General features: G+C 35.1%; 3 protein-coding genes and 2 long non-coding RNA genes across 6 annotated transcripts in view; 1 reads left to right on the top strand and 4 right to left on the bottom strand.

The window, feature by feature from the left end:
- Nucleotides 1-10350: 10350 nt before the first annotated feature.
- Nucleotides 10351-12841, bottom strand: LOC110812028 (putative pectinesterase/pectinesterase inhibitor 45). The gene is made up of 3 exons (XM_022038685.2): nt 11724-12841; nt 11453-11613; nt 10351-11360 (listed from the first exon to the last, which is right to left on the bottom strand). The coding sequence occupies exons 1-3, from the start codon at nt 12704-12706 to the stop codon at nt 10663-10665; spliced, it is 1842 nt and encodes a 613-aa protein (XP_021894377.1). The 5' UTR covers nt 12707-12841; the 3' UTR covers nt 10351-10662.
- Nucleotides 12842-38012: 25171 nt separating this feature from the next.
- LOC110810171 (Plant invertase/pectin methylesterase inhibitor superfamily) lies at nt 38013-39972 on the bottom strand. Its single transcript, XM_022036252.2, has 2 exons — nt 39045-39972; nt 38013-38911 (listed from the first exon to the last, which is right to left on the bottom strand). The coding sequence occupies exons 1-2, from the start codon at nt 39970-39972 to the stop codon at nt 38223-38225; spliced, it is 1617 nt and encodes a 538-aa protein (XP_021891944.1). The 3' UTR covers nt 38013-38222.
- Nucleotides 38811-40734, top strand: LOC148252958 (uncharacterized). 2 transcript variants are annotated; one of them, XR_015813310.1, is made up of 4 exons: nt 38811-38951; nt 39057-39155; nt 39228-39998; nt 40107-40734. It is a non-coding gene; the product is annotated as an uncharacterized LOC148252958 (long non-coding RNA). The 2 variants fall into 2 exon arrangements; XR_015813309.1 differs by having other exon boundaries at nt 39057-39998.
- Nucleotides 40735-63977: 23243 nt separating this feature from the next.
- On the bottom strand, nt 63978-67002 carry LOC110825839 (pectinesterase/pectinesterase inhibitor PPE8B-like). Its single transcript, XM_022056355.2, has 3 exons — nt 66487-67002; nt 65798-66367; nt 63978-64820 (listed from the first exon to the last, which is right to left on the bottom strand). The coding sequence occupies exons 1-3, from the start codon at nt 66827-66829 to the stop codon at nt 64123-64125; spliced, it is 1611 nt and encodes a 536-aa protein (XP_021912047.2). The 5' UTR covers nt 66830-67002; the 3' UTR covers nt 63978-64122.
- Nucleotides 67003-71335: 4333 nt separating this feature from the next.
- LOC148252957 (uncharacterized) overlaps nt 71336-72089 on the bottom strand; it is a 1742-nt gene continuing 988 nt past the window's right edge. The window contains exon 2 of the long non-coding RNA XR_015813377.1: nt 71336-71953. This is a non-coding gene — a long non-coding RNA (uncharacterized LOC148252957). The remainder of the gene's footprint in view (nt 71954-72089) is intronic.

Raw genomic sequence — 72089 nt, 5'->3', positions numbered from 1 at the left:
ATTTTTCGGTTGCGAAGTAATATACTCTTTCAGTCCGCAATACCGACTGGTACTTCTTCGTAGGACAGATCCTCCTAGAGTGAAAGAGGCTCATGGACCAAGACGTGAGAGTGGTCCGGGTTGTACTTGCATAGCATGGATACATGAAACACATTGTGGACCCTAAAAAGTTCTGAAGGCAGTGCCAGTCTGTAGGCAGCGGTATCAATTCTATCTAAGATTTCAAATGGCCCAATAAACTGTGAAATTAGTTTCTCCCTCTCACCAAACCTACTGATTCTCTTGAAATGAGTGATCTTAAGGAACACCCAATCGCCTTTCTCAAATTCCAAATCCCTCCCCCAGGTGTCCATATAACTCTTTTGTCTGTTTTGAACCGTCTAAATGTTCTTCTTGATCTTAACTATTTTGATTGTAGTCTCTTCTACGAGATCTGAGCCGAACAGTTTTCTGTCACCCACTTCTTCTCAATATATCAGCGATCTACAGGGTGGTCATACAACGACTCATACGGAACTATGCCAATACTTGATTGATAGCTTTTCTTGTAGGCAAACTCTATCAGGGGTAGATGGTCATCCCAATGGCCCCCGAAGTCAAGAACACAAGCTTGGAACATGTCTTCGAGTGTGCGGATCGTCATTTCTGACTGTTTATTAGTCTGAGGGTGGAATGCAGTACTAAAGGACAGTTTCGTTCCTATGGCTTGCTGAAAGCTAGACTAGAACTGAAAAGTGAATCGGGGGTCCCTATCGGACACTACTATCACTAACACTCCATGTAATCTGACTATCTATCGGATATACATTCTTGCCAACTTGTCCAAGTGATCGGTCATCCTGATGGCCAAGAAGTGAAAAGACTAAGTAAGTTGGTCAACAATTACCCAGATGACATTATGTCCTGAATGTGTCCTAGGCAATCATATCACGAAATCTATAGTGATATGTTCTCACTTCCAATCCAGAATTGGTATTGGCTGAAGTAGCCCACCTGAGCATTGATGCTTTGCCATGACCTGCTGACATACCAAATATTTAAAAACAAAGTCAGCTACATCTCTTTTCATCCAATTCCACCAAAATCAGAATCGCATGCTTTGATACATCTTAGTGCTTCCAGAACGCATAGCAAACTTTGAGTTATTGGCCTCTGTCTTGATGTCCATTTTCAACTTACTATCACCTGGAACACACACTCTGTCATAGAATCTGAACAACCCAATGACAAAGACTCAGAATTCTGAATTAACTCCTTGTTCTGCATCTTTCTTGAGGGTTTTTAAGGTAAAATCGGTGGACTGCGCTTCTTTTATACTTTGGATTAACTCAGGTTGAACAGCCAGGTAGCTCAAACATGTGACTCTCTTCATGTCCTGAAGTCGTAGCTGTTGTGCGGTCTCTATCTGCTTGCATTCTGAAACTATCAAATGAGCTAATGTACCTGCACTTTTTTTGCTGAGTGTGTCGTTTGCCACGTTGCCCTTACCCGGGTGATACAAGATGTCGCAATCATAGTTCTTGAGGAGTTCTATCCACATTCTCTGACGCATGTTGAGATCTTTTTGAGTTAATATGTATTTCAAGCTCTTATGATCGGTATAGATCTGAAAGATCTCCCCATACAAGTAATGGCGCCAAGTTTTCAAGGCGTGGATTATTATGGCCAGTTCTAAATTATGGGTGGGGTAATTTTTCTCATGACTCTTCAACTGTCTGGACCCATAGGCTATGACATTCCCATACTGCATTGAAACACAACTCAACCCTAGGTAGAAGACATCACTATTTACTATATATCTACCTAATCCGCTCGGCAAGGTTAACACAGGTGCAGTAGTCAACTGTCTCTTTAGTTCTGAAAAACTTCTTTCACAGTTCTCGTTCCACTCAGACTTAACATTCTTCTTTGTGAGCTGAGTCAGAGGAGCAGCTAAGCTAGAAAACCCTTCCACAAACCTGCAGTAATAACCTGTCATCCCTAGAAAGCTACAGATATCGTTAACCGATGTCAATATTTCCTAGCCGAACACTGCTTTAACTTTTTTGGAGTTTACTGATACTTCATCTTTTGATATGATGTGCTATAAGAAGGTAGACTGCTCAAGCCAAAATCCATACTTGCTCAAATTTGTATACAGCTTTTTCTCTTTGAGAACCTGTAAAAACTGAGTCAGATGGTGAACGTGTTCCTCTATACTTTTTGAATAAATTAAGATATTATCAATGAACACAATGACGAACTAATATAGAAATTGTCTGAAAATCCTATTCATCAAGTCCATGAAGATGGCTGGAGCGTTGTTAGTCCAAATGGCATGACCAGGAACTCATAGTGTCCTAGTTTGAAAGGCAGTTTTGGTAATATCTTCTGCCCTTATCCTTACCTGATGGTAACCTGAATACAGGTCTATCTTGGAGAAGACCTGGGCATCCTGTAACTGATCAAAGAGGTCATCTATCCTGGGGATGTGGTACTTGTTTTTGATCGTGACCCTGTTCAGGCCTCTATAGTTTATACATAATCTCAACGTCCCATCTCCCTTTCTTGCAAATGTGACTCCAGCACCCTAAGGGGGACACATTATGTCGGATGAATTCACAGTCTTGCAATTCAATGATCTGTTTCCTCAGTTCCTCCATCTCAACACGACTCATACTGTAAGGAGCAACCGAAATAGGCTGGGTGCCTAGCTGAAAGTCTATGGTGAATTCGACTTTTCTGTCTACTGGCAGTTTAGGTAGTTTATCCAGGAACACATCTGTAAAATCTCGAACTACTGAAATCTATTGAATACAAATTTTTTTCTTGGGTTTGCTTAGTTAGAGAAAACAGTCGGGTTAAAGTACTTTATAATAAAAGAATTTGCTATGAGAGAAACAAATGTTAAATAATTTTATTAATTTCTAAATGACTCATCATTAGGGGGGTTGAACATAAACTTCTTACTAAAATAATCTATGGTGGCGTGATATGCCGCTAACTAGTTCATTCCTAAGATTACATCAAAATTCTCTGTGTCAATCTCTATTAGGTCCACACTCAATTTCTTATCTGCTATATCTATCACACAGGCTTTGTATATAACTTCACTCAATAGTTTCCTACTCTCAGGAGTAGACAGAAATAATACATCATACTGAGTGAGGTTATAAGCCTTGCCCTGGATAGGAGGTCTGGCTTGGTTCTGGTTCCTCAGGCACTCCCTTGCATAATGTTGGACACTACCGCATGTATGACAGGTGTTGTTCAGACGATAGTAAGGTCGATCCTCGTGATCCTCGCCACAATGCTGACAGGTCTTATCACGCCCTGCTGCTGGAACCTGAGAAGGAGCTTGAGTCATCGACCTGGGTCTCTTGTTCTGTTGAACAGGTGTAGTAGATGCTGGTCTGCAGTGTGGAGCCGATGGCCTAAGGTTCCTTATTGTTTGAGGGAAGGTGCGAAGGTTATTCTCCACCAACTGTGCCTTGGCCAGGATAGTCAAATAAGTGCTGAGCTCGAGAATAAATAACTGCTTTCTGATATCAAAACGGAGACTCCACTCTAACCTTCTAGCATTCTTGCCTTCATCCGTCATGCTCTCCGGGGAATACCAGCCCAACTCTAGAAACTTACGAGCATATTCTAATACAATCATGTCCCCCTAGATTAAGTGTGCAAACTCCATCTTCTTCAAATGTAAGAGATGTTCTAGAAGGTATTCTGCATGAAAAGCCATTAGGAACTGTTCCTAAGTGACTGGAAAGGGCAGGGTGGCCTGCTTGAGTTGTCACCAGCGGCCTGCTTCTCATACCAGCATGTAGATAGCAAGGATGACTTTTTGTTTGGGAGTCACTTCAAGCGTCATGAAAGCCTTCTCTGTTTCAGCTAACCAGTACTTAGGCTCTTAAAATGAGGATCCCCCTGCAAAAGTGGATGAATTTTATCTTTTATACATCTGACGTAGCATGGGTCCATCATGGGAGGAGCTGGATCTCATGGAAGAGGGACTGGATTACGCTGAGAATGGACTGGGTGGCCCTGTGGTGGTACCAGATGATATGGTGGAGGCACTGTATTATACTATGGTGGTGCGGGGTGATGCGGTTGGGGCACCGGGCCATACTATTGTGGTGCCAGGTAGTACTATGGCTGGGGTACCAAATCATACTATGGTGGTGTCGGATGGTATTGTGGAGGAGTAGGGTCATATTGGGATGGCTCGGGATCCTCTCGCTGCAGGGGTGGGTCAACCTGTGGCAGTGGGGGAGGGTCAGGTAGCTCCCTCCTTTCCTCTCATGCATGTTGGGCAGCGATGAGTCTCTCCAGCATCTCAAATAACTAGTCAACATCCTCTCGTAGCGAACCCTCCCGGGCTTCTCGGTTTAGTGGGAGCCTTCCTCTGCTCATCTATCTGTACCTGCATTTCATAAGGAACTGTTGAGTGATAATTTATTATTTTTGGTATTTCCTAAGAATTTTGTGTAAGGAATGGGTTCGAGGAACGCGACTCTGATACCAACTGTAATGATCCCAGAATTCTAAATGAAATAAATCATAAATTAAGTGCAAAAGTGAAATAATTAGTTAGGGTTTACATTCCTTATACAATAACTTAAAGTATCAAATAATGCTACAGGAATTACCATTTTGAAGAAAATACAAAAAATTAAGGAAATAAACGAAAAATAAATAAAATAGAAATACAAATAGTGCTACGAGTATCCTACTCACAACCCTCTTGTGGATCGGGCTCTGGATCCTGTCCTCTTGATTTGAAATGGTTAAATAAGGAATGAGCTACATTAGTCCAGTAAGAATATTACACTAATCACCGACATAGAAATAAAGGTTGGTAGAAAAATAAAAAATAACTAATGGAGCTCTTAATTAAACAGATTAATTTATCATAAACAAAATTTTTTACCATCTATTCACCGTTGTGAAATTTACAAAATAACTTATAGAGACAATAATATAGTACAAATCATGATTTCATATATAATCGATTTGAACAATAATTTTATCATTTTATCAGTCTACTGGTATCCATGCAGGTTCATAGGAATGTCCCCACAACGTGTGAATCCTTTCCTTTAACATTTTAAATTAACGGATCATCTCAATACCCCATCCGGTATGAGTTCCAAACTACTAAACCTCAATACTTCGTCCGGTATGAGGGTGAAACGGACCGTTTTCATACCCCGTACGGTATGAGTGCCAAATTACCAAACCTCGATACCCAGTCCAGTATGAGGCAACATTCACGGCAGGGTTCTCTATGTACCCAGTTTATCCACCATCTTCCAGTATATCCAATAAGGCTGTTGTTTTATCCATTCACTTAATTACACAATTTTCCATTTTTTTTTAATTTTTATTTTTTCCAATTCATCCGTAAATACATAAAACAACCAATACATGCATTCAAAGCTATGAAATCGATCAATTAGATACTATCATGCATTCAAACTGTAAAAACAATCAGCAGAAATAATAGTAGATAATTTCCGGTTCTAACTCCATTAGTAACCCATAATTAATTATGGATATTTTCTAAATTGTAAAAAATACCGTATTATTATTAATTTGACTTTAATTCCATAACAGAGAATAGAGTGAAGGATTTTTACTCAATTCGATGCCCAAAGAGCGAAACTTGTTGACTGTATCTACCGGCAGTCCCTAGATTCCTGAATTTTTTTTCGGGGATTAAAACACGTTATAAGTACCTACAAATATCTCAAAAAATCCAAAAACAGTGTCAGGATCCCTTTTTGGCCAATTCTGAAATTTTAGCACGACAGCTCCACCGTGCTCCAGCGATGGCGCCACTGCCTGTGACGGCAGTTTGCCTCGAGTTGGCTTTTTTCGACCGGTTTTGCATTAATCACTGCAAGAAAATACGTTAAAGGCCTTAGTTTGCCCAAAAAAAAAAATACCCGAAATTCACCAGTGGGGGAGCTCTCCGGTGTGGTGGCTCTGCTATTTCACTTTCACAGTTGGGTATTTTGCTTCAGTCAACCTGTAGAGAAGGAAACAATGATGACAACGATGAAAAAATTTCGTAGAACGGGAATCGGGAAGGGCCTCATTAGAGGCAGTTTTTGAAATTTTCCGCGGCGGTGCCCCAGGTTTCGCTCGCGATTTTCGGCCAATCCGTCGGTCTTTTGACTCCAATTTATCTATAAGAGTGTTTAAAATGAAATTCCGAGCAAACGAAAAAATTTTACCTCTTTTAGCGGTCGGAAGTGGCTCTGGCGCGATGGCGGGTGACGGCAGCTCTCCTTCCTGGCGGCTGGGTCTTCTTCTCCGACGAGGGGGTCTGGCGGCTAGGGTTAGGGTTTGGTGTGAAGATGGTTATTTATATCTGTCACCTTTTAATCTAGGTCGTCCATTATGTTTGATGTGGACCATCCGATTGCGATTAAATAGGAAGTAGATATAGACCGTTGATCGCGTTTAAATCTGACTGTCCTATCGTATTTGGGGAAGGAACACATCTGGGTGGTCCATGCGCGCGGGAGCGAATATGTGCCGTTTGATCGAGGGCACGCGGATCGCTAGCATGGCCTCCTGCGTGGCACCGTGTCAGTGTCCGTTGCCACGCGGCACGTTCTGGTTTGTCAGAATTGTTGCCTGGGCATCCCACGTAGCACAACTTTCCTAAATTGTATTTTGATCATCAATTTCTGATTTTTCTTTTAAAAATACTCATAGAACCCAAATATTCACCAGTTTTTCTTAAAATTGTTTTCAATTTCATCCTTTTTCAAATTTCTTTCATTTTTACATTAAGTTAAAATTAAAAATTTAAAAAATTATATTTACAAATTAATTTAAATTACATAAAAATTAATTTGGGCATTACAGATTTCTTTTATTTTTTTGTTGTCCACAAGATGCCATGTGGAACACAATGAGGACAAAAAATATATATATATATATATACAGACATAAATTTAATGTAATTAAATGATTTTAACGGTTAAAATTTTATTTAATCACGTTTTGAAGGTATAAGAATTAATCTTAAATAATAAAAAGTTAAAAGAATTTATTTAAATATTTTTAAATAGTAAAAAGAGTAATTATTTATTTACTTCGAAAATCTTTAATTGAAATAAGTTATAATACCCTAATGAATTTGACACATAAAAGAAATTTGATTTATAATTATTTTTAATATAATAAAAAATAAAAAATTATATGAATAAAAAAAATAAAATCTTGGGTGTGTTAGGGATAATTCATCTTGGTGCTTCTACGTAGGAGAATTTTATTTATTTCTTTTAAAATTTATTATTATATTAAAAAATAATTAAAAATAAAAATAGTTTACACTATAGATATCATTTAACATATGAATTGAAAATTTATTTAATTAAAAATAATCATACATTTAACTTGCAATTACGTGGTAATATTTGATGAATATATGTTAATATATATTTTTGGAGTTAATTTGTGCCATAATCTACTTATTTTGAAAAGGGTGAAATATTTACTTCAATAAAGAAAGGGGCCTAGGTTTCCTATTTTATAGATGGTATATATTGCATATTATATATATATATATATATATGCAATGGAGTTCTTTATTATGATTTGAGAGACGAATGTTGTAAGATTATTTTTTAAAAAGAAATATTGTTAATTATTATTTGATTACTCAGAATCAAAATAAATAAATAATTTACTAATCATAAAAAATTATTAATTAATTGAGCTTAACTCATATTTTAAAATCTATTTAGGTTAAATATATATATATATATAATTGTAGGCTACTAATTGGGTTTATTTTTTAATTCAATTCGTGAATTATTTTTAATGTAATTTCTAGACGATTCTTGAAATGAACTAATAAATAATTTAAAATTAAAAAAAAAAGATAAATTGAATTAAATTAAAATGGAAAAAAAATAAATGTTTTGAAATAATTGCGATAAGTACAAATGGAGAAAAGTGAAAAGAGAGCAAATGGGGGATAGGGATGTGAAATTTGGATTGATCTCAAATATTGAAAAAGTTAAAAAAGTAAAGTGGGCATGTTATAGCCTTGTCGGATAATGCTTCGTTTGATGTGGCATATATATATATATATATATATAAAGAAACCAACAAATTGATGTGGCATAGATATATATATATATATATATAGAAAGAAACCTGGCTATGTTTATTTGTCCAAATTGCTGATTCAACCTTTCGCATGTTTCTTGATTAGACAACTTATCTACAACACATACATACATACATATCTATGCATATGTATGTATATACACACGGGTGGCAATTTACCTTCAATTTTATCAAAATTTACATTAGGATTATATATAATAAGCATTGTTTAGACTCCACTCAGCATAAATAATCTTATTACATTGGGAATTGAGATAGAGAAAAAAGAATTTTTATTTATCCAATTAATGTAGAGAAATAATTTTTAGTATTTTTATTTTTATTGGAAAATTACATAAAAACCAAAGGAAATTAAGTGTCTCTTCTCCACGCCAACCAACTCGTTGCCATCTCTAGATGTATGCCATGGCATGCCTTTGTATAATTTGCTACCTTCCACCTGTTTAGCAGCTCTAGCTAGTTTTAATTTTCTGAAGTTATTATAATTACTCGCATGAATATTTTCTCTGAAATTAGAATAGTAAATCATTTTATAAAAGTTCTTATAATTATTTATATAAAAGTTATTAAAAAAAATTCTTCTGCTACCTAAAAAGTATAATAAATTTCGTATTATTTTATTCACTATATAATAAATTTAAACTACTTAATATAATAATGATTTATCGAAGATAGTGATAAATAAAAGAATATTATTGGGATTGTGTTATTCATGAGTACTGTTGCTATTACATAGACTTTAAAAAAGCAGTCCATCATCACACTGTCGGATTTGTGTTATTAATAAGTATGGTTGTCATTATATAAACTTCAAAAAAACAGTCCATCATCACACTTTCAATTCGTGAATTTAAATATGTGATTGCAATTTCTTACATTTGTTATCTTATTTAGTTTTTTTTTTTTTAAAAAAAATTATGAAATTTATATTGAAAACAAGTTTGCATAAAACACTAGCTAAGAATCTAATTTTTCATGATTAAAACAAGCACATAAACACAAAATACTATTTATAACTCAAATATATAAAGACTTGAGATCAAATTGTAAATATTCTCACAAAACCCCTAAAAAAAAAGATTGCAAGCAAGTCTTAGAATAAGGAAGAAGTTTCAAATTAAAGGGAAGTATTGAGATTAATTTGAATTTTGCGGATTCTTGAATGTTTAGATTCATTACAAGTATTAATTCATATATTTATTATTCTTAAGGTATAATTTAATATGTAATAGTTTAGGTAAATGTGTAAGTTTTGTTCAATGTTATAGTATGAACGTATGCTACTTACATATACCTTTTGTAATTGAGTTTTGGAAGAAGAAAAAAAAAAAAAAAGAAATATACAACTCTACTAAATTAAGGTAAACATAAAATTGAAGACTCCCACTTAAACTTGATTCAACAAAATTAACCATATAGCTTAAGCTTTTCTAATCATGCATAAGTTAAATAGCACACAAGTAATGAATTAATCCTACAGATTTGAAAAATTAATTATATAAACTTCTAGATTTATTATTATATTTTTGCTCTAAATTTAGCTGTAGAGAAACAAAAACTTCACTCTTTCTATCATTTCTTTGACAATTCCAATTTTTTTTAGAAAACAAAGTACAAAAACATAGGTAGAAATATCAAATTTGCAGATAATGTACATTCTCTTTAATTCAAAAGTTGGATATATCGATAAATTTGAATTTTTTTTTTAAATAACACTATATTTAAACTCGTGAATAGGAAAGAAGTAGAATATCGTTTGGATATGATTTTACCAGATATAAATTGCTCTAAACCTAAAAAATTCAATATTCCTATTAGTGTAATGCTTCTAATTGAAATATTAATTATTTTAGGCACTCGGAGTCTTCCACCAGAATCCAACATGATTTTGATTGATGTACACTTTAATTTTGAAAATTTTGGTTGGGGTAAGCACATTTCTGAATGATGATACTATGAAAATTATATTACTTTATTTTAATTACACAGGATAATAGAATCAGTTGATAAGTACAATATAATCCACAAGAATAAATTTATCATCAAATTCACAAAACCACTCACAACATGCATTCATAATACACATATTGAAAATTAACATTTTTTTTCCAGAACATTGTATGAGAAAATAGTTTCAACTAGAGAAGCGCTGTCTATTTTTACAAGAATTTCTGGCAAATTCCCAAAAATATGTATTCATGCTAAAATAAACCAAATTGCTTTAAAGGAATAATGGAACAAAATTCTAGCATATAATTGGTTGTGTTACAGTGTTACTAGATGCAAAGAATTGATGTCTTATACATGTAGGACATATATATATATATATATGGTTTCCACTTGTTGAGTTTAAGATAAAAAGGTGATAAACCAAACAACAGAATTGTACAATGTGAGCTCCTGGTGGAATGAAGAATGTAATAAGTTTGGGTCCAAAAATTTGCATTTTTTTTTCTTTCTTTCTTTCTTCTTTTAATAAAAAAATCAACCTGTTAAAACATACTACTAATTTAACAAACTGAAATGCGAAGCTTAAACATCGTATAAGCCATACTTAACAGGAGCATCCGTAGCATTGATCCAAGCTCCTTGTAGGAAAGGTCCTACAGTATACTTTAAGGCTTCTTCTCTTTTAATGAATTTGACTCCAGGCCAGTTAACCCTAGATTTAGTATCACCACTAGCTCCATCATTGTTGAATTCTGCGTAATACAATGTGTCAAGTGCAAAGTCGTTGTCTTGCCATTTTAGCCACCCTGCAGGCTCAATCACATCTCCAATGGTGGATTCCATTATAACAGTCCTTGAGTGAAGTTTCCAAGGTCTACCCAGGTAACTTTTGAAGTCTTTCTTAATGGGTTTCAGATCATCATCTGCTGTAATGGTGCAGTTCTGTAAAACGATTCCAGTTGTTTCGAAAGGATCACTTCTTCCTTGTGCAGTAACAGTGTTCTTCTGACCATTCAAGCCTTTCCTGATAAAAATCTGACAGTTCTGGAAGATGGCTGCTGCATCACCAAAGATGAAATCAATGGTTCCTGTTATCACACAGCCTCTGTAAAATTGGCGATGGGTTTGTACATATAAGGTGTCTTGGTATCCTTCAAAGCGGCAGTTTACGAAAACTGAACGATCAGATTGAACCCTAATTGCCACAGCTTGGTGCCCTTCTGGACCTGCAGTGTTCCTGAATCCCATGGCTTGTGCCATAAATCCGCTTCCTAGAGCCACTGCATGCATGCATTCATGTTGGGATCGTTATATATAATTACTTCCTTTCAAGTATAATTATTTATGAAAAGAAAGAGTGATAGTATGATACCGAAACTTGCAGTTCTAAAAGTGGGAACTCTGGCAGCACCATTTTTGTTCCCTGTGACTATAGTCTTCTTTGATCCATCACCCACCATGGTAACATTTACCATCTTTTTATCCACTGTCACCAACTCATCATAAATTCCTTCTTTTACATAGATGATATACCTAAATTTCCCATTAAAAATAATTTGTTGAAAAGCATAAGAAATTAATGTGCATGTTCTAATTAACACCAAAATAAATACAAATTAAATGTTTATAATTATGAGAGTTACCTTCCAGTGTAGTTCTTTGGCATTGCCTTGAGAGCTTCGGAAATTGTTTTGAACTGTCCACTACCATCTTTGGCCACTGTTACATTAGGATTCAAATTGGAACGATCCACCGCCTTCAAAATTCTTCTATCTTCGTGGCTCATCCAATCAGGAAGCTTTTCGTTTTTGGACAATGAGTGAGATTCCCATCCTAAGAGGTGGCGGGGAGGAGATCCTAATACCTTTGGCAATGATGATACAAGGGTAGAAAATTGCTTAAGAATGGCAAGAGAATTGCTAGTGAGAAGTTGTGAAGAGTTAAGTGTCTTCTCTATATCTGTCTTAAGTTTCCCTTCAGGGAATCCATCAGTACAGGTGACTTGATATGACATAACCGCACTGAGCCAATTGTTCAATTCTGGAGCAACGGTAGAAAAGTTTCGAGCATCAAATTCATTAACGTTGTTAATGGATTCTTCCAGCTCTTCCTTAGCATCGGCTACGAGTGCCTTGCAATCCTCAATGGCATCTTTCTCTTCTGGTGTTTGAAAATTAAAGGTCAATACCTTGTCAAAAGCTTTGTTGATTTCCTCATCGATTGCAGAAATTGCAGAGCTGAGAAGAAACTTGGGTTGAGCTGAAGTAACGTTTTGATTGTCACCCACGGTCTTATTCAAAGTCTTGAGGCAAGAATCCTTATAGAGGGTACCATTACAGACGGAGTTAATGAGCTTTTGAAGACGAGAAGAAGAAAGATTATCACCTTTATCAGGTGAAGGTGTAGCATTTGCAGGGATGGGATGAGTTGCAGCCTTGTGATGGTTATTGGTGGTGGATGGTTCAGGACCGGTTTTCTTAGCAGCGGCAAGTGCAAAAACTCCGGCGGCGATAAGGGCGATGAGGATGACGGAGGTAAGGGAAGCAATGAGAAGTCTCTTACGAAACTTACGTTGCCTTTCGGCTTTTCGACGTTGTTGAATTTGATCAAAGTCTTGGAACACCATTATTGGGGCTGTGGAGTAGGCAGAGATCTCTCTGCCTTAGAATATGGACTAAGGCAGAGAGATTGGGATGAAAGAAAAGATACGTTGTTGCTATTTTCCTGTTTTCTTGTTTCCTTTATTGGCTTCTTCTTCGCCTTTACTTCTTTTATTCTTCTGATGAGAAGAAAGCACACCTTAACAGGTCTGGACAGGAGAGGTTTGAGGAGTTAGTTACCTATTTTGGAATAAATATACATATATATACATAGATACAGATTTTCAACGATGGTCTAATCATGTTCTTTCCTAATTTAAGATTCAAAATGAACGGAAAAGACCAGCGATTTTATGGTTGGCCAATATATAATTCACAATCGAGAGGAAACAGGTGTTTGTAAAGTTGTCTCCATGGGATTAATGGAACTCGTAGTTGACTATTGTTATACAACAGTAAAGACAGAAAATCAAACAACTAACTCAAGAAATTTACATTCTTCAATTAATATGACCTATTCTGATTTATTTACTACATAGAAAATTTAAAATTTACGATATATTTTTCTTGAATTTAATTTTTCTAAAAGAGAGATTGTCACAATTTACCTATATATATATATATATATGCAATTACTGTGTCTCCATGGATTAGTAGGCTTGTATTCCAACATAATTGTACATTTGTTAGTAATTATATGAGATGTATTGAGGATGTTCTTAAAAAAATTTATTTTTAAAGGTACTCTAATAATTATTTTATTAATAAAAAAAACTTATTTAGTTGTATCTATTAAAAATTAATTTACAAATTAAGAATATAATTAATTAATTTGTTAATAATTAAATTTCATAAATTAGAGTCTTTACATATTTTTTGATTTGTTAGTAGTTACGAGTCATAAATTAGATTTATTATATTTTTTCGCGGTTACAATTAATTTTAATAATTGTAATAGTACTTATAAATAATCATGTATTTAAAATTTTTTTGTAACAATCACAATAGAAAAATTTGAGTTTTTTCATTAGTCTCTCTAGTTTTTTCCTCCTAAATAAAGTGATATCAGAACTTGATTTCTTATTAAAATTTTAGAGAGATAACTAGTAATAATTTATTTTCATTCTAATTTCCTCATCTTATAAAAGAAAACTTTGAGAGTTGATGTTTTCATATAAAAGTTATATTTGGCTCACAAGATATGTGAGATTGTAGAAAGAGACTTTACTCTACCTAAAAATGAAGGATCCTTAACTAAAAATAAGAAAGACCAATAAGCCCTTGCACTCATCCATCAAGGTTTCAATAAATCTATGTTTCTAAATGTGGCCGATGCTACCAACACAAAGCAAGCTTGGGAGATTTTGAAGAATTTTTTTCAAGAAGTTGACAAGGTAATGAAGGTGCGACTCCAAACTTCATGAGACGAGTTAGCTTTGCAAATGAATGATGTTGAATCCATTTCAGATTTTTACTCAAGGGCAAAGTCTATAGTAAATCAAATGAAGAGATATGGTGAGATGATGAAAGATGTTTGTGTGATGCAGAAAATTCTCCGATCATTGCCCCCAAAATTTGACTATGTTTGTATCATTGAAGAATCAAAGGATTTAGACACTTTGACAATTGAGCAACTAAAGGGATCTTTACAAGTTCATGAAGAAAAAAATAAAAATAAAAAAGACAAAAAGAGCATTTGGAACAAATTCTTAAATCAAATGCTTCTTTGAATGATGATGAAAAACAAAGAGGAAGCGGAAGAGGTAGAGGACGTGGTCGTGGTTGTGGTCAAACATTAAAAAGAAATGACACTTAAAATGATGCCAATAATGAAGACAAAAGTCAACCATCAAATAGAGGTCGTGGAAGAGGAAGATGAAGAAGTAACTATAGAAATTCTAACAAATCAAATACTGAATGTTATAATTATCACATATATGGATACTATGCTTGAAAATGTTGTAACACTTCAAATAAGAAGGAGGAGTAAGCCAATTTTGTCAATGATAAGCAAGATGAGGAAGAAACAACTTTGTTACTAGCATGTAAAGAGGGAGATAGTGATACCCATAGTTCATAATACTTGGATAACGAAGCAAGCAATTACATGTGTGATAATAAAGAAAAATTTGTTGAGCTTGATGAGAAGATCAATGACAATATTTTTTTTAGAAACTATTCAAAAGTTCAAATTTAAGGAAAATTTACAATTCTAATCTCTTTAAAAAATGATGGACATGTACTTTTACTAATGTTTACTATATACCAAAATTAAAAAGTAATATTTTGGGTTTGTGCCAACTTCTTGACAATGGATATGAAATTCATATGAAAGATTATTATTTTTGGCTTAGAGATCAAAGTGTTAATTTAATTACTAAGGTAAAAATAGAATATTTATTTTGAATAACAAAACTATTAAAGCAAGATGCTTGAAGGCTAGTGTGGAAGATGAAACATGGTGTTGACATATGAGATTTGACCATTTGAACTTTGGCGCACTCAAGGCTATGGAAGAAGAAAAAATGGTGAAGGGGATGCCATTGATCAGCCATCCTAATCAATTATGTGAAGCATGCCTATTTGGAAAACATTCAAAAGGGAGTTTCCCAAGAAAAGCTACTACAAGAGCAACCAAGCTACTTCAAGTGCATACCTATGTGTGTGGGCCAATCAGTCCACTTTCATTTAGTAAAAATAAATATTTTCTACTATTTATTAATTATGTCGGTAGAAAGACTTGAATATATTTTTTAAAGTAAAAATAAGATATTTTTACTATTTTTAAAAATTTTAAAGCTTTTATAAAAAAAATTGTGATTGTGAAATAAAGTTTTCGAGAACAAATAGACCAGGTGAATTTAGTTCCAAAGAATTCCATGATTTCTATAAATCTAATGGAATTTGTTGCCCTTTAATGGTTTCAGAATCACCATAACAAATCGGAGTTGTGGAATTAAAGAACAGAACTATTCTTAATATGTCTAAAAGCATGTCGAAAGCAAAAAACATGCCCAATGAATTTTGGGCCGAAACAATTTCTTGTGCAACATATCTATTTAATAGGTCTCTAATATCAAGTTTGAAAGACATAACTCCCACAAAAGCATGGAATGGAATGAAACCTAATGTCAACCATCTGCGAGTTTTTAGAAGTATTACATCTGCTCACGTTCCACAAAAAGAGACATCCAAACTCGATGATCGAAGTGTCAAACATATTTTTATTAGGTATGATGCAAACTCAAAAGGCTATAAATTGTATAATTCAAGCAATGACAAGATCATGGTAAGTAAAGATATTAATTTGATGAACAAGTGACTTGGAATTGGGAGAAGAAAGAAAAAAATACTTATGATTTCTTTCCATACTTTAAAGAGGAAGACCAAGAGACCATGGTACCTTTGCAAGAGGCAACTCCACCTTATTCTCCAACTCACGTTGCATCAGCACTTCTCAAGGAAGTTCAAGTGAAAGGCAACAAAAGATGAAGAACATTTAAGATATATATGATGAAACTGAGGAGATTAATTTTGATATAAATGATTTGTTTTGTCTTTTTCTTGACAGTGAATCAATGAATTTTGATAAAATTATCAAAGATGCAAGATGGAGATAAGCCATAGAGGAAGAGATCAAATCCATAGAAAATAACAACACATGAGAGTTATCCATTTTTCCTAAGAGACATAAAGCTATTAGTGTCAAATGGGTCTATAAAGTAAAAAATGATTCTCAAGAAAATATGAAAAGTTACAAGGTAAGACTTATGGCTAAAGAATACAAGCAGAAACATGAGGTTGATTATGATGATGTTTTTGCATCAGTTGATCGCATGAAGACTATTTGCTTATTCTTAGCTATTTCAACTCAAATGAAGTAGAAAATTTTTTAACTTGATGTGAAATTGGCATTTCTCAATGGCTATCTTAATGAAGAGATTTATATAAAACAACCATTGCATTTCATGGTTGAAGAACATGAAAATAAAGTGTTAAAATTGAAGAAAGCTTTGTATAGGCTAAAGTAAGTGCCAAAAGCATGGAATAACCATATAAACAAGTATTTTGAAGATAATAAATTTGTTCATCGCCTTCATGAATATGCTTTTTATGTGAAGTATCATTCTAATGGTAATATTTTATTTGTTTGTCTATATAAGGATGATCTCATCTTCACGAGCAACAATCCAAATTTGTTTGAAGAATTTAAGAAAAACATGTTACTTGAATTTAAAATGATTGATATGAGGCTCATATCTTACTATTTGGGCCTTAAGGTGAAGCAAATAGAATATGGTATTTTTATTTCTCAAAAAGGCTATGCAAGAAAAATCTTAGAGAAATTTAAAATGCTTAATTGCAATTCTGTAAATACGCATATGGAATGTGGAGTCAAGTATCAAAGTTTAATAATAGAAAAAAAGTAGATCTTACTCTCTTTAAAAGTCTTATGAGAAGTTTGAGATACTTGACATTTACAAGGCCTGATATTCTTTTTACAGTTGGACTAATAGTCGTTTTATAAAAGCTTCTACTAGCTCCTACATGAATGTTGCTAAAAGAGTTCTACACTACCTTAAAAGTACTATTGATTTTGAGTTATTTTATTCATCTTCTAATATTTCAAGCTTGTGGGATTTTGTGATAGTGATTTCGCTGAAGATATTGATGATATAAAAAGTACAATTAGTTTTGTATTCTTTATAAGTGATTGTGTAATTACATAGAGTTCTAAAAAGCAAACCATTGTTACACTATCAACTTGTGAGTCTGAATATGTGGTAACAATCTCGTGTTTGTCATACTAGATGACTTAAAAGATTATTGAAGGAACTTCATTTAACACAAGATGAAACTATTGAAACTTTTATTGATAATAAGTCTGCATAAGCATTAGCCAAGAACCCAATATTTTATGAACAAAGCAAACACATGGGCACAAGATATCATTTTAATAGAAATTGCATTGCTAAAAAGGAAGTGGAGCTCAAGCACGTAAAGACTGAAGATCAAGTAACAGATATTTTTACCAAACCGCTCAAGGTTGAAGTCTTTCAAAAGTTACCATTAATCTTGAATTGAAAATGAGATTTGCAAATTAAGGGGGAGTGCTAAGAATTAATTTACAAATTAAGAATATAATTAATTAATTTGTTAGTAGTTGAACTTTATAAATTAGAGTCTCTATATATAATTTGGTTTGTTACTAGTTATGAGTTATAAATTAGATTTATTATGTTTGTTGATAATTACAATTAATTTTAATAGTTATAATAGTGCTTATAAATAGTTATGTACTTGAAATTTTTTTTATAACAACCAAAATAGAAAACCTTGAATCTTCTCATTAAACTCTCTAGCCTCTTCCTCCTATCCCTAATAGTATCAAACTCTTGTAAACTCTCAATGATAAATGTTCATAAACTAATAAAAATAAATAAAATTATAATAATAATGTTTTTTAAACTTAACCATAATTTATAAAGTTTTTAATTCAAGAATTAATATGGTTTAAATACTAATAATCTAGATAGAATAGTACACATTATTTTATTCATGAAATACTTGTTATGAAATCACTTGATTAATTCGAAGAAATAGTTACTTATGTTAGTTGTACTACATGCCAATGAAGAACTTAAACATGATAATACTGTAGGATTATTCTTTTGATTAAAGTAAACCACACTACTTATTATGTTACCTTCTTTAATATCTCTAATCAAGAATTTTATTATGACTCGTCATTTAAAAAAAAATTAAACTAAATTTTTAAGAAATAAAAAAAACAGAAGCAAAAACGAGGAGACGATAGAACTATTTTGAAATAAAATAGGAGTCTCGCAACGACAGGGAGAGCATTGCTGGTTGTGAGCGGCGAAAATAAAGGGAGAGCATAGGGTGGAGGCGCCAATCACTTTGGGTGGAGGAGAGTCAATGAAAAATAAGATGACGAGGCATGAAATGTATAGACAGCTTGAACTATTATCATTTACCATGTTCTGTTCTGTTTTGTTAAAATTTTATTTTGAAATAGAATTAGAAGTTTATGTATTAAATAAATATAATTTTATGACTCCATAATTTGAAAATTAAGATGGTTATTTTCTATTTAATTAACTATGTTGAATTTAAAATAAAACTATTAATTAATTATTTTATCAGGGGCTTAGTTATTAAGAGTATTTTAAACGAGTCTTTTGGTAATTTGACCATGAAAGGCTGGCTAGTAAAAGGGATTAATCCTCCTCAATTTTCGTTATCTTGAATGGATAGTAGTTGATATTAAAAACATTTTTTAAGTATTATATTTATTTTAAATATCTTATACTAACTTTATAATCTAAGGTACTAATATTATTTGAATTAGTAGTTGTTTTAATTTAATTTAAACAACAGAGTATTTAAAGAAGATTGATATGAACTGATGTAACAACCCCGGAAATTTAAAATGAAATGTATATTAAAAATATCAAATGCGGAAGCGAAGTCAAAATTCGAATAACATCTCTTACACTAAAACCAAAAACGTGCTCACAAAATATAAAAGATCAAACTACCTAAAGGAGAAACTTGAAAGTAAAAGCTACGAATATGACTATGGAGTCTTTAGGCGTCCCCTTCGTCGTCCTCCTGCGGAACCGGCTCGGGAACAATGTCCTCTTGATCTGAAATGATTAAATAAGGAATGAGCTACACTAGCCCAGTAAAGACATCACGATATCTCACCGTCACGGAGGTAAAGGTGGATAGAAAACTCGAAAAGACCAATGGAGCATAATTTACAATAAATTCTTTTATCAATAATAAATCCTTCACCATCCACTTACCTCGATGGAATCCATAAAACAGTATACGAAAGCAATAACATTATCATCATCATGAAATCATATATGAACTGTATAACATAATGCTTATCAAGCCTTTTGTAATTCAATCGTTACACAACATATTTTTCCTCTTTTACCAGCCCACTAGTATCCATGGGGATCCATAGGGGTCCCGCTACCCGTTAACCCTTAACACTTGAAATCATATTCCAGGGCCGTCCCCATACCCCGTCCGGTATGGGCGCCAAAACTATAAACCTCATTACCCCGTCCGGTATGAGAGTGAAACGGGCCGTCCCCATACCCCGTCCGGTATGGGCGCCAAAACACATAAGATCTCCATACCCCGTCCGGTATGGGAGACCACAATCCCGGTAGGGTTCCCTACGGACCCGGTCCGTCCACCATCTCCCAGGATATCTAGTCAGGCTGACCACATTATACAATTACCCATTTACATAATCTTTCATTCTCTTTTCCCTCAGTCAGCATCATCAATCCACATACAAACAAGCAAAACGATAATTTATGCCAAACAGACAACATACAGCATCAATATCCCAGTCATTCAATCCATAATCAGTAAAACAGTAAAATATGCACACGAAACTATAAAATAAAAACATCAAACCTCATACTGCATTTAAAACTGTAAAAACAGGCCAAATAACAGTTAACCGACAAACACACTAGACTCGGGCTCCATTAGCGACCTTAAGCAATTTCACACATTCGTTGATTCACGAAATACCGTTTTATCATTTATTGAACTTTAATACTGTGATAGGAAATAGGGTGAGGGGTCCTTACTCGTTTTTGAGGTCTGAACACGGCTTCACAGTGCGCCTACAAGCTGTCCCTAATTTTTCCTGAATTTTTTCCGGGGAACTGAAACGCACTATTGGTACCTGCACGTGTTCCAAAAATTCCCAAATTAGGCCCAGGGCCCCTTTTTGGCCAATATCGCAATTCTGGCACGGTGGCTCCGCTGTGCTCCGGCGACGGCGCCGCCGCTTGCGGCGACGATTCACCTCGGTTTGGCCGTTTTCGATCGAATTCGGCCACACTTGCATCGATCCTTGCGAATAAACAACTCTAGGGCCCTCGGGGGGCCAAAAAATTACGAAAAATCGAAGCTTACCGGCGGCGGTGCTCTCGGGTGCGGCGGCTCTCCGGTGAAGTTCGTGTTTTGGTGATTCGGCTCCGATCAACCTGTAGAGAAGAGAATGATGATCACGGTGATATAAAAATTGCATTAAACGGAGGCCGGGAAGGGCCTCATCGGAGGCAAAAACTGAGGAGGGGCGCGGCGGCGCCGCTGGGTTTCGGCCGTGTTTTTCGGCAGTTTGGCCGGGATTTTGGCTCCGATTTGGCCACATGGGAAATCAGCGTGGAAAAACGAGTCGGGGGTATGAAATTTACCTCGATCGGCGGTCGGAAATCCCTCCGGTGTGGCGGCGGGTGGCGGCGGCCGGCTTCTGGTTCGTCTTCTCCAGCGAGGGCAGGCGGCTAGGGTTTTGTGGTCTGGTGTGGGGGTCTTATTTATACCCTTTTGCCTTTTGATCTCAGCCGTCCATTTTGATTTAATCTGGGCCGTCCGTTTTTGATTGAATCTGGGCCGTCCGTGCGATTGCATCTGGGCCGTCCGATTGCGCATACGCGGATCGCCAACGTGGCCCGTCCCGGATCGACGTGGTCTTGCCACGTGGCAGCTCCCAGTTGGCTGGGACTGCTGACTGGGTCTGCTGACATGGCTGCTGACGTGACCTTTTTTTTTTTTCTTCAATTTCCCGGGTGCTACAACTGAGCCTTGAATAATTATATGATATCAAAATGGTAAGTTATATTAAATTAATTCACCAAAGCTAAAATATTGTTTAAGTTCTAGAGAATTAATATAACATTATTTAACATTGAACTTTGTAAATGAAATATAATAATGAAATTGCAATTAATAATGCAAAACAAGTAAACAGAAAAATGCAATAAAATTTATCCAAAAAAAAATTAAAAAAAAATTATGACTAATGAATCATATTTTAGAAATAGTATAATCTATTGTTATATGTTTCTTGGAGTACATCTATGTAATTTTATATGTATAAATAAAATTTTCACAAAGATAATGACGAATTTACCCCTTTACATGTAGTTAAGAGTTTTTTTAATTTCTCATCTCTCTTTCTCTCATTCACTATCCTTGACCAGAACAAATTTTCTGTTCATATGTCTCTCTCTTAAATAAATAAAATAAAATAATAACATAAATTCTTCCCTCATTTTTTCTTTTATTTTCTTATTTCAAATAATTGCTTCCTTGCCTTAACTCATGCTTTAACCCTTGTTTTTTTTTTTTTACCAGAAATTCAAAGCTTGACAGATTCTCTAATCTTACTTTCTCGCTTAGTCATATTTTAGAAATTTGAGATAAGCAACTGAAATTTTTATTCTGTTAAAATACAAAGTTTACATCTTTATATATAGGGATCAAGGAATATTATGCTACATTGGTTAGGACTTAAAACTAAAATAACTAAGTTAATAATCTCCCTCAAGATGTAATAATAAATGTCATGAATCACAAAACAAGAAAGCAGAAGTAGAGAGAATAGCTCCAAAATAAGTAAGTAATTACTTAACCCATGCAAGTTCATTGGTGGTTGCAACCAATGTTCTGTACTCTGTCTTAGCGAATGAATGAGAAATGATGGGTTGCTTTTTGGTTTTTCATTAAATTAGAGATCATCCAAAAAAATTATAAAATCCAACAATAGACTTTGTATAATTCATGAAAACAACCCATCTTGTATCTAAAAAAGCTTTAAGATGTAGTGAAGAAGCTATTGAAATGAAAAGACCCTACATGTTTATGAATTGTAGAATTTGCACATGATTCACTAGTTCACGCCATAGTTGGAATATTTGCAATTCATTACTATGTTGGAATCTATCCCTTATATTGTTCCAAATTATAAATATAGAATATGAAAAGATGATGTTAGCATAAATCTCTTTAGAAACATAGTTTAGAATCCACAAAATTACATATGTTGTGAATCCAAGCACTGAGCAAAATTTATGTTAGTTTCATTATGTTTGACAATAAGGCCATCAATGAAACTGATCTTGTTTTACACCGATATGGCAATTATCATGGTGCGACTTTAGGAAGCGTAGTTATATGATGTTAAATGTTGCAAAACTAAGACTAATTCTAAACTATTTAAATGATGTAAAAAGGGCTCATTGGATCATCAATGACTAGTTTGTCGATCCGTACAAGATATAAATTGATGTTGTTAAAAATGATTAAAAATCAATCACCAAAATTGAATGAGTCAAAGTTAGTTTTTACAAATCTACAATATGTATTTGCAGTAGTTTTTCTTCAATGTTATTTCCTATAAATTTACTATTAATGGGTAATAGGATATCCGCAATTTTTACTCCATGTTTTCTTTATTTGTTAGTCATCTATACAACCTATATAAAGACTCTTTACTTTAAGATGTGAATGAAGATTAAACCCATTTCCTTTCTAAATTTTCACTTTTAACTGTCTTCTGCTTTAAATTTTCAACCAACATATTTGGTATCAGAGCCATTATTTTGTGTTGCTGAGAGAGTGTAAAATAAAGAAAGAAGTGCAACACCAGAGTGATTAAACCAATCCTCAAAAATGGAAATCAATGGTACAACAGCCTCCTCTCAACTTTTAATTTCTCTGTTCAATGGTGAGAGCTACGAATTTTAGAGCATAAAAATGAGAACTTTGTTAATGTCTCAAGAATTATGGGAGTTGGTGGAAAATGGGATAATGACCCATATTATGAGCAAAGGCTTCAAGGAAAAAAAAAGATGCAATGGCTTTGTTGTTTCTTCAACAAGCAGTTACAAATAATATTTTCTGTTGAATTTCTGCAACAACTACTTCTAAGAAAACTTGGCTAATTTTCAAAATAGAATTTTAAGGGTCATCAACAGTAATTACTATCAAACTTCAATTGCTTCATAAAACCTTTAAAATGCTTCAAATGTGTACATTTAAATCTATTTAAACTTTTTTATCAAGAGCCTCTGCAATTGTCATTGAAATGAAGGCATATTGTGAAAGAATTACTGATGAGACTATAGTTTTAAAATTATTGAGGAGTTTAACTCCTAAATTTGATCATGTAATAGAGGAATTAAAAGATTTATCTACTTATTCCTTTGATGATTTAATGAGTTCTTTGCAACTTTATGAAGACAAGTTAAATAGATCACTATTAAAAAGATTAAAAAAAAATTTCAAGTGAAAAGAGAGTCCTCTCATAGTAAATCAGATTAAATAGCCTCAAATAGAGGTAGTTCTTGTGGTGCTTGTCATGCCAAAGGTCGCAATGGAAATCGAGGACGAGGAGAACGATCTAGCAAACAAAGACAATTTAAGTAGAATTAGAGTCAGATTAAATGCTATTATTGTGAGAAATTGGGTCACAAAGAGGCTGATTGTTAGACCAAGTAAACAGATAAATGGAAACATGCTAATATTACAAAGGAAGAAGAAAATATATTATTCATGTCTCACTCTTTTGACAAAAATGTTATTGATGTTGTTTGATTTCTGGATAGTGGGTGTTAAAATCATATGTCAGGTTCAAAATCATTATTTAGAGAACTTGATGAAGTAAAAAGATCAACAGTTCGGCTGAGTGATGACAAGGTGATTAAAGTTAAAGGGAAAGGTACAATTGCCATCAAAATAAACCATGGTAACACCAAACTTTTAACTAATGTGCAATTTGTTCCTAGTTTGGCTTATAATTTGTTAAGTGTTGGGTAATTGATGAATAATGGATATAGAATCGTGTTTAATAATGATTCATGTAGTGTTAAAGATAAGAAGTCAGTGCATGTTATAGTTAATATTCAAATGGCAAAAAACAAAATGTTTCAACTTGAAGCTTCTCAAGTTAATGATTCTACCTTTATTGTTAGAAAATTGGTGAAGCTAGATTATGACATCTATATTATGGATATCTGAATGAGAATGGATTGAAGCTATTAAGTAAAAAAAAAATATGTTTAATGGTTGCCTAAGATTGAATCTTTTGAATTTTGTGAAGCTTGTGTTTTGGGAAAACAAAGCAGAAAATCTTTCCCCATAGGAAAATCATGGAGAGCTGGTAGTTGTCTTGAATTGGTATATGCGGATTTATATAGACCAATGAATGTCGAATCATTTGGTGGAAGTCAATATTTTTTATTATTGATTGATGATTATAGCCGTATGAATTAGATTTATTTTCTCATATATAAATATGAAGTTCTTGTCACTTTTATAAAGTTTAAGACATTAGTAAAAAATTATATTGGCAGCCGTATCAAGTGCTTTCAAACTAATAGAGGAGGTGAACTTATTTCTACTAAATTTAATATTTTTAGTGATGAATGTGGCATTCACAGGGAGCTTTTTACACCATAGACACAGGAGAAAAATAGTGTTATTAAACGGAAGAATCGAACAATGGTGGAAATGACTAGAAGTTTACTAAAAGCCAAAGGTCTTTCTAATTCTTTTTGGGCTGAAGCTATTGCAACAACAATGTATATTTTGAATATAACTCTAACAAGGGCTATTATGAACAAAGTGTCATATGACGCATGGAGAGGAAGGAAACCACATGTAAGTTACTTAAAAAATTTTAATTGTGTAACCTATGCTTTAATTAATTCTCAATCTCGCCGTAAACTTGATGAGAAAACTACAAAATGTGTCTTTGTTGGTTATAATGCTCAATCAAAAGCATATATGCTATATGATCCTTTAAGTGACAAGATTGTTGTTAGCAGAAATATGATTTTTAATGAGAAAGCAGAATGAGATTTGGGAGGTGCTCAAAAGCATGATCAAATTCCAATTTTAGAAGGTACTATTGTTGATTCTTCACCCTTAAATTCAGTAAGCTCCTCTCCCATAGTCAGTAATTCCTCAAGTCCAGTCAGCTTTAATTCCTCCTCATCAAGTGAAACTCCTCCAAGGAAATTTATGCATTTGGTTCTTTTGCATTGTGTGTTTCATATCCAAAATTTTATGACAAAGCTGCACAAATACAAGAATGGGAAAATGTTATGGATGAAGAGATTGCTACAATCCAAAAAAAAACTAGACCTAGGAATTAGTTGATTTACCTAAAGAAAAATATGTTATCGGGCTTAAATGGTTCTTTAGAACTAAGTACCAAGCTGATGACAATATACAGAAACATAAATCTCGACTTATAACAAAGGGATATGCTCACCAACAAGGCATTGATTTTGAAGAAACATTTTCATCGGTTGCTCGCTTTGAAACAATAAGGGTATTGCTAGCTTTAATAACTCATTTATCTCCTTTTATTTTTCAGTTTGATGTTAAATATGCTTTCTTAAATAGAGACTTGAAAGAGGAATTATATGTTTCTCGACCTAAAGACTTTATCGTAGCTAGTCATGAGAATAAAGTTTTTAAATTAAAAAAAGCATTGTATGGGCTTAATCAAGTTCCGCAAGCATGGTATAGTAAGATTGACAACTATTTTCGTAAGAATGAGTTTGAAAGAAGTGATAATTAGCCCACTTTATATTTAAAGAAAGAAGGAAAATGTGATTTTATTGTTATTTTTCTCTATATTGACAACATTATTTATTTCGGTTAAGTGAACATCTTCTTGTTGATTTTAAGTCCTCTATGATGAAAAATTTTGAAATGACAGATTTAGGTATGTTGCAATAATTTCTTTGGCTTGAGGTGAAATAGGGAGTAGATGAAATTTTCGTTATGCAGTAAAAGTATGCAATTAATCTGCACAATAGGTTCAATATGTTGAGCTACAATAAGACTTCCACTATAATGAATTCAAATGACAAATTGCAAGTTAAAGATGACACATGAAAGACTTATGCAACTTATTTTCGAAAGTTAATAGGTGGACTAAATTATTTAACACACACTCGATGCGATATTGCATTTTCTGTTATTATTATATATAGGTTTATGCATAATCCAACAAAACAACACCTTGGAGTAGTTAAAAGAATCCTGCGATATGTTGCTGGAATTGCTGAATTTGGAATTTGGTACTTTAATTTCAAATTATTTAGTTATATTGATAGTGATTGAGCAGGTTCCTTGGATGACAGAAGAAGTATATTAGGTTACAGGTTTTGATGTTGTAACAACCCCAAAAACTCCAAATGTGATAAATTATAAATTTAGTGTGGAAGTGAAATAATAAATTAGAGTTTACATTCCTTATACAATAACTTAAAAGTAGTAAACAGCATTACGGAATTCATTCTTTTGAAAGAAACACAAGAAATAAGGAAATAAACGGAAAAGAGAAAATATCTAGCATCTACTCACAATCTTCTTGCGAATCGGGCTCTGGAACCTGTTCCTCTCGATCTGAAATGGTTAAATAAGGAATGAATTACACTACCCCAATAAGGATATCATACTATATCACCGACATAGAAATAAAGGTGGGTATAAACAAAAACAACTAATGGAGTACTAAATTTAGCAAATTCATTTATCAATCATAAAATTATTTACCTTTCACTTACCGCAGTAGAATTTATGAAAACAATCTATGCAGATAATAATATCATATGGATCGTAATTTCAAGTAGGATCAGCAACATAGCATATATCATAAATCTATACACATCGTCAAATAACCAAACAATAACTGTCACATTTTTACCAGCCTACTAGTATCCATGGGGGTTCATATGGATGTCTCCGCTACATGTGATCCATTTCCTTTAATAATCTCAATTACGGGCCGTCCTCATACCCCGTTCGGTATGAGCATCAAATTATTAAACCTCAGTACCCCATCCAGTATATGGGTGAAGTGGGTCGTCCGCATACCCCGTCTACTATAAGTGCCAAATTACCAAATCTCCATACCCCACCCGGTATGAGACAATATTCACGGTAGGGTTCCTTATATACCTGGTCCATCCACCATCTCTCAGGATATCTAATAAGGGTACCTCCATCTGTTTATTTAATTACATAACTTTTTCATTTTCTTTTAGTCTTCATTTTCCAAATCAACCATGATCACATAAGCAAATAAACATGCATCAGCGAATGCAATCATATCTCAATTTTCCAATCAAACAGTAGTCACGTAAGACATCAATTCATGCATTCAAGCTATAAAATTGATAAACCATATACTATCATGCTTTTGAATTGTAAAATAAATCAATAGAAGTTAACAGAGAATAATTTCTAGTTCGGGCCCCATTAGCAATCCATAATTAATTATGCACATTTATTTAATTTGCACAAATACCATATTATTATTTATTTAAACTTCAATTCGATGATAAAGAATAGGGTGAGGGATCCTTATTCGATTTGACATCCGAAAAGCTAAGCTATTTACTGCGCCTATGGGCGGTCCCTAAGTTCCGTGAATTTTTCTCCAAGAATCGAAACGCGCTAATAGTACTTACAAACATTCCAAACATACCCAAAATCAATCTCAGGGCCCACTCAGCCAATTTCAGAATTTTGGCATGGTAGCTCCACTGCGATATGCCACGGATTGGCTATTTTCAGTCGAATTCAGCCAAATTTGCATCGGTTCCTGTGACAAAATACACTTAGGGCCCTTGGTGGGCTGAAAAAATATAGAAAACCAAAACTTACCGGTGGTGGGGCTCTCCGGTGTGGTGGCTCCTCTGGCTCACATCGCGGTTGGGTGTTTTGCTCCGGTCAACCTATAGAGGAGGAAACAGTGATCACAATGGTAGAAAAATCACATCGAACAGGAATCAGGAAGGGCCTCATTGGAGGCAAAAATCGAGACACCCCGCGACGCTGAGCTTCGGCTGCGTTTTTCGGCCAATTGGCCGGTGCTTTCGCTCCGATTTGGCCATAGGTGGGTTTAGAATCAAATTCTGAGCAAAGGATAGAATTTTTACCTCGTTTGGCGGCTGAAAATTGCTTCGGTACGGTGGTGGGTGGCGGTGGTTGGCTCCCCGGCAGCTGGGCTATCGTCTCCGACGAAGGGCTCTAGCGGCTAGGGTTAGGGTTTGGGTGCGGATGAGGTTATTTATACCCATCTGCTTTTGATCTGAGTCGTCAATCTCTTTTAATCTGGACCGTTCGATCGCGATGAAATAGGAAATGAATCTGAGTCGTTCATCGCGATTCAATCTGGGCCTTCCGTGCGGGATTCAATTAGGGTCGTCCGTGCGCGATGCAATCTGGGCCATCTTTGCGCGTTTTTGATATGGGTCGTCCGTGCGTGCGAGAATGGATCTCAGTCTTTTGATCGCGTGCATGCGGATCGCCCACGTGGCTCCCTCCTGCGTGGCCTCCCGCGTCAGCGTCTCTGCCACCTGGCATGTCCTAGTTGGCCGGGGCTGCTGACCAGATAGCTGACGTGGCACAACTTTTTTAAATTATGTTTTGACCCCTAGTTTCTGATTTTCTTTTAAAAATATCATCAGAACCCAAATTTTTACCCTTTTTTCCTAAAATTATTTTTAATTAAATCCCTAAATAATTTTTATCCCTTTTTATTATTATTGTTATTATTATTTTCATTAAAATAAATTAAATTCTATTAATACTAAATTATATTTATATAAAATAAATTACATTAAAATAAAACAATGTAATAATAATAAAAATAAAAAGAAATTTTTGGGTGTTATAAACCCCTCTCTTTAAAAGAAATTTGGTCCCATAAATTTGCCTCTCACTCTCGATCGAACAACTGGGGGTACTGGGCTCTAAAGTCTGATTCTGTCTCCTATGTAGCCTCCCTTGGTGTGTGGTTCTGTCATACGACATTTATAAAGGATATTTTTCAGTTGCGGAGTAATCTACTCTTTCGATCTGTAATGCTGACTGGTACTTCCTCGTAGGATAAGTCCTCCTGGAGTAGGAGAGGTTCATGGAACAAGACATGAGAGAGATCCGGGTTGTACTTGCGTAGCATGGACACATGAAACACATTGTGAACTTTGGAAAGCTCTAGAGGTAGTTGCTAGTCTGTAGGCGGCGGTACCAATCCTATCTAAGACTTCAAATGGTCCAATAAATCGGGGGTTCAGTTTTCCCCTCATGCCGAACCTACTAATTTTTTTGAAAGGAGTGACCTTAAGGAACACCTGGTCGCCTTTCTCAAACGCTAAATCTCTCCTCCGGGTGTCCGTATAACTCTTATGCCTGCTCTGAGCCGTCTGAATGTTCCTCCTGATCTTAACTAGCTTGGATGTAGTTTCCTCTACCAGTTCCAGGCTGAACAATTTTCTATCGCCCACTTCTTCCAAACAAATCGGCGATCTGCATGGGTGCCCATATAATGCCTCATACGGAGCCATGCCAATGCTCGCTTGGTAGCTGTTGTTGTAGGTAAACTCTATCAGGGGCAGATGGTCATCCCAATGGCCCCCAGAGTCAAGAACACAAGCTCGAAGCATATCCTCAAGTATATAGATTGTCCATTCTTATTGTCCATCAGTCTGAGGGTGGAAGGCAGTACTGAGGGACAGCTTTGTTCTCATGGCTTGCTGAAAGCTACTCTAAAATCGAGAAGTGAACTTGGGTCCTTGTCAGACACCATTGTTACTGGGACTCTATGTAATTTAACTATTTTTCGGATATACATTCTTGCTAACTTGTCCAAGGGATCGGTCATCCTGATGGCTAAGAAGTAGAAAGACTTGGTAAGCCGGTTAATAATTACCAGATGATGTCATGTCCTGAGCGTGCCTTAGGTAACCCTGTCACGAAGTCCATGGTGATATGTTCTCACTTCCACTATGGGATCGGTAAAGGCTGAAGTAACCCGTCTGGGCACTGATGTTCTACATTGACCTGCTGACATACTAAGCATTTAGACACAAAGTCACCTATGTCCCTTTTCATCCCATACCACCAAAATCGGGGTCGCATGCTTTGGTACATTTTAGTGCTTCCGGGATGCATGGAAAACTTTGAGCTATGAGCCTCTGTCATGATGTCTCTCTTTAACTCACTGTTACCTGAAACACATATCCTGTCCTGAAATCGGAGCAACTCATCAGCGGAGACTCAGAATTCTGAGCTAACTCCCTGTTCTGCATTGTTCTTAAGGGCTACTAGGGCGAGATCAGCTGATTGAGTTTTCCTTATTCTCTATATTAACTCAGGCTGGACGGTCAAATGGCCCAACATGTGACACTCCTCAAGACCTGAAGTCAAACTTGTTGTGCAGCCCAATTTGCCTACATTCTGAGACCATCAAGTGGGTTAAGATACTTGCACTTTTTCTGCTAAGTACATCGGCCACTACGTTGCTCTTACCCGGATAGTACAAGATATCACAATCATAGTCCTTAAGAAGTTCTATCCAGATTCTCTGACGCATGTTGAGATCCTTATGAGTGAATATGTGTTTTAAACTCTTATGAACAGTATAGATCTGAAAGGTCTCTCCATATAAATAATGGCGCCAAGTCTTTAAGGCGTGTATGATTGCGACAAGCTCTAAGTCATGGGTGAGATAATTTTTTTCATGACTCTTTAACTGTCTGGACCCATAGGCTATGACATTCCCATGCTGCATTAGAACACAACCCAGGCCTAGATAGGAGGCATCACTGTAAACTGTATACCCCCCCGATCCACTCGTAAGACTAGCACAGATGCAGTAGTCAGCCACTTCTTTAGTTCTGAAAAACTTCTTTCATAGTCCTCATTCCACTCAAACTTGGTATTCTTATTTGTGAGTCGGGTTAGGGGGGCCGCTAGACTAGAAAATCCTTCAACGAACCGCTGTGGTAATAGCCCGCCATTTCCAAAAAGCTACGAATTTCTTTAACTGATGTCAATTTCTTCCAGCCTAGCACCGCTTCAACATTTTCAGGATTCACTGATACTCCATCCTTTGATATGATGTGCCCCAAGAAGGCGATCTGTTCAAGCCAGAATCCACACTTACTCAACTTTGCATACAGCTTCTTTCTTCTGAGAACCTGCAAAACCTTGCCTAGATGGTGAGCATGTTCCTATCTGCTTTTTGAGTAGACCAGGATGTCATCGATGAACACGATAACAAATTGATCTAAGAATTATCTGAAGACCCTATTCATCAGATCCATGAAGATGGCTGGGGCGTTGGTTAGCCCAAATGGCATGATCAGGAACTCATAGTGTCCGCATCTGGTTCGAAAAGCTGTCTTGGGGATGTCTTATGTCCTTATTTTCACCTGATAGTTACCTAATCGTAGGTTTATTTTGGAGAAGACCTGCGCACCCTGCAACTGATCGAAGAGGTCATCAATCCTGGGAAGGAGATACTTATTTTTGATTGTGACCTTGTTCAATCCTCTGTAATTAATATATAGTCTCAATGTTCCATCTCCCTTCCTAGCAAAAGTGACTTTGGCACCCCAATGGGACACACTATGTCTGATAAAATCACTGTCTTACAATTCAATGATTTGTTTCCTCAGCTCATTCATCTTGACGCGACTCATGCGGTAAAGAGCAACCGAAATAGGCTGGGTGCCTGGCTGTAGATCTATGGTAAACTCGACTTCCCTGTCCACTGGTAGTTCGAGTAGTTCATCCGAAAATACATCTGAAAAGTCTCGAACTACCAAAATCTCTTGAATACATTTCTCTTTCTTGGGTTTGTCTAGTTAGAGAAAATAGCAAGGTTAAGGCACTCAACAAATAAGAAAACTTGTCATCAAGGAATAAATACTAAATGATTTTATTAATTTGTAAATGACTCATCATTATGAGGATTAAATACAACCTTCTTACTAAAGCAATCTACGGTGGCGTGATACGCCGCTAGCCAATTCATCCCTAAAATTATATCAAAATCTCCCATGTCTAATTCTATTAGGTCTACACTCAGTTTTCTATTTGCTATCTCTACGGCACAAGCCTTGTAGACAACTTATCCCAATAGTGTTACACTCCCAGCAGTAGACACAAATAACATTGAATCGAGTTTATCATATAATACATTAAATTTAGATGCAAAAATAGGTGAAACAAATGAATGCAATGCACCAGTGTCAAACAAAATATGAGCAAGATGGTTACAGAAAGTGTACATACCCTGTACCACGTCCGAGTTGGCTTTGGCATCCTGCTGGGTGAGGTTGTAAGCCTTGCCCTAGATAGGAGGTCTTCCCTGATTCTGGTTCCTTGGGCACTCTCTCGCATAGTGTTGGGCACTACCATATATGCGACAGGTGTTGTTGAGGCAGTAGCATGGTCGGTCCCCGTGATCCCTGTCGTAATGCTGACAGATCTTATCAAGTCCTACCACTGGAGTATGAGGGGGAGCTTGGATCACCGGTATGGGTCTTTTGTTCTATTGGACAAGCGCAGTATGTGTTGGTCTGCGGGGTGGAGCTGAGGGTTTGTGGTTCCCTACTGACTGAGGTGAGCGTGGAGGCTCCTCTCCACTAACTATGCCTTGGCCAGAATGACCGAGTAAGTCCTGAGCTCCACTATAAATAAATGCTGATTGATCTTTGGGCGGAGGCCCCACTGGAAACTCCTAGCCTTCCTGCCCTAATTCATCAACGTCTCAGGGTAGTATCGGCCGAACTCCAGGAACTTACGAACATATTCTGACACCGTCATGTTCCCCTAGACCAACTGGACAAACTCCATCTCTTTCAGATGTCGGATGTGCTCTGGGAGGTACTCTGCATGAAAGGCTACTAAGAACTGTTCCCAAGTAACTGGAACAGACAGGGTGATTTGCTTGAGTTCCCACCAGCGGTCTGCTTCTCCCACCAGCATGTAGGTAGCAAGGGTGACCCTCTACTCGAGAGTTACTCCTAGGGTCTTGAAGGCCTTCTCCGTCTCCGCAAACTAGTACTGGGCATCTTCAAAAGAGGATTCTCCTGCAAAAGTAGATGGGTTCAGTCTCCTGTACCTTTTTACGTAGCCTGGGTCAATCATAGAAGGAGCTGTGTTCAGCTAAAGAGGGACTGGGCCAGGCTGATGATAGACTAGGGGGCCTGTGGTTGTACTTGCTGATATGGTGGGGGTACTGGATTATACTGTGGCAGTGCCGGGCAGTATTGTGGCGGTGCCGGGTAGTACTGTGGCCGGGGCACCGGATTATACTGCGACGGTGGCACCGGGTGGTACTGTGGAGGAGCAGGCTCGTACCGGCGTGGTTCGGGATCCTCTCACTGCAGTGGTGGCTCAACCTGTGGCAGCGGGGGAGGGTCGGGTAGCTCCCTTCTCTCCTTTCGATCCTGCTAGGCAGCAATGAGTCTCTCCAGCATCTCAAATATCCTGTCAACATCTTCCCGAGCTGCTCGGTTTTGTGGGGCTCTTCCTCTTCTCATCTCTCTGTACCTGCATTTCATAAGGAATGGTTGAATAATGATTCATTGGTTTAGTGTTTCTCTAAGTATCATTGTGTAAGGGACGAGTCCGAGGAACGAGGCTCTGATGCCAACTGTAACGGCCCCAAAAATTTAAAAAGAAATACATATAATAATCTAAATGCGGAAGCGAAATAAAAGATTAAGATTAATATCCCTTACACAACAACTTAAAAGTACTAAACATTATCACGGAATAAGTTCTCTAAAGAAAATACAAGAAATGAGAAAAATAAAAGAAACTATAAAGTATCTAGCATCTACTCGCCGTCTTCTTGTGGATCAGGCTCTGGAACCAGGTCCTCCTGATCTGAAATGATTAAAAAAGGAATGAGGTACACTACCCCAGTAAGGACATCACACTATATCACCGTCACAGAAGTAAAGGTTGGTACAAAACCAAAAACGACCGATGGAGCACAAATTTTAAACAAATTCATTTATCAATAATCAAACTATTTACTGTTTACTTACCGTACTGAGATTTATAAAAACAACCTATGAAAGCAATAACATTATAAATATAATGAATTCATATATAATATGTAACATAGCACATATCATACCTTTATATTTAAATCATCAAACAACAATTGTCCTTTTTTATCAGCCTACTAGTATCCATGAGGATCCATAGGGGTCCCCGCTACACGTAAACCATTCTTCTTAACAAACTTAATTCCAGGACCGTCCCCATACCCAGTCCGGTATGAGCGCCAAAACAATAAACCTCAATACCCCATCCGATATGAAGGTGAAGCGGACCGTCCCCATACTCCGTTCGGTATGGGCACCAAATGACCAAGTCTCCATATCCCGTCCGGTATGAGACAACGTTCACGGTAGGGTTCCCTATGAATCTGGTCCGTCTACCATCTCCTAGAATATCTAGTGAGTCTGTCATCTTATCCATTTATCAAATCACATCCCATTCCTATTTGTCCTTAGTCTCCGTTACCAACACAAACATAAATACATATACAAGTAACGTGCATCCAATAAAGCAAGCATATCTTATATTCCCAAAATCAAACAGTAGTGAAGTAAGCAGTGATTCATAAATTTAAAACTATATAATAGATAAACCAGATACCATAATGCATTTAAATTGTAAAATAAATCAAGCAGGAATCGACAGGGAATAATGTCCGATTTCGGGCTCCATTAGCAACCTTAATTAATTATGCATATCTCTTAATTGCACAAAATACAGTATTACCATTTATTCTAACTTTAATTCTATGATAGAAAATAGAGTGAGGGGTCCTTACTTGATTTGATGCTGAAAACTACATTTTCACTGCGCCTATGGGCGGTCCTTATGTTCCCTAAATTTTTCTCGGGAACTGAAACGTGCTTACGGTACCTACATATCCCAAATAACCCAAAAATCAGACCCAGAGCCTACTCGGCCAATTTTAAAATTTCGGCACAGTGGCTTTGCCGTGCTCCGGCGTCGGCGATCAGCCTCGGATTAGCTGTTTTCGACCGTTTTCAGTCGAATTCAGCCAAACTTGCATCGGTTCCTGTGAGAAAACACACTTAGGGCCCTCGGTGGACCGAAAAAATATAAAAAACTGAAACTTACTGGCGGTGGGGCTCTCGGGTGCGGTGGCTCCTCTGGCTCACGTCGCAGTTGGGTGTTTTGCTTTGGTCAACCTGTAGAGGAGGAAACGGTGATCACAATTGTAGAAAAATCACATTGAACAGGAATCGGGAAGGGCCTCATCAGAGGCAAAAATCGAGACACCCTGCGACGGCGCTGCTAAGCTTCGACGGCGTTTTTCGACCAATTAGCCGGTGCTTTCACTCCGATTTGGCCATAGGTGGGTTTAGAATCAAATTTCGAGCAAAGGGTAGAATTTTTACCTCGTTTGGGGGCCGAAAATTGCTCCAGTACTGCGGCGAGTGGCGGCGGTCGACTCCCTGGAGGTTGGGCCGTCTTCTCCCGCGAGGGGCTCTGGCAGCTAGGGTTAGGGTTTGGGTGTGGATGAGGTTATTTATACCCATCCGTTTTTTATCTGAGCCGTCCATCGCTTTTAATCTGGACCGTTCGATCACGATTAAATAGAAAATAAATCTGGACCGTTCATCGCGATTCAATATGGATCGTCCGTGCGAGATCAATCTGGGCTGTCCGTGCGCGATACAATCTGGGCCATCCGTGCGCGCGGGAACGGATCTCAGCAGTTCGATCACGCGCACGCGGATCGCCCACGTGGCTCCCTCTCGCGTGGCCTCCCGTGTCAGTGTCTCTACCACTTGGCACGTCCTGATTGGCCAGGGCTTCTGACCGGGCAGCTGACGTGTCACAACTTTTTTAAATTGTGTTTTGACCCCTCGGTTTCTGATTTTTTTTTTTAAATATCATCAAAACCCAAATTTTTACCCATTTTTCCTAAAATTATTTTTAATTAAATCTCTAAATAATTTTTTCCTCTTTTTATTATTATTATTTCTATTAAAATAAATTAAATTCTATTAATACTAAATTATATTTATATAGAATAAATTACATTAAAATAAAACAATGTAATAATAATAAAAATGAAAAGAAATTTTTGGGTGTTACACTTAAATTATTATATATTTATTTTTAAATTTCCAAAGTCGTTACATTTAAACATCACATGCAATCGCAGCCCACCCCCATTCAAAAAACATATATATTAAATGTTCAGAAAATAATAAAAGTTCTTTTTCTATCATATTTTATTTTCAATAGAATTTTAAAAATGAATTAATGTTTTAGTGATTAAACTATTCATTATATTAAAATTTTATGTATAAAATAATTTTTTTTTGTTTCAAGTAGTTTTTAAACTTATAAAATTAATTAATCTTAATAATTTCGTATAAGCAACTATTACAATTTTTTAAGAAATTTCACGTATTTCCTATCTTTATTCATTTAAATATAAACTTAATAAAATGTTATTTTGTTAACAACAACCGAACATATTATATTTTAGAATTTTCAAATTAGCAAAATCCTCGATAAAATTATTGTACAACTGCTACCAGCCATAAGGTATTCTTAGATATTTATTTTGTAGATGAGTTGGTCATGTTAGGGTGAAATGCACTAGAGATATATATACATATATATATATATATATATATAGATTCATTTGCATATGCGTACCCAATTAGATTTAAAGTTTTATCCTACTTTTGAAAATTAAAGTGCTTATTTAGATGGAAGATTGAATAAAAATAGGAGTCGAAATTGGATATTAAATCATTTCAATTTTAGTATGAACAAAATTGAATCAATATTTTTTAGTCCACTTCGATAGAAAAATAAATTAAATCTATTTTTTTTAAAAAAAAAAAAGTATGCTAATTTTAGAAAAAAAAAATAATCTATAGTTTTTACATTAAAATAATTTTTAAAAAAACTTAAATAATTGAATTTAAATAAATTATTTTTTAAAAAAAAAAATGAAGAGACCTATTTATAAAGGGTTAATTTAGTGATGGAGAAAGTGAACCAAAAGAGAAGGCAATAGACTGTGAAGTCAACAGTAGCTGCCAAGTATATATATATATACATCCATGGCAAAATATCTTAAAAAGCAGTGTTATAATTTAGTAGATACAAGTCTTATTAGTAGATCAGTCAAGTCTCCCACCGACAACTACTTTGTATTTTATACACTAGAAAATTTGTATGGCTGCCAAAAAAATTGAGGCTGCTCATCTCGTCCACAATTGTCCGATTCACTTGGATCCATCCACACGGCACATCATATCAATCCTCTAAAATAGAAAAATAAACTGATTCAGAGAGATATGAAGTGGGTAGGTTTATTATCATAGTATTTGTCTTCTTTAAATAATGTTAGTTAAAAAAATATTAAGTAAAATATGAATTAAAATAATATTTAGATATTAATCCACAATATTTGAATATGATTCTGAAACGATTTAAATGCATATAAGATTTTTAACATTTTTCAAGTATAATTACACAAAAATGATTATATACAATATATATACACACATTATAATTTATGAAAATGATTATAAAAATGATAATAATTGCATTATATGATTACCTATATTAGCTTATCCAAACATGGTGTGCCATGGATCATTTATAATTACGTTATATTGCATTGCCACCAAATTATACACCCAAACAAGTTCTGATTACTCATTCCTCCTTGTATACCACTTGTCACTTTTACAACTTGCATCTAAATGACAAGTAAATAATTCATGTCTTGGACACTTGCTCCTTATCCTGGAAAACTGCTATTAATTAAAGCCTATAGATATAGGAAGCATGCATGTAATTTAGTTATATCCCATCATCATAGGGAAATGAAGTAGATTCCAACCAGGCATAGCCAGTGATAAACTCCGAGACTGTAAAATTGTAGGCATCGTACTCATCCATTATGTGATAACCAGGCCAAGACACGCGATTATCAGTAGCCGAACCTGGTCCATAATTCTCATACTCTCCATAATACAAAGTATCTAGTCCTTCATTACCCGACCATGCTATCCATCCAGTTGGATCAATAAACTTATCAATATAGGAAACAAGATATACCGTCCTGGAATTCACCCTCCATGGTCTTCCCAAATAACTCTTTACGTTGCTCGAGTTGTCGTATAAATCATACGTTGCTACAATCGAACAGTTTTGTATTGAAATTCCAGTTTCCTCATCTGGGGTGTCTCGGGATTGAGCTGTTATGACTGTAAACTGCCCAGGTAACGGCATTCTTGATATGATATTGGAAGCTTGAAAGACAACTGCAGCGTTTCCAAATATGTAGTCTATTGTTCCAGATATGTCACACTCGCGGTAGAATTGTCTAAATGAGTGAACGTAGAGAGTGTCTTGGAAGCCATTGACGCTGCACATGTATAAAGCTACTAAGTCTGCATTTACTCTTAATGCAACTGCTTGATGTTTCTCTGGTCCTGCCGTGTTTTCAAAGGTTATATCTCGTGCCAGAAAGCCTTCACCAGACACCGCTGTTTTAACGTCGAAAAAAGAAAAAGATGATAAAACCATGTAAGATTGTGTTTTTGTTCAGATTAGGAAACTAATTGGCTGTTCATGCTAATAAAAGAAATGTGAGAATCAAGTTAAAGTTTGGAACTTTACCGACGGTTGCAGATCTGAAAGTAGTCCAGCCGTCATCCACGCTCCGGTTACCTGTGATAAAAGTGACGTCACTTCCATCTCCGAGCAGAACGACGTTGGGCTTATAGCTGGGTATATCCACGTTCTCGTTGTATGTACCTTCTCTAATATATATAATAATTCTGTTGTCGTAACTATTATTAGGAACAAAATTTATGGCATCAGTGATTGTAGTGAAGTTTCCTGTTCCATCTGCGGCCACGGTAATGACCTCACTCGGGTCATATTCGTCGCCGGAGACCTGCAAAATCCGGCGATCTTTCTTCGACATCCAGCTCGGGAATCCCAAGAGACGGCGCTGTTTATGGCCGTGTTTAGGAACTTGCTTGGCCAGAACAGAAAGAGAGTTGCTAACGTGCTTGTAAGTATTAATCACAGCGTTAACCAAGGTGGGCTTGAGTGGACCAGAAGCAGTGTTTAGCCCTTCTAGACACGTGTTCTTGTTCGTAAGAGCAGCACTGAGGTAAGCTCTTGCATCTGCCATCTTTCTTGAATCAGTACCGGAACGGACCCTCGACATGGATCTCTGTAAAGAAGATAATGTGATTTGGTGTAGCTCTCTGCAATCTTGGATTGTTCCTCTCTGTTTCTCAACAATATTGTTGGAGCCCCTGACATTTGAGAACAGATTGTTTAGCTTTACTGTTTCGGACAAGGCAGTTTGCAGGGTTTGAAGGAGGAAGGAGAGGATGTTTGGGCTAATGTTGATTGAGATGGAGAGCTTCAATGAATTAAAACAGGCATCTGGATATGGGGTGGTGTTGCAGAAGGATGTGATGGAAGAGAGATGGGGATGATGATCAAAAGAAGCATTTTTAAGAGCTGATGTTGCAGGGAAAAAGAATGTAAAGAGAATTACGGATAATCCTAAAATTGATGAAGCCATCATAAAAACAGTTGATAATTGTTCAGCAGGTACGTACCCATGTTAGATATATATATATATATATATTCAGTTATTGGGGAAGACATAACTAGTAGTGTATGAAAGTAATGTAGTTATAATATACGGTATTAATACAGGAATGGAATTGCCTTCTTTTTCATGGGAAAGAAAAGAGGGAGAAGCAAGGTAAGTTTCTGTGTTTTGTATTTATTAGTTGTTGCCTTATGGAGAAAAATAATTATCTCTGACTAAGAAGGATTTCCCAGAGAAGAAACTTTTGTTTTTAAGTTTTCCTTTTTACTAAAAAATATATATACAGCATCTAGCAATAGTATAATAGCGGTGTATATATAGAAACAAAGAAAAAAACGTAGTAGCACAGAATTATTTTCATGGAAAATCAAAAGACAAAGTATTGGAGATGGAGTCTGGATGAAGTGCCCATTTCTTTTTCTTCTCCCTTGATACTATTTATGACAATAACAAGTTGGTAAGGCTTAAATTTTTTCTACTTCAATTAATTTATCAATGGAATTAAGTGGCTTAAATTTCCTTTACTGAAATGTTTTCTTTTTTAAATATTGCAACTTGATCTTTGTCGTCTCATGAATCACGGGAGAATCTAATGTTTCTGCTCCTGCCAGTTTATCACATGGATCTATATATACATGCCTCTACTTTAATTTTGTTTTCTATATTTACTGATGAATAGTGTTTATGATAAATGAAATTATCTCCATTAATAATAATTTCATTTTTAGAATATGTCTACATTTTCTCGTCAAAAATAGTGGCCTATAGCTATGATATATAGCCTGATTGAACCTCCTCAACTTTTTGCCAAATTGTATATATATATATATATATATATATAGAGAGAGAGAGAGAGAGAGACAGAGAGAGAGAGAGAAAGAGAGCCTGCCACTTGCTAATTAAGATAAGATACTAGATTATCTGTACTACAAAAATATGTGCAGTTAAAAACAGTGCCCAATAATAATATATTTAGTCTCATATTGAATATCGTGTTTTAAACTTCAAAGGAGAAAATCCTAAGGAAAAAGAGGCAGATGACTCTTTAAGCTGCTTGGCTAGGAGACTCCATCAGTACGAAGATTATTGAAGAAGCATGGAATGAATAGTTCTTGGGCTCAAATGCCCACAAATTTTCCCAAAAGATCAAACACACAAGGAACATGTTGGGGCAATGGAACAAAGATTTTTTTGGAAATACCATAATGAGAATAAGGTAGCTCAAAGAACAAATTGATAATCTTTAAGAGGAATCAACACAAGATGATCTAGTTATGGAGGCAAATCTCCAGTAGAATCTACACAAACTTCTAGCTCGCGAGAAGATAATTCGAAAACTGAGAAGTAAGGAAAAACAAATATCATATTATAGAGATCGTTGAAACTGTAAGTGATTTACAATCGGTAGAGAGAAAGAATCAAGAGAGTTGACGGAGAGCAAGAGAGTATTTGAAAAGAGGAGAAAAAGTAATTAGGGATGAAAATAAAACGGGATACTATTTTCATTAATGAGAAGATGAGTATTTATATAAAGAGGAAAAAACTAATTATAACTTATTCAACTAATTTTAAACTGATTACGAACTAACAAAACTAATTAATTAACGGACTGACTAATTGTTTAACTATTCTAATAATGCCCCTCAAGGTGGAGTATACAAATTTTGTATATCTAGCTTGATTGTAGCATATTAAAAAGTAGAGTTAAGAAGAGATTTTGTGAAACAATCAACCAGTTGGTGAGAAGAAAGAGTAGACATTAAGTGAATGAGTCCATCAGCAAACTTTTGTCGAATAACATGGCAATCAATTTCTATGTACTTAGTACATTCACAAAATATTTGATTCTCAGTAATCTTAGTAGGAGATAAATTATCACAACATCGAGCAGTAGTATGATAAGGAACATGTAAGTCACTAAGCAAATAATGGAGTTATTATAATCCATAAGTCACAAGCATGATACTCAGCTTTTATAGATGATCACAGAATTATTTGTTGTTTCTTTATTTTCTAAGATATGAGTATCAAGAAGAATAAATTTAAAGATTTACGAGCAGATTTATAGTTAATCACTCCTAAATTTGTAGTTTGTCTCCTAATATTTAGAGATTCTAATTGTATATTTGTAATTGAATTTTTTTTTTGCTATAGCCATGTACTCTTTGAAAAATATATTAAAAAACTATTACAGCTCTTCAAAGTTTATTATGGTATCAGAGCCTATTCTTTGAGTCTTGCTTATGTAATACACTTTTGATAATTCTTTTGAGGAGTTTATTTTATCCTTTAAAGGATTTGGTGTAATCTTAAACTTGTTTCCTTATCTTTTCAATTTGTATTCAATTGAAAAATGGAAAATAAGTTCGAATCCATATATGCCAAATTCAATAGAAAAAATTATACTCATTGGGAATTTCACTTTCAGATTTTCGTTAAAGAAAAGAGACTCTCTGTTATTCTTGACAAATCTCAAAAGGAAGTTGGTTACAACGTAAAAAATAGTCTATAGAAAATCAAGAATACTCAAATTATTACATGGATATTGAATTCAGTAGAAAATGAAATTGCATTGAGTCTTAGATCTTTCAAAACTGTAGAAATATGGCAACATCTTCAAAGAATTTATTCTCAAGTTAATTAATCAAGACTGTTTGAACTTGAATATGAGATTGCAAACATTAACTAAGAGGAAAAAGATATTTATAGTTTTATGTTAACATATTGAAACTATGGACTAAACATGATAATATATCATCAAATACCAACTCAAGTGCAGCATATGAGGAGATTAAGAAAGAAAGAGATCATGGAAGAGTGATGTAATGTCTCATAAAGCTTCAACTAGAATTTGAAAACGCAAGGGCCACTAATCAATCGAGAAAATCTGACTATGAAGTATATAAGTACGTTTGGTTCGTGAAGAAACTTGATTAAATACACATGCACAATTGGACACAACATTCAATACAGTTGATGCAACCATTATCACTTCAATTTTAGCCAAAACAGAAGCATGGGGGTAGAGAAGATATGTAGTGCAGATATTGTAATTCACAATGTAAGAAATGAAATTTATATATAACTATTACAAGAAGCCAGGACACATCATTCTAGATTGTAGAATTTTAAAAAATAAATGAAGCCAATTTGCTTTTATTGCTATAAAGTCTTATCAATGAAAAAAAAGTGCTAATGAGACCTTCCTTACTCCTTAAGCAATCCAAAAGATGATTCAAAAAACTGTGCAGTCAACTCTTCCAAGTGCAATCTCTTCTGTTTTTTCTATTGCTGGGTTATCAGGTAAAGGAGTTAAATATGCTCCTTGGTATCTTGACTCTACTGCCTTTAATCACATGACTGACCAAAAACACATGTTTTTTGAAATCAAACTTTATTCTTTAAATCAGTCAATTACAACAGCTAATGAAAGAAAATTACCAATTAACGAAGTTGGTATTATATGCTTACCTAATATATCCAAAAAATCCTTATATTTGCTTAATATATTTTATATACTAGGTCTAATTACCAACTTAGTTTTTGTTGGACAATTAAGTGACTATAATTGTTTAATTAAATTTTCTTCTCTTAGTTGTGATGTCCAGGACTTTCAAACGGGCCAAACGATCATGAGGGGGCATAAAAGTGGACATTTATTTCATCTTGACTTGGATCACACAAAACAATCCTTATTGCGTCTTTTTATTTCAGCATCACTATCCTCATTTGTTTCATGTGCCAATGAAACGTGGAGTCTATGACATTGTCATCTTGGTCATCTACATGCTAGTATATTAGAATATATGTTTAAGTCCAATTTTATTCTAAAAGTCTATGGCATTGTCATCTTGGTCATCCACATGCTAGTAAGTTAGAGTATATGTTCAAGTCCAATTTTTTTCCAAGAAAATTGAACTTTCAGTCTATTTTAGTTAAAAATTATCAAAGTTGTGCCCTTGAAATATTAGCTAAATTACATTTTGCTTCTAACAGTACATATGTTGATGCACATTTCTATTTAGTTCATTGTGATTTATAGGGTACCTCACCCGTTTTGTCTAGACTAGACTATCAATATTTTGCTTTATTTATTGATCAATTTACACAATTTATTTGGATATATTTTTTAAGAGTTAAATCTGAATTAGCAAGCATAACAAAGACTTTTATCGCTATGATTGAGACATAATTTGGCAAAACGTTCAAAATTTTTCATTCAGATTCTAGTGGAGAATTTTGTGCACCTGATCTTATCAAAATTTTTCAAGAAAAAGGAATTTTTAGCTCAATAATCATGTCCCGGTACACCAGAACAAAACGGGGTAGTATAGCAGAAAAACCACCATGTTTTGGAAATTGTTAGAACTCTTTTATTAGAATCTTTTGTTCTTCTAAATTTTTGGCTAGAGGAAGTTCATATGGTTGTCTACCATATTAATTATTGGTAATATTCCAGATAATTGTGCAAATTGTGCTTAAAGTGAGAAAAGAAAAGAGAAGAATGAGATGTGTTTTATGTAATATATGTTTTTATTTGATGTTGTATTTAATGAATTACAAACAACTATTTATACAAGTGAATGATAAATTACAACCATAAATATTTCTACGGTTATAACTAATTTATATTTTATGCTATTCAAATTTAAAATAATTTAATTATAGTAATTCTGAAATAATGGCTGAGAAATTTTCTTTATTTTCTAACACTCCTTGAATAAATTTCTCTAAACACAAAGTTTTTTTTATGATGAGATCAAACTTTATTTTTGGAAGTGCTTTAGTGAATATATCGACTAGCTGTTCTTCAGATTAGATTGATTTTTCCTTGACTTTCAACTTCTCGTACAAAATGATATTTGACTTTGATATGTTTAGTCTTTCTATATTAAACTGGATTCTTTATAATAACTATTGCTGACTTGCTATCACAAAATATCTTAGTAAATTGTTTCTAAATTGCACCAAATTCAAACAAAATTCTTCTTAACCAAATAATCTGATTTACAGCAATACATATTGTTATATATTCAGCTTCAACTATTGATTAAGACACAATATCTTGTTTTTGACTTAACCAAGAAAACACACTATTTTCAAGTGAGAATATATAGCCTGAATTACTCTTCATATCATCCAAAGATCCTACTCAATAACTGTCTGAATAACCAATCAACTTTGAGTTTTCAATAAGATGGTACCAAATTCTATAGCCTGAAGTTCTTTTTAGGTCGCGAAGAACTCTTTTAACTGCTTGCATATGTACTTGGGTTGACTTTTGCATAAATTTGGATAACATACTTACAACATACATCATGTCTGGTCTTATGGTTGTTAGGTACAATAAGTTATCAATCATACTTCTATAGTGCTTCATATCAGCTTCTCTAGAGTCATCTTCCTTAGTAAATTTATCATTTTGAGCCAAGGGTGTTGAAACAAGCTTGCAATTTTTCATTTTAAACTTTTTTAAAATATTGTTGGCATATTTCATCTGACATATGAAGATCTCTTCATCTATTTGATTGATCTTTATGCTAAGAAAGTAATTTACCATGTCAAGATTAGTCATTTCAAACTACTTCATCATATTTTACTTGAATGCTTTTATTATAAATGATTTGTTTCCCGTAATAATAAGATCATCCACATGAAGTGAGAGGGTAAGGATATTTGATCCTTTTGACTTTATATATAAAGTAGCCTCATTCAGACTCCTTCTAAAACCTTATTGAATAAAGTACATAACAATTTGACTATACCATGTTCGAGGAGCCTACTTAAGATCATACAATGCCTTTTTCAACCTTAAAATTTTTTCTTTTTTTTCCTTTGATCTCGAAGACTGAGGATTGTCCAACATAAATTTTTTCTTAAAGAAATCCATTAAGAAAGATAGACTTCACATCAAGTTGATAAATCTTCCATCTTTTTTGTGTTATCATAGCAATAATAATTCTGATTGTCTTGATATTAGGACAAAAGTCTCATTGTAATCTACGTCAAATTATTGTAAATAATCTTTAGCTACCAATCTAGTTTTGTACTTTTGAATTGAACCATGTGGATTAAGCTTTATTTTAAATATCCATTTCACATCAATAACACTTTTATTCGGTTGTTTGGTCTGTAGTTCTCACGTTTGATTTTTTTTTTATCATGCAAATTTCCTCCTTTATGGCAGTTCTCTATTCTTCATGTTGAGATGCTTCTTTATAACAATTTGGTTCATGAGTTGTAAAGCAACAAAACTCACACCATCAAGAACAATAATTTGTTGAGTATCTCTATATAATTTTGACAATCTCTGAAACTTCTTAAGCGGTGTGTCAGATAAACTATCATACTCATATTTAGGAGAATTAATATCGTTTGAGCCACTACTCGACTCTTCCTGAAAATATTGACGTAGTTGATTGAGTTATTGGTGCTGGTGGGGAAGCTTCTTCTTGTTGGAATGGTTGAGTTGTGATATACTTTATTTTAATATTATTATACTCCTAATTCCAAGAAACACTTTCATTAAACACAACATCTTTATTAACTTCAACTTTACAAGTATATGAGTTGTACACTCTATATCCTTTTGATTGAAACCTGTAGCCAAAAAAGATTTTTTTTTTTTGCTTTGTCATTAAGCTTGTGTTATTTTTCTACCGGTACATAAATGTAATAAATACACCCAAATACTCTTAAGTAACTAATATATGGTTTATATTATGACCATGTTTCAATAGGTGTACACCTTCAACTGTTTTTGTAAATTGCTGATTTTGGAGATAAATTGATTTATATATTGCTTCAGCCCAAAACTTATTAGGTATAAACCTCTATCCTTCAGCATCAATCTTTGCATATCCATCATAGTTCTGTTCTTCCTTTTTGATACGCCATTTTATTGTGGAGTATATAAAATAGTAAGTTAATGTAGTATACCTTACTCGTCACAAAACTTGTTGAATTCTGAATATGTATACTCCTTTTCGTTATCAGTTCTGAAATTCTTAAGCTTACAGAAAATTTTGTTTTTCAATAAAACTCTTAAATTTGTAGAAAGTTTTGAAGACCTCGGACCCATCTTTCATGAAATAGACTCATGTCATCTGGGAGTAATCGTTAAAAATGAGATAAAATTCCTACTATTATCAAGTGAATGAGTTGTTATAGGACCACATACATGAGTCTATTTCATGAAAGATGGGTCCGTGGTCTTCAAAATTTTCTACAAATTTAAGAGTTTTGTTAAAAAACAAAATTTTCTATAAACTTAAGAATTTCAGAACTGATAATGGAAAAGAGTATACATATTCATAATTCAACAAGTTTTGTGACGAGTAAAGTATACCTACTATTATCAAATGAAGGAGTTGTTATAGGACCATATACATCAGTACTCACTATCTCGAGTTTCTTTGATGCTCACCATACTTGTCCCACTGGAAATAATTTCTTTGTCATTTTTTTTTAGTTGATAGTTATCACATATGCTTCTTGTCTCTAAAATAATAGGAAGACCTTTCACCATATTTTTTGTGAAAATAGTTTCAAACTTTGAAAGTTACTATGTCCAAAGCGCTTGTGCCATAACTATGCTACCTCATCCATATGAATATACATTGATTTTCCCTTTGCAACATACTCCCATTGTATTGGAAAAGATTTTTGTTGCATTTTCATGCAAGTAATTGAGTTTTCCTTTAAATTAAATATTGAACAAGAGCATCCTTAAAATGAAGAGAATACCCCTTATGTATCATTTGTGGAACACTACGTAAATTCTTATCTAAGTTTGGGACGTATAAAACATGTTTGATCAATTTTGTGCCTTTCTTTATTTGTACAACAATGGTACCTTTACCTTCAGATTTTACTATGGCTCCATTGTCCATTTTGATAAGAACTTTAATTGACGTGTCTATTTCGCTAAATACATGAGAACACTTAGTCATATGATTAGTGCACCCACTATTAATGAGCCTAGCATTCTTCTGTCTAAATATGTTCTGACAAGCATAAGACAGTCAATCTTCTTCATCCATAATCTCTGATATGTTTGTTTGTTGCCTTTTAAATTTGCATTGGAACACTATGTGACCAAATTTCTTGCAAAAACTACATTATGACTTTCCCTTATGCTAGCAATTCTTTTCTTCAAGATTTTATTTTTACAAATTTTATAATAAGGTAATTTACCTTTCTTGTCTCCTTTGTTGCTCCCCAAATTGTATTACCTCGAACCTTTGTTTTTATTTGTTCTTGAGGATGAATGTTTATACTTCGACTGATCTAAAGATGTTTCATGTCTTCTTAACATCATGTTTTCATGAATTTAAAAAAACTAATAAGTTCTCATATGGTTAACATCAATAGGTATTTTGATTCCTTTATAATAGTTACCATATCTCAAACTTTTATGACAAACTGACAAATATTTTCTCCATTACTCCTCGATTAGTAGTGCTATTACCATATGCATTTAGTTGATTCACAAGCTCTATTACTCTCGAGGAATAATCTTTGGTGGTTTCTCCATCTCTCATTTTTAAATTCTCAAACTCATGTCGTAATGATTGAAAGTTGGCTATTCTTGTCTTTTTCATTCCTTCAAATTCATTTTAAGATGTCCCATGCTTCTTTTGTTGAAGTAGCATTCATTATACGTGAAAATATTGTATTTAAGGCGGTAAGATGAAATTTAGCTAATGCTTCCACATCCCTTTTTGGCTAATCTATGGTCACTAAAGTTGATGTATTAGTATTACCATCAACTCCTGGTATACCATTTTCTACTATTTCCCATAAGCCAAATACATGTAAGACAGTCTTCATTCTAATATTCCAATATCTATAGTTTTTCCATTGAAAAACGGAGTGATTTGCTACTAGGTTATGTTTGCGAAGGCCATAAATTATATTTTGTAGAAATTGTATTGTATCATTCTTAATCGTTGAGCCTCTGATACCACTTGTCGATAATGTTAGAGATAATTGTGCAAATAGTGCTTAAAGTAAGAAAAAAAAAACGGAGAAGAATAAAATATGTTTTATGTAATATATGTTTTTATTTGATGTTATATTTAGTGAATTACAAACAACTATTTATACAAGTAAAGGATAAATTAAAAACATAAACATTTCTATGGTTATAAATAATTTATATTTTTTACCGTTTAAATTTTGGATAATTTAATTATAGTAATTATGAAATAATGACTGGAAAATTTTTTTATTTTCTAAAATTAATCGACAAACTACTCTCATTCTTTATAATCAACCGCCATATTCTTATCTTTATTAAAAATTACCAAACTACTTGTATTTTCAGGTTTTTGGTTGTATTTGCTTTGTATTATTACCTCCACATGAGCAAACTAAGTTATCTGAAAAGGCTGTCAAATATGTTTTTCTTAGTTATAATGATGAACAAAAAGGTTATGTTTGCTATGATCCCTACCATCAACGTATGTGTGTGTCTCGTCATGTTTTGTTTTTTTAAAAAATATATATTATTATTGTCATCTTCTAGTCCAATAGATTTAGGTTATTCTAGTTCCTTTTAATATGATTTTTCTAATTTTCAAACGAAGGATAATGAAGCAACGTCTACAATGCCACTTAATGATTCTAGTTTTAAAGGTCCTTCCTCCACAATTGTCATTGATGAACCAACACTAAGTCTAGCACCTTTGAAAAGATCCACCCCTGTCAACTTTGATAAGCCACTGTTCGGTGTACCTTATTTACTAATCTCAATTTTGTCAAGATTCCTTCTACCTTTAACCAGGCAATAGAACAAATATGTTAGAGGAAAAAATAATAGAAGAAGAGCTTGAGGCATTGGAGGAGAATCATACTTGGGATTTAATTCTTTGACCACCTAATATGTCGGTAGTAGGGAGTAAATGGGTTTATACCATTAAGGTTAAACTTAATGGTACTTTATATCGATACAGAGCTCGATTGGTTGCACACAAAAATAAGCAAGAATATGGGATTGACTATGAAGAAACGTTTGCTCCTGTGGCTAAGATGACAACTATTCGTACCCTATCTACTGTAGGATTATGTAAAAATGGACACTGCATCAATTAGATGTGAAAAACTCTTTTCTTTATGGAACTTTGAAAGAAACAGTTTATATGGAGTGCCCTCTTAGTTATTCTCATAGAGATCCTAATATAGTTTGTTTATTTTATAAATCTCTTTATGGTCTTAAACAGGCTCCTAAAGCATGGTTTGAAAAATTTCAGTCGAGTGTTTGTTTAACTGGATTCAACAAAGCTCTAATGATCACTCATTCTTTATTTAACATTCTGATGTAGGTATAGTTGTGTTCGTTCTTTAGTGGATGATATTGTTATTACTAGTGGTGATCAACAAGGCATTAAAGAGTTCAAAAAATTTCTCATTGATTCCTTTCACATGAAAGATCTTGGCAAGCTCACTTATTTTCTCAGTTTAGAAGTTTCGTATATCTCCAGTGGCATACTTCTCACCCAGCGCAAGTTCATTAAAGATCTACTCAAGCTAGCCAATCTTACTGATAATAAAATTTGTCCACTCTAATGGAACAACATTTGAAACTAAAACAAGATGATGGTGCACTTATATCATATCCCACTATATACCAATGTTTGGTAGGTAGTCTAAGTTATTTGACTTTTACACATCTTAATATTCGTTTGCAGTTCAAGTTATTAGCAAGTTTGTTTCTCAACCTATACGACATAATCTTTCAGCTCTTCATCATATTTTTCGTTATTTGAAAGGTATTTGTGATTGTGGGCTATACTTTACATCCAATACATCACTCACTCTCATTGCTTATGCAGATACAAATTATGCTGGGTGTGTTGATACTTGGCATTCTATTACAGGATGGTGTATTTTCTTGGGTGATTCTCCTATCTCCTGGAAGTGTAAGAAGCAAGACCAGGTCTCAAAATCTTCCGCAAAGGTTGAGTATCGATCCATGTCATCTGTAAGTTCTGAAATTATATGGCTCCAATGGCTTCTCAAACACTTGGTGTTAATTGTCCTCAACCAATCACATTCTTTGGAGATAACACTAGTGCAATTAGCATTACCACTAATCCTATGCATCATGAATGGATGAAACATATCAAAGTATATTGCCATTACATTTGTGAACTTTTTCATGATAAAATTCTTCATCTTGTTCACATCTCTTCTAATGATCAAATTACTGATTTATTTACAAAAGTCATGTCTTCTATACTACGTGCATATCTTGGGAGCAAATTGATGTTGGTTAACCAACACCATCAATTTGAGAGGGAATATCAAGAGGCATAAATTTACAAATTTGCTGCCAAATTTATATCCAATTACTTCCCATATTTGTAGTTTGTCTTCTAATATTTAGAGATAATAATTGTATATTTGTAATTAAATTTTCTTTCATTTACTAGGTTATTGTAATTAGACAAGTTTCTTTGTATATATGTATATATATATATATAACCTTGTACCCTTCAAAAAGTATATTAAAAAATTATTATATCTCCTCAAAGTTTATTAATGAGAGCTTCCCAAAAAAAAAACATAAAAATCATCTATAAACCTACAAGAATTAATATAAGAAGCTCAATCGAAAGCACTAAAAACTTTTATATACAATGAATTTTACTAAATGTGACTTTCAAGTATCATAAGACTTTGTGAACAGTTTGTAAATGTTTGTGTAAGTAAATCTAAAAATTGAGATGACTTACATAACATATATTAGGTCGTGTGTGGTAAGATATAGAAGTTTACCAATAAGTTACAGGTAAGAAGTAGCATTACTAGAGGCTGAACCATCTTTACAAGATAATTTGGTTGAAAAAAACATGGATATAGTAATGGGTTTACAACTTAAGAAGTAAGTGTCACAGAATAAATCTAATATATATTTTTGCTGAATATTGATTCCTGTATGAGAATGAGCCACAACCAATTCGAAAAAAAAAAAAACTTTGACTCACCAAGATCTTTTATTTTAAATATATCATACAAATAATTTTTTACTAGTTGAATATGATGCATGTTATCACTAGTAAGAATAACATCATCTATGTATCTAATGAAAGCAATGAAGTATGAATAAGTATGCTTAAGAAATAAGGAAAAATTTGAGTGAGCTCGTGTGAAGCCTTGATTCTTTAAGGCATTTGCAAGCTTAAAATGCCAATGTTTGTTGGCTTGCTTTAAGCCATGTAAACCCTTCTTCAATCTACATACCTGATTATCTTGAGTAGCTTGAAAATTAGGTGGAAGAGTCATATGAACTTATTCAAATAGATCACCATAGAAAAAAAAACATTGTTTTATATCTAATTGATGAACTTTAGAGTTAGAGATAGCAATGACCAGTAATGTCCGGATATTAGTTAGTTTAACAACTGGTGAAGAAGTATCTAAATGGTCAGCACCTGATTGTTGTGTATATCCTTTTCATACTAATCTTGCTTTATAAAGAGCCTAATAAAAAGTAGTGGTCAAGCTAGTAACTAGTTTCAACATTTTTCAAATCACTAAAACTCAAACCACAATTTCTCATTCCACAACTTCAAGTAAATACGTACTAAATTATCATCTAAATCACTTCATAAAAACTTTGAAAATTAATTAATTTTTTTTTCAAATACAATCACATGTAGCTTATTGTAGGAGAAAAAAATAATTGAAGGGAGAAGTAGAGCAATAATTTTGAGGATAACAACTTTTTTATTTTCTTGAAAATCATCCAAAGAGGAGACAAATTAAACTTTATCTAATTCTTTGTCCCTTAAATCCGCCCTCTTCTCACATGTTAAGGAATCTTGCATCCGTCCGACTACTTTGATTTGTTGCTTCATGAATTATTCTTTTATTTTTTTTTCCTTGAAGAACCCAATTGTTACACTCAACGAATAAACCAAATAAAATAAACTTGGTCGGAATATATATATATATAGAAATACATGTCTTTTTACTGACCCACGAAAAACAACTAAACCTATTTGGTAGAGTATTTTTGATAGGTTTTATTTATAAAAATTTACATATATACATACAAATTCATAATTATATTTAGAAAACAATTATGTCACACGTTTATTATTATTATTATTATTCTCAGATTTTGTTTTTATTTTAAGCAACTATATATGTATTATATGATTTTTTTAGAAAGATAGTGATTAGAAAATAATTTCGTGTGTATAGTTTTAATTGAAAAATAATTGAGAATATTTCAAATATAATTGCTGGGTGAAAGGAAGAAAAATCTGTTTAAAGTTATTAATTGTATGTAGCCCAGCAGGCCGTCCCAATCCACAAGTTTATCCCACTATATTGATCTTTTGAATTTAAGCGAAGAAATTCTGGTTTAAAAATTATAAACCTGGGCTTAGATTTAATTAATTTTTACCCAATAAATAAAGAATTTAAAAAAATAAAAATCATTTATTACCTCTATACAAAATTCATAAGCACTTGTTTCTTACCTCTATACCAAAGAACACATGCAGAACGAACTCAAAAGTTTCATTCACTGCAATTGCACCTTCATTGTTTGATGGAATGAATTATCAAGTTTTGAGGTTATTAGAATAAAAGTCTTAAGTCTATCTTGATGTTTAATGATCTTTGGGAAATCCAGCTCTACAGAAATCAAAAATCTTTAAAGGAGAGGAAGTAAAGAAAATATAAGAGTGAGAGCAAGCTTGTTTACAGTTTGTCTCATCCAACATCTTTACCAGAATAAGGACACTGAAAAGAGTAATGAAATCTGGAATTCTTTTAGGCAACGATAGGATGGAAATGAAAAGGTTAAAGGAATGAAAGTGCTGAATTTGATACTGAGAATTTGTGTGACACCCAAAATTTATTATTTTTATTATTTAATTTATATTAAAATTTTTTGTTTAATTTTTATTCTATTTTAATATTTAATTTATAAGTTTTTAATTTAATTTAATTTAATAGAAATAAAAATAATAATAATAATAAAATATGATAAAATTATTTTTGGGATTCAATTGAAATTGATTTTGGAAAAAATGGTGAAATTTTGGATTATATGGGTGTTTTAAAAAAGAAAATCGAAAACTGGGGATCAAAACGCAATTCAGAAAAGTTATGCCACATCAGCAGGCCCGTCAGCAGCCCCGACCAACCAGAACACGCCGCGTGGTAAGGAAGCTGACGTGGGAGGCCACGCGAGACGGAGCCACAAGGGCGATCCGCGTGCACGCGATCGAACGGTCCAGATCTCACACGTACGGACGGCCCAGATCTCATGCGCATGAACGGCCCAGATCTCACGCGTGCGGACGGCCCAGATTGAATCACGCACGGATGACCCAGATCGCATCGCGATGGACGGTCCAGATTTATTCCCATTTTAATCGCGATCGGACGGCCTAGATTAAATCGTAATGGACGGCTGAGATTAAAAGGAAAATGTTATAAATAACCTCACGCACACCCGACCCCAAACCCTAGCCGCTAGTACCCTCGCTGGAGAAGAAGAACCAGTCACCGGAGGAGCCGGCCGCCGCCACTCGCTGCCGCACCGGAGGATTTTTCGACCGCCAAACGAGGTAAATTTTCTCTCTTTGGCTCGTTTTTCGATGCTGAATCCGCCTATGGCTAAATCGGAGCAAAACCACAGGCCAATCGGTCGAAAAATACTGCCGAAGTCCAGCAGGCCGCCGCAGTTTCCCTCAGTTTTTACCTCCGATGAAGCCCTTCCCGGTTCCCGTTCGATGCAATTTGTATACCACTGTGATCACCGTCCTTTTCTCTACAGGTTGATCGGTGCAAAACATCAAATCGCGACTCGCGCCGTAGAAGCCACCGCACCCGAGAGCTCCGCCGCCGGTAAGTCTCGGTTTTTTGTATTTTTTGGCTCACCGAGGGCCCTAAGGTTGTTTTATCGCAGGAACCAATGCAAGTTTGGCTGAATTCGGCCGAAAACAGCCAACCCGAGGCGGATTGCCGCCGTGGGCGGTTGTGCCGTTGCCGGAGCACAGCGGAGCCGTCGTGCTGGAATTTCGATATTGGCCGAAAAGGGGCCTGAGTCCTATTTAGGGTTTTTTGGGACACGTGCAGGTACCAGTAGTGTGTTTCAGTTTCTCGGAAAAAATTCAGGGAATTTAGGGACAGCGCGTAGGCGCATTGACAACCCGATTTCAGACCCCGAAACAAGTAAGGATTTCTCACTCTATTTTCTATCATGATGTTAAAGCTCAACAAATGATAAAACGGTATTTCATGAATTGTGTATAATTAATTAAGGTTGCTAATGGAGCCCGAATCTGATGTATTTTTCGGTCAGTTGTTGTTTGATCTATTTTACAGTTTAAAATGCAGCATGGTATCTGATGTATTTATTTTATAGTTTCGTATGCATGAATCACGATTTTGTTTATTATGGTTTAAATTATTGAGAACCCGTTGTTGTCATGTTTGGTGTTCATTACTGGTTTAAGTGTTTATATTTGATTGGATAATTGAGACCGAGAAAAATGAAAAATGGTATGTGAATTGATAAATGGATGATGTCGACAGCCTAACTAGATATCTTGGGAGATGGTGGACGGACCGGGTCCGTAGGGAACCCTACCGGGAACGTGGTCTCTCATATCGGACGGGGTATGGAGACCTTATGTATTTTGGCACCCATACCGGACGGGGTATGGGGACGACCCGTTTCACCTTCATACCAGACGGGGTATTGAGGTTTATGATTTTTGGCGCCCATACCGGACGGAGTTTTATTATTGATAAATGAATTTATCATGAATTATGTTCCATTGGTTGTTTTTGTTTTCTACCAACCTTTACTTCTGTGACAGTGAGATAGTGTGATGTCTTTACTGGGCTAGTGTAGCTCATTCCTTATTTAACCATTTCAGATCATGAGGATTTGGTTCCCGAGCCTGTCCCGCAGAAAGATGGCGAGTAGACGCCTAAGGATTTCATAGTTTTATTTATAGTATTCATTACTAGTATTTACCTTAGTTTATTCTTTCACACGTTGAAGATGTTTTTGGTTATTGTGTAAGGGATGTTAATCAGAATTTTTATTTCGCTTCCGTACTTAGAATTTTTAATACATACATTTTTTTTAAAATTTTCAGGGTCGTTACAGTATCCTCATTTGTTCGACCAAGAGTAAGAGGCAAATTTGGGGGACCAAATTTCTTTAACGGAGGAGAGTTGTAATACCCAAAATTTATTATTTTTATTATTTAATTTATTTTAATTTATATTAGAATTTTTTGTTTAATTTTTATTTCGCTTCCGCACTTAGAATTTTTAATATATACATTTTCTTTTAAATTTTCGGGGCCGTTACAGTTGGTATCAGAGCCGCATTCCTCGGACTCATCCCTTACACAATAATGCTTAGAGAAATACCCACCGATAAATTGTTACTCAACTCTTCCTTGTGAAATGCAAGTGCAGAGAAATGAGGAGAGGAAGACCCCTACTAAACCGAGCAGCCCGGGATGATTCGCTTCGGGAAGATGTGGACAGAATATTTGAGATGCTGGAAAGGATCATGGCCGCCCAGCAAGGTCGAGAAGAGAGAAGGGAGTTACCCGAACCTCCTCCACTACCACAGGTTGAGCCATCGCTACAGCAAGCGGATCCCCAGCCACCCCGGCACGAGCCTGCTCCACCACAGTACCACCCGGCACCACCGTCGCAGTGTGAACCGGTGCCCCAGCCACCGTACTGCCCGACACCACCATAGTACAATCCGGTGCCCCCACTATATCATCAGGTGCCACCACAGGGCCCCCCAATCTATCCCCAGCCGGGCCCAGTCCCTCTTCCACGGGACCCAGCTCCTTCCTTGATCGACCCAAGCTACATAGAGGTATAGGAGACTAAACCCTTCCACTTTTGCAGGGAGATCCTCTTTTGAAGATGCCCAGTACTGGTTGGTGGAGACTGAGAGAGCTTTCAAGACCTTGGGAGTGGTTCCTGAGCAGAAAGCTGCCCTTGCTTCCTACATGCTGGTAGGGGAAGCAGTTCGTTGGTGGGAGCTCAAGCAGACCACCCTACCTATACCAGCCACTTGGGAGCAGTTCTTAGCGGTCTTCCATGTGGAGTATCTCTCTGAGCACATCCGACACCTGAAGGAGATGGAGTTTGTTCAGTTGGTCCAGAGAAACATGACGGTATCGGAATATGCTAGTAAGTTTCTAGAGCTGGGCCGATACTCCCTGGAGACATTGATGGATGAGGGCAGGAAGGCTAGGAGATTCCAGTGGGGTCTCTGCCCAGAGATCAAGCAACACTTATTGGTACTGGAGCTCATGACATACTCAGCCGTCCTAGCAAATGCACAGATTGTGGAGAGGAGTTTCAACACCCGTCCTCAGTCAGCAGGGAGTCACCGACCCTCAGCTCCACCCTGCAGACTAACACCTACTGCGTTGGTCCAACCAAATAAGAGGCCCAGACCAGTGATCCAGGCCCTTCCTCAGGCTCCAGGGTAGCACGTGGAAAGATCTGCCAGTACTGTGGCAGGGATCACGGAGACCGACCATGCTACCACTTCAACAACACTTGTCGCATATGTGGTAGTACCCAGCACTATGCGAGAGAGTGCCCGAGGAACCAGAACCAAGGAAGACCTCCTTTTCAGGGCAGGGTTTACAACCTCACCCAGCAGGATACCGACGCCGACCCCGACGTAGTACAGGGTATGTACACTATTTGTGACCATATTGCTCATATTTTATTTGACACTAGTGCATCGCATTCATTTGTTTTACATGTTTTTGCTTCCAAACTTAATGTATCACATGATAAACTTGATTCAATATTGTTTGTGTCTACTGCTGGGGGTGAAACACTATTAGGAAAAGTTATCTACAAGGCTTGTGCCGTGGAGATAGCAAATAGAAAACTGAGTGTAAACCTGTAGGGTTAGACACGGGGGATTTTGATGTAATCTTAGGAATGGATTGGATAGCGGCGTATCACGCCACCATAGATTGTTTTAATAAGAATGTTGTATTTAATCCTCCCAATGAGGAGTCATTTACAAATTAATAAAATCATTTAGTATTTATTTCTTGGTGGCAAGTTTCTTTAATTTTCTAGTACCTTAATTTTGCTATTTTCTCTAATTAGGCAAGCCCAAGAAGGAAATTTGTATCCAAGAGATTCTGGTAGTCCGAGGCTTTCCAGATGTAGGACAAACTACCCGGACTGCTAGTGGACAGGGAAGTCGAGTTCACTATAGACCTACAGCCAGGCACCCAGCCCACTTTGGTTGCTCCTTACCGCATCAGCCGTATTGAGATGGAAGAGCTAAGGAAATAGATCACTGAATTGCAAGATAGTAGTTTTATTAGACACAGTGTGTCCCCTTGGGGTGCCGGAGTCACTTTTGCCAGGAAGGGAGATGGAACATTGAGACTATGTATTTATTACAGATGATTGAACAATGTTACAATTAAGAACAAATATCCCCTTCCCAGGATTGATGACCTCTTCGATCAGCTACAGGGTGCACAGGTCTTCTCTAAAATAGACTTGCGATCAGGTTACTATCAGGTGAAGATAAGAACAGAAGACATCTCCAAGACGACCTTTCGAACTAGGTACGGACACTATGAGTTCCTGGTCATGCCATTTGGGCTAACCAATGCCCTGGCAATCTTTATGGATCTAATGAATAGGGTCTTCAGAGAGTTCTTGAATCAATTTGTTATCGTGTTCATCGATGACATCTTAGTCTACTCAAAAAGCAGAGAAAAACATGTTCACCATTTTGCCCAAGTTTTGCAGGTCCTCAGAAACAAGAAGTTATATGCAAAGTTGAGTAAGTGTGGATTCTGGCTTGAGCAGACCGCCTTCCTAGGACACATCATATCGAAGGAAGGAGTATCAGTGAATTCTGAAAAGGTTGAAGCGGTACTTGGCTGGGAGAAGTTGACATCAGTTAAGAAAATCCAGAGTTTCCTGGGGATGGCAGGTTATTACCGCAGGTTCGTTGAATGATTCTCCAGCCTAGCAGCTCCTCTAACCCGACTCACAAAGAAGAATGCCAAATTTGAGTGGAATTAGGACTGCGAAAGAAGTTTTTCAGAATTAAAGAAGTGGCTGACTACTGCACCCGTGCTGGCTTTACCGAGTGGATCGGGGGGATATACAGTTTATAGTGATGCCTCCTATGTAGGTCTGGGTTATGTCCTGATGCAGCATGGGAAGGTCATAGCATATGGGTCCAGACAGTTAAAAAATCATGAGAAGAATTATCCCACCCATGACTTGGAACTTGCCGCAATCACACACGCCTTAAAAACCTGGCGCCATTATTTATACGGAGAGACCTTCCATATCTATACCGATCACAAGAGTCTGAATCACATATTCACTCAAAAGGATCTCAATATACGTCAGAGAAGGTGGATGGAACTCCTTAAAGACTATGATTGTGATATCTTATACCATCCGGGTAAGGGCAACGTGGTAACAGACGCTCTCAGCAGAAAAAGTGCAAGTATCTTACCCCATTTGATGGTTTCAGAATGCAGGCAAATTGTGGCCACACAACAGGTTCGACTTCAGGACCTGAGGAGAGTCACATGTTTGGGCCGCCTGACAGTCTAACCCGAGTTAATACAGAGAATAAGAAAAGCCCAATCAGTCGACCCCGCCCTAGTAGCCCGCAAGATTGATACAAAACAGGGAGAGAGCTTAGAATTTCGAGTATCTGTCGATGGGTTACTCCGGTTCCAAGACAAAGTGTGTGTTCCGGACGACAGCGAGTTAAAGAGAGACATCATGATAGAGTCCCACAGCTCGAAATTTGTCATGCATCCCGGAAGCACCAAAATGTACCAAAGCATGCGACCCCGGTTTTGGTGGAATGGGATGAAGAGAGACATAGCCGACTTTGTATCTAAATGCTTGGTATGTCAGCAGGTCAAGGCAGAGCATCAGCGCCCAGGTGGGCTACCTCAACCTTTACCGATCCCGGAGTGGAAGTGGGAACACATCACCATGGACTTCGTGACCGGATTACCCAAGTCATGTTCAGGACATGACACCATCTGGGTAATTGTTGACCGGCTTACCAAATATTTCCACTTCTTGGCCATCAGGATGACCAACCCCTTGGACAAGTTGGCAAGAATGTATATCCGGGAAATAATCAGATTGTATGGAGTTCCAGTGACAGTGCTATCCGACAGAGACCCCAGGTTCATTTCTTGGTTTTGGAGTAGCTTTCAGCAAGCCATTGAAATAAAGTTGTCTCTCAGTACTGCATTCCATCCTTAGACTGTTGGACAATCAGAAAGGACAATTCGTACACTTGAGGATATGCTCTGAGCTTGTGTCCTTGACTCTGTGGGCTATTGGGACGACCATCTACCCCTGATAGAGTTTGCCTACAACAACAGCTACCAATCGAGTATCGGCATGGCTCCGTATGAGGTGTTATATGGGCGTCCATGCAGATCACTGATTTATTGGGAAGAAGTGGGCGATAGAAGATTGTTCGGCCCGGAGTTGGTAAAGGAGACCACGTATAAAATAGTTAAAATCAGAAATAATATTCAGACGACTCAGAGTATGCAGAAGAGTTATGCGGACACCCGGATGAGAGATCTAGCGTTTGAGAAAGGCGACCGGGTGTTCCTTAAGGTCACTCCTTTCAAGGAAATTAGTAGGTTCGACAGGAGGGGAAAATTGATCCCCCGAATTATTGGACCTTTTGAAATCTTAGACAGGATTGGTACTGCTGCCTACAGACTAGCACTGCCGCCAAAGCTCTCCAAGGTCCACAATGTGTTCCACGTATCCATGCTACATAAGTACAACCCGGACCCTTTTCATGTTTTGGTTCATGAACCGTTTTCACTCCAAGAGGACTTATCTTATGAAGAAGTACCAGTCGGTATCACGGACCGAAAGAGTAGGATACTCCGGAACTGAAAAATATCATTTGTAAAGGTCGTGTGGCAGAACCACACCCAATGGAGACTATTTGGGAGCTAGAATCAGACTTTAGAGCCCAGTATCACCATTTGTTTGATCAAGAGTAAGATGCAAATTTGGGAGACCAAATTTCTTTAAGGGGGGGAGAGTTGTAACACCCAAAATTTATTATTTTTATTATTTATTTTATTTTAATTTACCAAATTTCTTTAAGAGGGGGAGAGTTATAACATCCAAAATTTATTATTTTTATTATTTAATTTATTTTAATTTACATTAGAATTTTTTGTTTAATTTTTATTCTATTTTAATATTTAATTTATAAGATTTTAATTTAATTTAATTTAATATAAATAAAAATAATAATGATAATAATAAAATAGGGTAAAATTATTTTTGGGATTTAATTGAAATTGATTTTGGGGAAAATGGGTGAAAATTTAGATTCTGTGGGTGTTTTTAAAAAGAAAATCAAAAACTGAAGGTCAAAACGCAATTTAGAAAAGTTGTGCCACGTCAGCAGCCACGTCAGCAGCCCAGTCAGCAGCCCCGGCCAACCAGAACATGCCACGTGCTAAAGAAGCTGACGCGGGAGGCCACGTGGGACAGAGCCACGTAGGCGCTCCGCGTGCACGCAATCGAACGGTCCAGATCTCACGCGTGCGGACGATCCAGATTGAATCACGCACGGACGGCCCAAATCGCATCGCGATGGACGATCAGATTTATTCCCATTTTAATCGCGATCGGATGGCCCAGATTAAATCGTGATGGATGGCTGAGATTAAAAGGGGAAGGTTATAAATAACCTCACCCACACCCGACCCCAAACCCTAGCCGCCAGTACCTTCGCTGGAGAAGAAGAACCAGTCATCGGAGGAGTCGGCCGCCACCACCCGCCGCCACACCGGAGGATTTTTCGACTGCCAAATGAGGTAAATTTTCTCCCTTTGGCTCGTTTTTCGATACTGAATCCGCCTATGGCCAAATCGGAGCCAAACTACCAGCCAATCGGCTGAAAAATACCGCCGAAGTCCAGCGGCACCACCGCGACTTCTCTCAATTTTTGCCTCTGATGAAGCCCTTTTCGGTTCCCGTTTGATGTAATTTTTATATCACTGTGATACCGTCCTTTTCTCTATAGGTTGACTGGAGCAAAACATCAAATCGCGACTTGCATCATAGAAGCCGCCGCACCCGAGAGCTCCGCCGCCGGTAAGTCTCGATTTTTTGTGATTTTTTGGCCCACTAAGGGCCCTAGAGTTGTTTTATCGCCGGAACCAATGCAAGTTTGGCTGAATTCGGCCAAAAACGGTCAACCCGAGGCGGATCGGTGCCGCGGGCGGCAGTGTCGTCGCTTGAGCACGGCGGAGCCGCCGTGCCAGAATTTTGATATTGGTCGAAAAGGGGCCTGGGTCTGATTTGGGGGATTTTTGGGACACGTGCAGGTACTGGTAGTGTGTTTTAGTTTTCCGAAAAAAAATTAAGGAAATTTAGGGACAGCCTGTAGGTGCGGTGAGAACCTGATTTCAGACCCCGAAACAAGTAAGGATTTCTCACCCTATTTTCTATCACGGTGTGAAAGCTCAACAAATGATAAAACGGTATTTCATGAATTGTGTATAATTAATTATGGTTGCTAATGGAGCCCGAATCTGATGTATTTTTTGGTCAGTTGTTATTTGATCTATTTTACAGTTTAAAATGCAACATGGTATCTAATATATTTATTTTATGGTTTCATATGCATGAATCACGGTTTCGTTTATTATGGTTTAAATTATTGGGAATTCGTTGTTGTCTTGTTTGGTATTCATTACTGGTTTACGTGATTATATTTGATTGGATAATTGAGACCAAGAAAAATGAAAAAATGTATGTGAATTGATAAATGGATGATGTCGACAGCCTAACTAGATATCCTGGGAGATGGTGGACGGACCAGGTCCGTAGGGAACCCTACCGGGAACGTGGTCTCTCATATCGGACGGGGTATGGAGACCTTATGTATTTTAGCGCTCATACCGGACGGGGTATGGGGACGACCCGTTTCACCTTCATACCGGACGGGGTATTGAGGTTTATGATTTTTGGCGCCCATACCGGACGGGGTATGGGAACGGCCCTAAATCAAGTTATCAATGTGAATGGTTCACGTGTAGCAGGGACCCCTAGTAGACTGATAAAAGAGGAAAATCTGTTGTCTGATGATTGAAATGCAAATGTATGATATGTGTTATGTTATAAAGCTTGTATGATTTCATGATATTATAATGTTATTGTTTTCTTATGTTGTTTTCATAAAGCTCACCGAGGTAAGTGGACAGTAAAGGATTTTATTATTGATAAATGAATTTATCATGAATTATGCTCCATTAGTTATTTTTATTTTCTACCAACCTTTACTTCTGTGACAGTGAGATAGTGTGATGTCTTTACTGGGCTAGTGTAGCTCATTCCTTAGTTAACCGTTTCAGATCAGGAGGATTTGGTTCCCGAACCCGTCCCGCAGGAAGACGACGAGTAGACGCCTAAGGATTTCATAGTTTTATTTATAGCATTCATTATTAGTATTTACCTTAGTTAGTTTATTCTTTCATACGTTGAAAACGTTTTTGGTTATTGTGTAAGGGATGTTAATCAGAATTTTTATTTTATTTCCGCACTTTTAATTTTTAATACATATATTTTCTTTTAAATTTTCGAAACCGTTACAATTTGATATGCAAAAGATGAAGATCAATCATGGATATGAACAAGCTGCAACTAATCAGAAATGGATAGCTATATATATAATGGAGGAGCTCAAGATGATTTAAAGAAAAAACTCAAACATGGGACTTGGCGGGCAGGCCTCTATACAAGAAAACGATAAGGCTCAAATGGGTTTACATTACGAAGACGGTTTTATAAACAACCTTGAAAATCTGAAAATATATATATATATAATAAAATTTTCAAACTTCTTCAAATTATATGATAATTTGGATGGAGATAATTATGGATTGAATGAATACAGTCAAACATCTCAAATGGGTAATATTAAGCATTGTAATTTATAAAACTCTCAACATACTAAAACCCTAAAAAAATACTATGTATATTGATTGTTTGTAAAAGGGAATGCGGGGAGGATTAATAATTAAAGGTATTATTTGTTTACACCCCTAACCCTGCGGTGTACTTGACACCAGTGGGAGGCAACCATAGATTCCCTTCAAGAAACCGAGCCACAGTGAAATTATTAGCCTGAGCAGAGTTATTTAGAACATGATAGCCTGGCCATTTAACTCTTCTCCCAACTCCAGATCCTTCTCCATAATTCAAGTACTCCCCATAATACAAAGTATCCAATGCAAAATCACCATTCCACTCAAGCCACCCTTCTGGTCTCACAACATTGCTCATATACGACTGCATGATTATGGTTCTCGAGTACGGTTTCCATGGCCGACCAAGGTACGTCGATGTCTTGTTTACGTTAGGTAACAAGTCTTTGTCTGCTGAGATATTGCAGAACTGGATAGAGAAACCTGAAGGCTGATTTGGGTCCTTGCGTCCTTGAGCTGTAATAGTGTTTTTCTGATTTGGTAAACCTTGTTTGGCTAGGATTTGGCAGTTTTGCAAAACTACTGTGCCATCCCCAAATATGAAATCTACGGTCCCTGTGATTATGCAATCGCGGTAGAATTGGCGCATGGTGTGGGTGTAGAGCGTGTCTTGGTAACCCCTCATGGCACATCGGAAAAAAACAGAGAGATCGGAATCAGATCGGAGTGCTACTGCTTGGTGTTTCTCCGGTCCTGCTGTGTTTTCAAATGTTATGTCGCGTGCTATGAATCCTCTACCGCTCACAGCTGCACATTTTTTTACCAAATCATTATCAAATATTATATCATTTGAAATACATACATATTTGTATAAATTTTTTTTTTTTTTTTTCTTCTGAAGAAAATGTGAAAATAATATATAAATCATGATGTGAGTAGCATTTTCTTGACAAATGAGATACACCACTTTAATAAATTCTTGATCGATAGAAATTTAAGGAGATGGTCCCTATAAAGTGTATAAATCTATTTGCCAAAACACGTCAGATTCACAAATGTTCGTAATAATCAGCTGACATGAAACTTCAAGCTCGTCATTATTATTTAATAAATTCATTTAATGTAAGCTAATTTTTTTTTATTTTTTTTTTTATAATCATTATTAAGAAAGGTTAAGTGTCACGAACAATTTGGACCGACATTACACATGTATAGAACTGGACAATTCTGGAGTCCACAAATTGTGATAGTACAAAAATTACGAGAGAGAGAGATAGAAATATATTATATACGGTAAATAGTATTTATCCCTTTTAAAAGTTTCCACTCTTTATTGTTATTTAATTCATAATATTTTCTATAAAATTTTATGTAAACATTTCAAAATAACTATTAATTAAATTAAATTGATATACTTATAAAATAATATTATTATTATATTATATTATAATTAGTTTATTAAAATATAAAAATATTTTGCCCCCCCGAAGCTTTTTTCTTTTTTTTCCCATTTCTCTTTTCAACCAAATAAATTGGGATGCGGTGCTTTTAATGACGACTAGACTTGTACCAGTTTTTATTAATAGTTGGCCACAACTCCACCACCAAATGCCCTACTCTTATTGGGAGGAACATCTAAAACTTATTTCATTTTCATCAAGTATATCCATTATTTAATTTTTTTAAAAAAAATATATATGAATTTCTAGTGAATAAACTAAGCAATAGCTTGTGAAAAAGTTGCATTAAATTAAGGAAAAGATGAGTAATTAATGGGTACTTACCAAAGGTTGCCGATCTAAAGGTGGTCCAACCATCAATGAAGTTCCTGTTACCCGATATAACAGTAACATCAATCCCATCTCCCACCATCATAATGTTCCATTTCTTCTTCTTAATCTCCACATTTTCTTTGTAAATTCCCTTCTTAACATAAATAACATAACGCCGAGTGCTGTAATCTGGTGCTGCCAACACCGCATCCGTTATGCTACTGAAGTCCCCAGATCCGTCCGATGCCACCACAGCATCAGCCGTTACTCCATTTCCTTCTATCAATTTTCTATCCTCAGATTTGACCCACGAAGGAAACTCATCGCCATGATCATCTTTGATTCCAATCGGCGGTGGACTGACTCCGCCCTTGGAGTTTGAGTTAGACTTGTCCGGTGGCTGAACCATGGTCAAGAGATCTCGAACCAGTGAAGTCACCTGTCCGACGCTACCTGCAACTACACTTTTTACTATTCCGTTTGTCCCATCGAACCCATCAACGCATGTGTCTTGGTTAGCAAGTGCAGCACTTAGCCATGTTCTGAGATCGTATCCAACATCTCCTGTACTGTTATTTTTACCTGCATGTAATTAACCAAAGAGATTCTTGTAAAAGCAGTGGGATTTTAGAGCAAAGAAAGAAAGAAAGGAAAAAAAAAAAAAAAAAAAAAAAAAAAAAGGAGTGGAAGATGGTGAGTACTGTTGGGATTCTGCGAAGCCGAGATGGACCAGCTCAACTCATCAGAAGAAAAGTCAAGCAAATCAAGGCAGTCGGATATGGCATTTGAAAGGCGGAAATCACCAAACAAGTTTCCAAACTGACCCAAAATGGAAGTTACTGATTTCATCGCATCAATGGTGGACTTCAACGAGCTGACAAACTCAGATGTGGGCACTTTCAAACACTGGATTTGCAGAACATCTATATCTCTTTCACTAGAATTTGTAGCAGCAACAGTATATTCGCGATAAACATTATTGCTACACCAACAAGAACCAAAAAAGAAGAAGAACAAAATTGAGAGCACAAAGAATTTGAACATTATATTTCTTGGTTTGAGTATGCGGTTGGTTGCCTTTAAGAATCAAACAATCAACCCTATAATCTGTAAAGAGAAAAGGATGAATGGGTTGGAAGAGGAAGAGAGAGTCTTGGAATTTAAAGAGAAGGATGGGATCAGTTAGATGGGCAGGTGAGGGAATTTAAGAAGGAGATGACTACAAGCAGCAACTCCAAGTGTCCCTGCGTAGGTCATCGAGTGCATGAGGATTCGTGTCGGCGGTCACCGGTGACATTTTGGGGGCCCAAATCTTTATGGGGCACCAATCTTTTTCCCTTATTTTATTTTCTTTATGGAAGTAGATTAATATAAATGAATAATAAATAAAATAATAGTTGTAATACCCATTTTCAGTTTTTTTTTTAAAAAATATATATATATATATAATTTTTGAGTTGTTAAAAATAATTATAATGTAACTATTAGAATGATATTATTATGTAACACCTAACATTCTTTTATCTTTATGAGAACCTTAAACAATTTAGATATTTTTATGAAGTCTTAGTAATTATTTTTTAGGTATTGCTTGCAAATAATTTAGATATGCTTCTTGGTTTGGTTTTTTTCTACTTCTAAATACCCATTTGCACTTGAATATAAACAAAAAGAAAATTTTCACTTCTTATAATTTTCTTTTCTCTAATAATTTTTTTTTTCTTTCTTTCTACAATATAAGTTTCATATAATTATCACACATCACTAATAATTAAAATTTTAAAAAATATTTTTTTAAAAAAAATTGTAAAACTAGTAATTTTTTTGAACTCAAATCTCTTATATTTGTTTTTAAAATAATTTATGTACTTTATTAATTAAATATATTGTATGCTAATAACTATAAATGCTTGAATTTGAATTTTACATCTTATATAATAAATAAAAGGAAAATGAAAAGGTGTCATATGTAGGATTGTCATAATTTAAGGATTTTTTTATTTTTTTTCTAAATCCAAAGAACTACGTACGAGGGACCCAACATTATGCTTCCATGTTTCTGTTGTTTTTTTGTATACACACACACACACACACACACATATATATATATATACATGTATGCATTTGTCCATCTCTGTCTCTTTTTTCCCTCCTTTCCTTTATATCTTCTTTTCATTTTATTTACATAAATTATTTTTTATATTTAGTTCTTGTTAGTATTTTATAGGATTAATTGAAAATTGGTCCTTAATTTTTTGCTCCTCTTTTTAATTTGGACAAAATAACCTTTTCAGTTGCTACAATTAATTCTTTTAACTTTTTTTTTTTTAACAAATAACTTAATTTAATTAATCTATATATTAAAATAAATAAAATTTTTAAATAAATTATCACTGTGTAATAACTATGTCCTAAGAAATTAACGATATGTTTGCTATATAGATTTAATTTGTAGAAAGTCGGAACAAATGCTAAATAGAGTAGGTGTATTAATTTACATAATTCGAGTTGATAAGTAGAGAAAAAGATAGATGGAAGAAATGGTCCGCAAAGAATCAAGTTTTGTGATGCCATAAAATTAAGAAAACTTCAAAAATTATATTAATTTATATATCATTCGTGTTATAATTCTAATAAGTAACTAACTATATATGACGAATATGTGTTTAAAAATATGTTTAATTTAGCAAATAATCTAAGTAGAGAATTAATTTGAAAAGTTAAGAATTTAATTGTATCAATTGAAAAGTTAGACTAAATTAAAAAATGATCTAAAAATAATTATTTAACTCATATTTTACATTATAAAATACTTTATATCAAACAATAACAATTACTAATACTTTTCATTAATTTTACTTTCGTTATTTATCTTAATTATTAGTATTTATATTAGTTATATATTTTTTATTTTTACATTTTACATTAATTATTGATTATAACACTAAAAGAAAATATCAATATAGGAATGAAGTTTTTACTAACAAACAAGAATTTGTTCCTACTGGCAACTGATTGTCGAGTGAATAAAATTTATGTAAGTTGTAATGGAATTTGTAGACACATTAGGAAGTCATCTCCTTTGTACTTGCCATGTGCATGACAATGGTTGTTAAAAATAGATGTCACTATTTCACATGTCATTATTATTATTGTCCTTCTAACTGTTTTTACTCGTAGTGATTAAATGCGGTTTAAAATAATTATTAGTGATTATCGAAAACCTCTTTAATTATGAATCTTCTAATGTGGCTCTACTATTGGTTTTTTCTTGAGTTAGTATATATATTGCATATTTAAAAAAAATTTCTCTCCTCTCTCCAACCGGTACATCTATGTAAACCTATTAAGTATAGATTTCAAATAAATTGATAAATCTGCCATGAATTAAGAAATTTAAAAGAAAATATGTTCTTCAATTTCTAAAACATTATGTTATATGTTAAAAAATTATAGATTATAATAGAAATAGAAATAGAAATTTCTGTCAAATATAAATCTTTTAAAAATTAATTAAATTTCAGTTAAGTTTATTAATTTAGTCAACGAGTTTCTTTTGAGTTTTTGAAGTGAAATAATTTTAATGTATTTCGTGAAATTTTATATAAATTTTCATAATTATTTTTTAGTTAAAAGTTTAAGAAAATGATTCAAAAAAATAAAAAATAAAAAGTCAAAGTATTTATTCTGGTATATACAAAAATATTAAAATTAAAAAAAAACTTATTTGATGCATCGAGGATTAGCTGGATTAACAATAAATAATATAGGAAAGGGAATATGTAGAAATAGGAAAGGAGAACGATAGCTTGAATCGTTCCTTTCCAAAAGCAAAGATTCAAAGGGCGTGGCTTTTAAAGCTTAAAGCTATTCAGAGGGCAACGCGAAAACGCGTTTTCAAGTTGGGTGGATTTGTTCTTAAAGTCAGTGGATTCATGGCATTTATATATTTTCTTGTTTAAAGAATAAAATCCTTAATTTCATAATCTCTCTTTCAATTTAAAAATTAATTCTTATTTTTAAAATCTAAAAATTGAAGACTTTATTTCCAACCCTTCTTTAAATTATTCCTAATTAACTGTTAAAATTAAAATTTAAAAAAAAAAACGAACAAACTTAATGCAGCAGACTCGGGCATGTCAAGAAATATCCGTTGAGTCAACCCGACCCATAACCCAGTACTAATCCAAGAGTATTAGAAAGAAAACAAAAAAAGGCAAATCAAACAAACAAATACTGAGACATATAGATATCCTCTGATTTGTCAAGTTCATGGTGTGTGTGTGTGTTTTTTTTTGGGTAATTTCTTTAAATGATGTCGCTGAGTTGCCACTTACGTAGTAAATTTGTGAAGTTGAATATTATTTTTTTTATGGAAGGCTATTAATTGCATGCATTAGTACATTTTGTTTATAACTATAACTATATATACATACATATAATTTATGATGATGTATACACATAAATCCAATTTATTGTCTTTAATTATGGTTACCTCCATGATGTGAATGTGCATGTCCATGTGCGTTCTTTCACTATTTATTCATTGTTATTATTACTGATGTAGGTTTCTCTTTTGAATCATTAATAAACAACATGTTTGTGGATTGAAGTGGTGTTCTGGTTTTTTAAGTACTGTTAATAAAAAACCATTGGGTTGAATGAATTTTGAACTCTTTTCTCTTCCTTTGCATACCTGAATCTTTAGATCAGAAAAGAAACATGCTTTGATTTTATATGGGTTTTAAAGACATTGTTGTAATTGTATATGTTTCACCCACTTACCTTGTGTTTTACTCTTTATGGCTTTGCTGGATCTGACACAAGAAATTAATGCTTTCTTCTACTTAAATATATTGAAATTTACAAGAAATTTTCTTTTTAGAATAATAAAACTCAGAAAATAATCTTAACACAGATATATTTGCATCTTGATAAAAAATTAGTGTAGGTTAATCGAGAGTTTTGTAGCTCTTTATCTTGATAAAAAATAATGATTCTTTATCTTTAAATTTGTAGCTCTACCATGCCTGTAAAATCATTTGTCACCAGAGTTGTTTAAACTCAAAAAAATATCAATTGTCTTCCTCTTTAACAGAGAAGCAAAATTTATCCCAGAAGACATGTTATACTAGCAAGGAATTAAAAGCACAATGATGAACTGCTGCTTCATAACAATACTCATAAAATCACACATCTAAAAATCAATTGAATCTTTTAAATTGGCATTGCCAAAATCCAGATATTACATTCTGAGTTTGTGCCAGTACATAAAGGCAAATGGGTTCGTCAAACACAGGGATGTTATGATTATACGAATCCTATTTTTCGTGTGATTAGAATCAGAATTCACCCCAATGACCTAATGAATAACAATTTTGTTTAGCACATTTCATTATTTGTTTATAGTAGAATTACTCTTCAATGGATTCATAAAAACCAAAAATAATCATACCCTGCATGACATCACTACTGCAACTTCTCCTGTATTCAGCATTTTTCAGTACAATAACTTCGTTTCCTTAACCACAAAAAGAACAAATACACATAGACCCACAAATTTATTCTGTATGATATCGAGAGAATTGAGTCAATTCCTTACAATATGTCACCACTAACACTATGTTTACAATTCGAAAGATGCCAAAAATCCAACTAACCTGATTGCTTAAAGAAGATCAACGAAGAACTAAAAAGAAAGTACAATCATTTATACTACAAAAACAAAAAAACTAGACAAGCTAAAAACAGGAAAGACCTCTTAGTTTCTATCACTTTTTTATCATCTTCCAAGTGCTGTTACATATAATGTAGGAAGTCATCTATCTACTTGGGTTAAATGAAAATTTCTCAATTATCCACAATATCTGTTATTCAATTTCTTAGTTCCTATAGCTTCTTTATCATCTTCCAAATGATGTCATATATATCATAGGAAGTCCTCTTGGTTGGGTCAAATGCAAATTTCTCAAGCATCTTTTTGTCCTTATCCACAATATCGGTTATTCAATTCATTTAAAAAGAATCCATGTACCAATTTTGAAACTGCCTCAGATCTGAATATAGTTGCAAAGCAAGCTAAGACCAGAAGGATACGGCCTGAGATTTCAATTCATCATTCCAGTCTGGAATAATATTTGTTACAGAAGCAACATAGAAAGCTTTCTCCTGCAAAATCAGACAAAAATATTTCAGCTTCAACCGTTTACCAATCTCACTCCTTGGAAAGAAAAGAGACAGAGAAGCCACCCAGCAACAGATATTATAGAGAGAAGTTTTGATGGCAATATAGAGATTCCTGAAC

Source organism: Carica papaya, chromosome 7 (assembly GCF_054855325.1).
Source record: "Carica papaya isolate Zhongbai chromosome 7, ASM5485532v1, whole genome shotgun sequence".
Lineage (NCBI taxonomy): Eukaryota > Viridiplantae > Streptophyta > Magnoliopsida > Brassicales > Caricaceae > Carica > Carica papaya.
The sequence above is the reverse complement of the archived record's forward strand: the minus strand, read 5'-3'. Positions and strand labels throughout refer to the sequence as shown.

What these genes read in the sequence shown, in the direction of transcription:
- LOC110812028 (XM_022038685.2), bottom strand. Translation starts at nt 12,706, where the DNA reads ATGGTGTTCCAAGACTTTGATCAAATTCAACAACGTCGAAAAGCCGAA. An exon ending in CCAAAGAACTACACTGGAAG is followed by an intron (nt 11,614 to 11,723) that starts GTAACTCTCATA and finishes TGGGAAATTTAG; the next exon opens with GTATATCATCTATGTAAAAG. An exon ending in TTTTAGAACTGCAAGTTTCG is followed by an intron (nt 11,361 to 11,452) that starts GTATCATACTAT and finishes GCATGCATGCAG; the next exon opens with TGGCTCTAGGAAGCGGATTT.
- LOC110810171 (XM_022036252.2), bottom strand. Translation starts at nt 39,972, where the DNA reads ATGATGGCTTCATCAATTTTAGGATTATCCGTAATTCTCTTTACATTC. An exon ending in TTTCAGATCTGCAACCGTCG is followed by an intron (nt 38,912 to 39,044) that starts GTAAAGTTCCAA and finishes ACGTTAAAACAG; the next exon opens with CGGTGTCTGGTGAAGGCTTT.
- LOC110825839 (XM_022056355.2), bottom strand. Translation starts at nt 66,829, where the DNA reads ATGTTCAAATTCTTTGTGCTCTCAATTTTGTTCTTCTTCTTTTTTGGT. An exon ending in GGCTTCGCAGAATCCCAACA is followed by an intron (nt 66,368 to 66,486) that starts GTACTCACCATC and finishes AATTACATGCAG; the next exon opens with GTAAAAATAACAGTACAGGA. An exon ending in CTTTAGATCGGCAACCTTTG is followed by an intron (nt 64,821 to 65,797) that starts GTAAGTACCCAT and finishes AAAAATGTGCAG; the next exon opens with CTGTGAGCGGTAGAGGATTC.